At 43.5% G+C, this 72,089-nt stretch overlaps 1 protein-coding gene across 1 annotated transcript; it reads right to left on the reverse strand.

The window, feature by feature from the left end:
• Positions 1-6,717: 6,717 nt before the first annotated feature.
• LOC112631047 (zinc finger protein 532-like) lies at positions 6,718-47,982 on the reverse strand. Its single transcript, XM_025395546.1, is given in 9 exon segments — positions 6,718-6,917; positions 6,920-7,339; positions 7,342-7,572; positions 7,575-8,649; positions 8,651-8,919; positions 8,922-9,612; positions 28,803-29,102; positions 47,269-47,377; positions 47,942-47,982. Coding segments are annotated over 9 exon segments (3,336 nt in total).
• Positions 47,983-72,089: the final 24,107 nt, after the last annotated feature.

A 72,089-nucleotide genomic window follows, 5' to 3' on the forward strand; every position in this document is an offset into this window, starting at 1 on the left:
AGGCTGGAGTGCAATGGTATGATCTCGGCTTACTGCAAGCTCCGCCTCCCAGGTTCATGCCATTCTCCTGCCTCAGTCTCCCAAGTAGCTGGGACTATAGGCACCCACCACCACACCCAGCTAATTTTTTTTTTTTTTTGAGACAGAGTTTCACTCTGTCACCCAGGCTAGAGTGCGGTGGCGCAATCTGGGCTCACTGCAACTCTGCCTCTCAGGTTCATGCCATTCTAACTGCCTCAGCCTCCCGAGTAGCTGGGACTATAGGCGCCCACCACTACTGCGCCTGGCTAATTTTTAGTATTTGTAGTAGAGATGAGGTTTCACCGTGTTAGCCAGGATGGTCTCGATCTCCTGACCTCGTGATCCGCCCATCTCGGCCTCCCAAAATGCTGGGATTACAGGCATGAGCCACCACGCCTGGCCTCATCAATGTCTTTTTATGGTTGGTTGGTTTGTGTTGAGATTTAAACAGGAGGACTTTCTGGTGTGGCCCTGAAGGACAGTAGTGAAGGAAAATACTCCTACTGGGCAAAACTTCAAGCAGTACCCCTGATTGTTTATTTCCCTGAAAAAAGAGGTTACCAGAGATATGGATCTACACTGATTTATGGGCAATGGCTAATGGTTTAGCTGGCTGGGCTTGGAAGGGAACAATTGGAAAACTGGTCACAAGGCATTCTGAGGAAGAGGTGGATGGACAGACCTCTCAGATTGGCCACAAAAGCGAAGATTTCTGTGTCCCATGTGAATGCTCACCTAGAGTAATTACAGCAGCAGAAGATTTTAATAATCAAGTGGGCAAGATAATCTGTCCTCTGGATCAGCTGGCCTCTTTCCTCGGCTACCTAAAGTGTTCATGCTCAAAGTGGCCAAGGCAAGAGTGATGTGGACTGTCCACTTACTAAAGTCTAATGCCTACCACCACTGCTGAGTGGCCAACCTTCGAACAGCAGAGACCAACTAAGCCCTCAATGGCACCTTTCCCTGGAAGAACCAGCCAGTCTTTGCTTTTTCTGCCTGCAATACTCCTGCCAGAACTATTATCCATATATGAAAATAATGCCTTGTTCACCATGGTAGTATGACAATCTGCCTTGCTTCTGATCAAGAAATTCATTTTACAGCAAATAAAGTACAGCAGTGGGTTCATGCTCATGGAAATCATGGGTCTACCTTACTGTCTTGATTACTATAGCTTTATAGAAAGTCTTAAAATCAGATAGTGTAAGTCTTCTTTGTTCTTTTTAAAAATTGTTCTGGCTATTATAGATTCTTTGTATTTTCATATAGCTTTTAGAATAAGCTTGTGAATTTCTACCAAAAAAAAAAAAATTCCCGTTGAAATTTGAATGGGATTGCATTGAATCTGTAGATCAATTTGGAGAAAATTGGTGTCTTAACAATACTGAGTCTTTCAATCCATGAACATGGCATATCCCTCTTATTTATTTAAGTCTTCTTTATTTTATTTCAGCAATATTTTACAGGATTTTATTTTATTTTTTTTGAGTTAAAAATTTTTAAATAGAGATGGGGTCTTTCTATGTTGGCCAGGCTGGACTCAAACTCTGCTCAAGCAATCCTTCTGCATCAGGCTTCCAAGTAGCTGGGACTATAGGCTCATATCACCATGCCTGGCTTATAGCTTTTTGTATATGGGTCTTTTGTTCACATTTTGTTAAATACAGTCCTAATTATTTTAACGTTTGTGAGGCTACTGTATAAATGGTATATTTCACATTTTCATTTCCCAATAGTTTATTGTCAATATGTAAAAATACAATTGATTTTTGTATATTGACTTTGTAATTTATGATTTTTATAAGTTTTCTTATTTTAGTAGTTTTGTGTATTTCTTAGGATTACACACAAATATAATTGCGTCCTCTGCAAAAATAGTTTTACTTCCTTCTTTCCAATCTGTTTGTTTCTCCTTCCCTTTCTTTTGTTTCCTTTCTTCTTTCTTTCTTCCTCGCTCTCTTTCTTTTTCCTTCCTTTCTTATTACATCTTTTTATTTCCATAGGTTATTGGGGAACAGGTGGTGTTTGGTTACATGAGTAAGTTCTTTAGTGGTGATCTGTGAGATTTTGGTGCACCCATCACCCAAGCAGTATTTACTGTACCCAATTTGTGGTCTTTTATCCCTTACCCCCTTCCCACCCTTTCCTGTTGGAGTCCCCAAAGTACATTGTATCTTTCTTATGTCTTTGCATCCTCATAGCTTAACTTCCACATATGAGTGAGAACATATATATTTGGTTTTCCATTCCTGAGTTACTTCACTTAGAATAACAGTCTCCAGTCTCATCCAGGTCACTGTGAATGCCATTAATTCTTTCCTTTTTATGGCCAAGTAGTATTCCATTGTATATATATACCATAGTTTCTTTATCCACTCATTGATTGATGGGCATTTGGGTTGGTTCCATGTTTTTACAATTGCAAATTGTGCTGTTATATCTTTTGTATATGTACAAGTATCTTTTTCATATAATGACCTCTTTTCCTCTGGGTAGATAGCCAGTAGTGGGATTGCTGAATTAAATGGTAGTTCTACTTTTAGCTCTTTAAGGAATCTTCACAGTGTTTTCCACAGTGGTTGTACTAGTTTACATTCCCACCTGCCTCAGAGGTCTCTGAAATGTCTTGAAGGCCTTGGATATTGGCACTTGTCTCCCTTTTGGTTATGTAAGTATCTCTAGCAAGTGGTTGCTCCATAGAGACTGGTTAAATACTTGTTACCAAAAGAAAATATCTCTAGTAAGTGGTTGCTCCATAGCCTGCTTGGATTCTTCCCTTGAAAAAGCTTTTCCTTTCTTTGGCACATGGCTAGGCTGAAAAATTTCCAAACTATTATGCTCTGCTTCCTCTTTAAATATAAGTTCCAACTTTGAGTCATTCCTTTGCTCCCACATCTGAGCATATGTTGTTAGAGGCAGCCATGCCACTTCTTAAACACTTTGGTGCTCGGAAATTTCTTCTGCCAGATAACGTAGATTATCACTTTGAAATTCGAACTTCCATAGATCCCTAGGGCATGGACACAATATTGCTAAGTTCTTTGCTAAGGTATAACAAAGGTGACATTTGTTCCATTTCCCAATAAGTTTGTCATTTCCATCTGAGGTATCAGCCTGGACTTCACTGTTCATATCACTATCATCATTTTGGTCACAATATTTAACCAGTCTCTAAAAACTTCCAAATTTTCTCTCATCTTTCTCTCTTCTTCTAAGCTCTCCAAACTTTTCCAACCTCTGCCCATTACCTAGCCCCAAAGCTGCTTCCACATTTCCAGTTATCTTCAGAGCAATGTCCCACTCCTTGGTACCAATTTTTCTGTATTAAGCCATTCTTGTATTTCTATAAAAATACCTAAGACTGGTTAATTTATAAAGAAAAACAGTTTAATTGGCTCATAGTTCTTCAGACTGTACAGGAAGCATAGCACTGGCATCTGCTTCTGGGGAGGTCTCAGGAAGCTTACAATCATGGTGAAAGGTGAAGCTGCAGCAGGTGTCTCACATGGTGGGAGTAGAAGCAAGAGAGAGTAGGGGAGGTGCCACACACTTTAAACAACTAGATTTTGCAGGGAAAGCACCAAGCTACGAGGGATCCACCTCCATGACCCAGACACCTCCCACCAGGCCTGACTTCCAACACTGGGGATTTTATTTCAACATGAGATTGGGGTGGGGACAAACTGTATCAACCTCTGATGTAAAAATCCAATAATCAAGCAGCAATATTTTAAGTGCAGCACGGAATCTTCCATGTCATTATTTACAAGACCTGAATCTCTTTACATAATAACAAAATTGAATACAGATGACTTAGCCATTAAGTCCATTTAAAAAATCTGTCCTTTTACATGGTGACAGATTTTACTTTTTGTTATCTTTCTCCTTCTCTTTATCTTTTGCTCTTCCTTGACTTCCTTTTCTTATGTCTGTGTTTTTTGGCTTTTTATCAATTCCCCTGCAGTACCTGCGTGTATGGGGTTTTTTTTTTTTTTTTTTTTTTTTTTTAATGTTTCTTGTGCTTTTTCTTTTTCTACTTTTTCTTCTTCTTCCTGCTATTCTAACTTTCTGCGGAACTGGGCCTACTACTGTGGCCTCAGGTTTCGCTCCCAGAAGGGCTCTGACTTCTGCTTGGACTCTGGCTCCTCTTATGCCTACCTGTCCAACTGGTGCTGTGTCCAGGCTTTCTTTTGCTTTCTCCATTACCTTTCAGTACCTTAGAAGTGTTTCCTGAAGTTTCCTCATCTTTTACAGATACATTACCTCCACTGTCCCTTTCATTATAATCTGGCTCAAAAGCAGCTTCATCAGTGTCTCTAGTTCAGTCAGGGGACAGTCGAGAGGAGTGACTTCACTGGGGTTTAGGGTTGGTAGCATTCTTCTCAACTTGCCCAGTAATTTGCTCTTTCTCAATCTGTGTGTCTGGTGGATTAAGAGTATCAAGTAACTTATTGCCACTTGACTCTTTGTCATTCTTTGCTTGTAATATATGTGTCTCATGATCTTTACGAAGACTTCTACCTATAAATTTTGCCTCTTACCTTGAGTGTTTAGTATCGTAAGTGGCTTTGTGATCATGAGGTTTTTTGATCTCTTGAGTGACTACAATTAACTTTTTTGGAATCTCCTCTGCCATTTTTAAGAAACTCTCTTTCCTCCATCAGCTTAATTTTCTGTTCAGATGCAGAAGCTATAGTTTGTTGGTTTTTTAATTTTTTTAAAAATTTTTTCAGGTTTTGTACATACTTTTTATTTGTTGAGTAAATGAATATTTGTCAATATGTACATAACCACGTAGAGCGAGCATCAGATTTAGAGAGCAACATATTTGGGTTCTAATATGCAAAGCCACTTACCAGCTATGAGGGCTTCGGCAAAGAACTGAATGTGAGCTCAGCTTCCTCAACTGTAAAACCAGGTTATTTGGACCCATGTGGCCTACCACATAGGCTTATTGCAAGGTTCCAATGCAGAAACATATGAAAGTGCTATGAATACAACTTAGAGCCATACAAACATAACAAGTAACAGCAATGGAATTTCAAGCTGAAATTCACACCCTCGGATCGTACTGATGTACTGATGGAGTCAACAAGAAAGTGACACAATAGCTGATTACTAAAGAGAACGAATATGCCATTTTTCTGAGTGGGAAGAATTCTGCAACATCCTGTAGCTTGTCCCTGCAATGAATCACTTCCCAAACTTCACAAAGATGTGAGAGACTCACCGTCAATAACTCTCTCACAGAAGCACAAGGGCCAAATGTCCTGCGTTTATTTACATATGAAATGTGTTCCATACAGTTATGATGGATGGAGTGCATAACACCTGACAGCAGCAAGGCCTCTCGAGGAACCGAATGTTGACTACAGTATATCATGCAAGTATCTATATATACACAAAAGAATTCCTTTTCTTAAAAAAAAAAAAATAGTACAAAACATGTTCAGGGATAAATACAAAATATAAAACGCAAAAGAAAACACAAAACAAAACCAAAAAATAGACCTCTCTCAGAGAACTATACACGGAAGGGACAGAAGAGTACCTCTGCTGCATTTTAATAAAGCAGACGTTAAATGTGCTTCTTGAAATGGCTGAACTAAACCCGGGTGGCCCAGTGCTTAAGGTAACGGCCAATTGCAATACACAGGCGGCTGCACTGATAAGTCGGTGGTGGAACTTGTGCATCCCGACTCTAAGTACCAGAACGTTTGGTAGTAGCACCCAGAACAGGAAACACCAACTCTTTTGACAGCAAAGGGTTAAGTCAACTGATTTTTTTCTGTCAAGAGCCAGAGAAATACTTGATATTCTTAGTTGTGTTTCTGTAATAGTTAACAAATTACACGACAAAACCTGACTACATAAATCTATTGGTCTAACTACGTATTTGTAACTTTTATAGTAGTCCAGCCCTTTCGTTACTTTCCCTCCTTGTGCTTTTAAAGCCAGCCTTGCAGATCTGCCCAGAAAACCAGTACCATTTTTTTTCTTTAGAATAGCCTTCCCCATTCCTCAAAATGGAATTGGGGAAATCAGCATTTCTTATTAGATTCCTGGCTTCAGTTTTTATCCATGCTGGGAAAGGAGCGACCTGCAAGGCTGCTTTAAACACCCTTTGGCGTGACCTGAAGACAAAGGCACGCCCACACTGGAGCGCAGTTGTCTCAAATGTGAAGTCACTCCCTCAGGGCAGGCACACGGAGGAAGTGCTAAGACACGTAAACGTTCCTAGTGTTTTCGAGACCCACAATTACTTACAATTTATGTAGTGAATTCTAAAAATTAAAAACACTAAAAAAGCCATTATTTTAGCAACATACAAAATAGTTTATTTGAATTTAGGAACGGCCCCTGTCACTAAGAACTTTGTTTTAAAGAAACAGTACAAAAAGAAAAATTCTAACCCAAAACAACTCAAATCGTTTTCCACTAAATACTGATACAAACGTGTAACAAAGAGTATAAAAAGTTATTCATTTAAATATATACAAACTCTTTTAAACTCAAATACTGTTTTAATACTTATCAAGGATATATACGACGAGGTAAAGGAAGGTACGTTGAAAGAGAATATATTTCAACAGCCTAGACAGTACTGTTAACTCTATTATACTGCAAACTCTTTGCAACAAAAATGTCTTTTTTATTCCAATGTGGACAGGGATATTCCTCATGGACCATCTGTGGCTATTTCTCGGCTGAGCTCATCCTTTTGGATTTGATGAAGGCCATGCCGTGTGTCCACATGTGAGTATTTAAGGCTGCTTCAGTTTCAAAAGTTTTTGCGCATACTTTGCACTTTCTGTCTGACACGGCGCCATCGGGGGATTCATCCTTGTGGCTGGGTTTGTTCTCCTGTTAGTTATCTTCCCCAGCCCCGTTTTGCTGGACACTGGCTGAGGTTCCTTTAACTTGTGTACGATGAAGAGGTGCCTGTACAGAGAGACGTGAGACGTGTAGCAGAGGCCACACTCCCCGCGCTGGTAGGAAGAACCATCCGATGTGTGCTGAGGGATGTGTTCGTGGAACTGCAGCAGGTTTTTGGTGGTGAAGCCACACACGGCACACTTGTGAACCTTAAAAACATTGATTTTCAGTTCTTTCAGTGGCTGAGTGATTGCTCCTCGGGGAGGCCTGAACTCCAGAACTGGTTCTTCCAACTTCCGCTTGGGACTGGGGACCGTGGTGTCTTCTTTTATTTCTGTTTCTTCCTCATTGGTGGTGTCTGTCATTTCTTTCAGGTCAGGGTCCTTGATGCCATGCATCAGCTGGACGTGCTTCTCCAGCATCAGTTGTTTGGTAAAGGTAGTCTGGAGCCTGGGCAGTGTGAGCAGGCCTACGCTTTCCTGATGCCTTTATGCTTCATCCGGTTGTGCCGGCACAGGCTGTGGGACGAGCTGAAAGACTTGTCACACTGGCGGCGGGGGTGTTTCTTCATTTGCTTCCCATGCTCCTTCCTCATGTGGGATATGTACACATCTCTCTGCATGAACAGGTGGTCACACTCCCAACACGTCCACCCAGAACTGGCCACTTTCTTGATTTTTTCACAGGAAATGGAGATTTCTTTTCCAATTTCTCTTTCCCATTCATGGATTTGGTGTCCTCTTTGTTCTGATCTGCTGAATTTTGAGTTACAGGCTTAATGCTCAAAGGCAAGTTTATACCCAAGTTTGGAGGCCCTTCAATACTTTTCAGTGTTCCATGCATAGACTTGATATGGTCCATCATAAGTTGCTTCTCTGCATATAAAAGAGAACAGTCTGGACACTTGAAAACAGACACCTTCTGGTTTTCAATGTGTTGGTCAAAGTGGCGATACAGCAAGGTTTGCAGGGTGAACACAGTGTCGCACATGAAACACTTTTGTATGATTTTTGGTTCTCCTATCTTGATGCCAGGATGCTGTGTGTGGGCATGGGAATATGTGCTTGGGGCAGACTTAAATGCCATTGGACAAATAGGACACCTGTAGAAGACTTCACAGTGAGAACCTTGAATGTGAGACTTCAGAGCAGCCACATCAGAGTACACAACATTGCAATGCACACATCGAAAACCAGCTCTCCTCGTGTAGTGCAGACAGTTCTTGGTGACATGGGTCTGGAAGTCCACCGACCTGCAGATGGCCCTGCACTCAGGGCAGGTGTAGGGAGATTTATGCTGATGGATTCTTTGGTATGATGCATAACTGCACTGGTTAGGAAGCAGCATCTGGCAGACAGTGCAAGTCTTTTGTCCACTCATATCTGCAGCCTGCTGGAAATGTGCAGCCAGTGACGTCTCGTCCTGGAAGACTTCATTACACTCCAAACCTTTTAGACTATGTCTACGCAGTTTGGAGGGGTCTTCATCTAGGGGCATGGCTGGGGTGATGGGAGTGCTTGAAGGAGCCGATACGACTGTCCCAGTTATGCCAGACTGAATTTTTGTGACAATGTGTGTGCCGGCTCCCACAGGGCTCTGAAGAGTGGAAGTTGAAGTGGAAGTATTGCTTGATGGAGAAACTATCATTTGACCTGCTGGGACTGGTTTTAAAATTAAGTAGGAGCATTGCATTACCACCCCTTTCTCCTTATGCCCACGGGCATGGGAAAGGAGGCTGCATTTGTTGTAAAAAAACGAGGTTCTTTGTACAATGGTTGCACGTTACTTTGATGCACATGCTCCATCTGCCGCAGTGCTGGGTCAGACTCTTTTCAAGTGCAAAGGAGTCCCCACACTCCAAGCACTTGTATCCACACGTTGGTAACATGATCCCTGCATTGGCGGGAGGACTGAGGTTTGGGATGTAAACAGGGACTGGATTGACACTGCTCAGCACCTTGTTGAAAGCTTCCACCACAGAACTCTGCAAGGACAACACTACCTGGACTCGAGACACCTTTTTGGGGGTTGCGAGGCTGCTGCATTGATTATCACCTGCTTTATTTGTTGCTGAGGTTTGGTTAGCACTTGGCGGAATACAGAGGTGGCCTGGGCACCCTGAGGCAAAAGGTTAAGGTTGGCAAGGTGCACAGTCTTTGGCACAAGTTTGGCATTGGCCAGGCTGGATGCCGGCACCATGATAGTTTGCTGCTGGATGGCGTTGGCGGCTTTAATGATGGCGCTGCTGACCCTCTGGACAGAGGCAGCAGATATGACTGTGGCTTTCACCATGGTGTTGTTAGTGAGCTTCAAATTAATGACTTGGGATCCTGCCATCTTCACAGCAGGCACTGGGAGGAAAGCAGTAGCCACGGGCTTGATTGTGACCTGTTTGGGGGTGAGCTCTGCAGGGGAAACTGCATTGGTCATGACCACGGACTGGAGAGGCGCCCTGAGGGGAGAGGAAAGGACGGCGGCTGATGCTGGAGATGACAGAAGGGATGTCACAGAGGCCATCACGGACACCGTCTGCTTGGAAGATTTCTTCCCAGAGTCAAGATCCATTTCTGGCAATACCCTAATCACTGTTCTCTTGATTTCCCCAGAAGATGTCTTAATGGTTTTTATGAGGACTTTGAGGATTGCTGGCGTGGACTCTGTGGGAGGCCTGCTACGCTGAGGCCTACGACTGGGGGTGTGGGCCCAGGCGGCGGCCTGTTGTTGTTTTTAATAGATAACCTTTATTAGGTTGAAAAATCTTAGTTTTCTAATACTTTAATGAGAGTTTTTATTGTTGTTGTTTTGCAGTAGGGTTTCCCTCTGTCGCCCAGCTGGAGTGCAGTGGTGCAATCTTGGCTCACTGCAACCTCCACCTCCTGGTTTCAAGTGATCCTCCTGTTACCGGGGGTCCTTGCTCCCAGAGCTCCCAAGATGGTGGTGGGCCACTTCCAAGGTGGCAGCAGGCCACTTCCAAGATGGTGGCAGGCCTCGCGTTTTATGACCTGGGGTTCTCGGCCTCACTGATTCCAAGGAATGGAATCTTGGGCCATGCGGCGAGTGTTATAGCTCTATTAGAAGCCATGGGTCACGGAAGAGAACCGTGGAACCCAGTGACTAGTGTTCAGCTCGATTAGGACGAACCCAGGCACTTAGCCATGCAGGAACAATGGCAAGCCTTTAGCCTGATTGGGAGTGGCGATGGGAACCTTGCTGGATCAGGAGCACAGTGGACACCCTGCTGGATCCGGAGGGATGGACATCAGTGGTGGGTCTGCGAGGCGGGTCTGCGAGGCGAATCTGCGACCGTGGCCAATGCAGGGGTGGATGGCAAGTGAAAGCTCAGCTCGAGCCATAACAAACATGGACCAGAAGAGTGCAGTTGCAAGATATAATAGAGTGAAAACAGAGCTCCCATACAAAGGGAGGGGACCCAAAGAGGGTAGCCATTGCTGGCTCCAGTGCCTGGGTTTATATCCCAACCATTGTCCCTCCCACTGTGCTCTCAGGCAACAGATGATTGGCTATTTCTTTACCTCCTGTTTTTGCCTAATTAGCATTTTAGTGAGCTGTCTTTACTATCTGATTGGTCAGGTGTAAGCTAAGTTGCAAGCCCCGTGTTTAAAGGTGGAAGCGGTTCCACCTTCCCAGCTAGGCTTACGGATTCTTAGTCGGCCTAGGAAATCCAGCTAGTCCTGTCTCTCACTCCCACCTCAGCCTCCCAAGTAGCTGGGACTACAGGCATGTGCCACTACATCCAGCTAATTTTTTTATTTTTTATAGAGATGGGGTTTCACTATGTTACCTGGGCTGGTCTTAAATTTCTGGGCTCAAGTGATCCTCCCACCTTGGCCTCCCAAAGTGCTGGGATTACAGGTGTGAGCCACCACACCTGATGAGAGGTTTTTTTTTGTTTTTTTTGTGTGTGTGTTTTTTAATGTCATAAATGCCCGTTTCTGTTTTTTCACATCTCTGAAGATTATGATTTTTCTCTTTTATCCTATTAATGTCATGAGTTACACTAATTTTTTGAAATATTAGACCAACTCTGCATTCTGGGATAAGCGCCTCTCCCCCACGCCCTGCCAAGTCACATGTATTATCCTTTTTCTGTTTTACTATATTTGATTTGCTAATATTTTGTTAAGGATTTATATTAATAAGAAATACTATTAGCCTGTATTTTTCTTATAATGACTTTGTTTTTCTTATCAGGATAATACTGGCATCATAAAATGACATGGCAAATATTCTCTCCATCTCTTGTTCTGAAAGTGTTAGTGTGATATTGGTGTTATTTTCTCCTTAAATATTTTATAAACTTCACCAGTGAAGTGATCTGTGTTGGTGTGTTCTTTGTGAAAAAACATTTTAAAACTATGATGATTTCTTTCATAGATATAGTATAACTTAGATTATGTCTTCTGTCATTTTTGTAATTTGCCTCTTTGAAAAAAGGGGTAATTTCATTATATCCATAAATGTATTTGCATATGTTTGTTTACATTATTCCTTTTTTTATTTTAATGTTCATAGGACTTGTAGTTATGTCTCCTTTTAAACTTCTGATATTGGTAATTTTTGTTTTTTCTTGAGCAGTCTAAAGGTTTATCGATTGTATTATACTTTTAAAAGATACAGCTTTTGCTTTAATTGGGTTATCTCTACTGTTATCCATTTTCCATTTCATTATTCTTATTCTCACCTTGATTTTATTCTTTTCTTCTCTTTATTTTCAGTTTAATCTATCCTTTCTAGTCCTCAATGAGGAAGCTTAGTGATTGCTTTTAGACCTTCCTTCTAAGCACCACTTCACCTGTTCTACAAATGCCTTTTTGTTCCCCTTTTGCAATCCTAATTGTTCTATTTGTCCCTGGAGGACACTGGGAGTTTCAAGTGTCCTGCAACTGAAGCTACTTCCATTAGACTCTTCATCAGATTTTAAAAAGGGTTTGTGACCAGAAAATTTCAGACTATTTGACACCAATTAAGTATGGATTTTTAGGTTCAATTTCTTACATAATCTATCAATTGTACACTTCTATGTAGTAAGGCCTAGAGCAGTTGACTGAACATTGTGGGGGAAGAAGATGTGTGCTTCATCTTTTTAATTCTTTCTCTCCCACTTCAGGAGAATTGTTGCTGCATAAGGCCTCTCAGGTCAGTGCCATTTCCCTCCTAGTTTTCTTTATGTGAAATAGCATAAGTTCTGGCTATGCCCAAGCTTGTTGGTGAGCAGAAAGTTAAACTCTCCCTTCAGACTCACTAAGTTTGTTAGAAAAACTGATATCTGGGCCAGGTGCGGTGGCTCACGCCTGTAATCCCAGCACTTTGGAAAGCCGAGGCGGGCGGATCATGAGGTCAGGAGATGAAGACCATCCTGGCTAACACGGTGAAACCCCGTCTCTACTGAAAATACAAAAAGCTAGCTGGGCGTGGTGGCGGGCGCCTGTAGACCCAGCTACTCGGGAGGCTGAGGCAGGAGAATGGCGTGAACCCTAGAGGCGGAGCTTGCAGTGAACCGAGATGGCGCCACCGCACTCCAGCCTGGGCGACAGAGCGAGACTCCGTCTCAAAAAAAAAAAAAGAAAAACTGGTATCTGGATTTGGTTCTAGTCTAGCATAGATTAAGAAGAAGAAATATGTTGAAATGAGGATAAAGAGCATTTTAAATGATAACAGAGATCCAATATGATGAAATAGGAGTAAGTTCTTTTTTGTTTCATTTTCCTCCAATTTCATTTTAAAACAGGTGATTTTTTTAAAAGAAGATGGTTTTGTTCCAGTAGGCATTTGACGCATTAGCCTTCCTTGGCTTTCCCAGCAGGGATATAGACCTAGCTAAATGACCTGGTAGTGTTTTCTCTGAGTCAAGTTAGCATTAAATGTGGTCTCTGGATATGGGAAGAGATGGATAATCTAATAGTCTACAGATGTCAGAAACTTTATTCTCACCTTTTCTCTCCATATTTTAAATTTATATGTCTTTTTGAAAAACATTTAGACTGCCACCTCCAATTAGGATATAGAAAGTTCCAAGAGATCATTGCTCTCACTGAAATAATGTGAGTAAGCTGGACAAGCTACAGAAGCATAGTTGTTAAAAACCCAAGCTGAGGATAAAGAAGTGAAAATAAACTAAATTCCAGAGTGCAAAGAGCCCTTGCTAGGAAAGTGAGACCCGAGGCTGCTTTCCTCATAGGGGTATGGTGGATGGAAGATTGAACCCACTATAGATGGGAAGTTTTGCAGATGCAAGGAGAAACTACCTGAACTTTTAACAAATTTGCATGAGCTGGCAAAATGTATTAAAATCCCCTAGAGTCCCATTCTTCACTGAGAACCTGGCAGCAGCAAGAACAGGGAAGGAGAATTAAGAGAGACTTGCTCAGGGCACACCTGCCTACTAATTCTTTCTAAATGTGCACATAATTAAATAGAGAAGACATGTTTATAAAAAACAAGAACGGCTGGGTGCAGTGGTTCATGCCTGTAATCCCAGCAATTTGGGAGGCTGAGGTGGGTGGGTCACCTGAGGTCAGGAGTTCAAGACCAGCCTGGCCAACATGGTGAAACCCCGTCTCTACTAAAAATACAAAAAGTAGCCGGGCGTGGTGTTGCACACCTGTAATCCCAGCTACTTGGGAGGCTGAGGCACAAGAATTGCTAACCCGAGAGGCGAAGGTTGCAGTAAGCTGAAATCGCACCACTGCACTCCAGCCTGGGCAACAGAGTGAGACTCTGTCTCAAAAAAAAAAAAAAAAAGGCAGGAAGATGTAATGAATAATCAAGAGAAAACAAAAACAGAATGAGGAATGACCCAGATGTTGAAATCAGCAGACAAAAACTTTAAAATAAGTATTACAACACTGTTAACATGTTCACTGGAAAAGCCAAGCAAAAGCAAAATGTGTGAACAGATTGTAAATTTCGGCAGGAAATCTGAAACTCTACGAAAGAATAAAATGGAAATTCTAGTCCTGAAATGAGAAATTCATTTGAAGGACTTATCAGCAGATTGAATAGAGCACAAGAAAAGATATGTAAACTTGAAAATAGGTTAATTAAATTAATCCAAACCGACGCATAAAGAGAAAAATTAAAACTCAAGCAGCATAAATACAAAGAAAACCACACTAAAGCACATAATGGTCAAATTGCTGAAAATCAATACTAAAGAGAATATCTTAAGTGCTATCAGAGAAAAAGAGCAAATACATTTAAGAAGGTAACAATAAGAAAGAATGATGGCTGAATTCTTATTAAAAATGCAGACGACAATGTAATGGCTTCTTTAAAGAATTAAAAAAAGCATTCAAAATACATACTTCAAAAATAAAGGCAAAATAAAGACATTTGTAGACAGGGAAAAGTTGAGGAACTTAGTCCAGTAAGTAGACTTGCACTACATAAGTCTGCAAATTATAAAAATTTTAGGTTAAAAGGAAATGATACCTGATGATATGGTTTGCATCTACATCCCTACCCAAATCTCATGTTGTATTGTAATCCCTATTCTTGGAGGTGAGGCCGCCTGGTGGGAGGCGATTGTGGGCCGATTCATCATAAATAGTTTAGCACCATTCCCTTGGTGCTGTTCTTGTGATTATGAGTGAGTTCTCGTGTGATCTGGTTGTTTGGAAGTGTGTAGCACTTCCTCCGTTCTCTCTCTTGCTCCTGCTCCCTCCTTATAAGATAGCCAGCTCTGACTTTGCCTTCCACCATAAGTATAAGCTCCCTGAGGCCTCCCCAGAAACAGAAGCTGCCATGCTTCCTGTATAGCCTGCAGAACCATGAACCAATTAAACCTCTTTTCTTATAAATTACTCAGTCTCAGGTATGTCTTTATAGCAATGGAAGAATGGCCTGATACACCAGATTAATTCTGGATCTGTAGGAAAGAAGAGTGTTGGAAAGGGTAAATATGTAGAAATGTGTGTATGTGTATTTGTGTAGATGCATGTGGATGCTCACATACATCAAGACACTATTATTATTTTATTTGCTTAATATGTATGTCTTTATATATTATATAAATATGTACATATTATGTATGTGTTTAGTACATATTAATATGTAATTAATATATTAACATGTATGTATTTATTAAACAAATAATGTCTTGATGGATGTGAGTATGTACATGCAGGCACATACATACATATATACACACATATACATACATATATATACTCATATATAAGTAATATATATGTATACACACACACACATATCACTTTCTTGGCTCCAAGCTGAAGAATGAATACTGGTATACTGGTGGTGAACTTGCTCAGATTTTATCTGTTGAATATATCTTTAGTTTGTATTTATTGTCGGTGAGTTTTTTTTCCTGGGTAAAGGAAATTGTAAATTTCTATGTTAACAGGTAGGTGTATTAGGCCATTCTGGCACTGCTATGAAGAAATACCTGAGACTGAGTAATTTATAAGGAAAGAAGTGCAGTTGCCTCACTGTTCCGGTATCTGTATAGGAAGCATAGAGGCATCTGCTTCCGGGGAGGTCTCAGGAAGGTTTTACTCATGGTAGAAGGTGAAGCAGCAGCAGGCACTTCATATGGTGAAAGCAAGAGCAAGAGATGGGGAGTGAGCAGAGGTGCCACACACTTTTTTTTTTTTTTTTTTTTTTTTTTTAGACAGAGTTTCGCTCTTTTTGCCCAGGCTGGAGTGCAATGGTGCAATCTCAGCTCACTGCAACCTCTGCCTCCTGGGTTGAAGTGATTCTCCTGCCTCAGCCTCCTTAGTAGCTGGGATTAGAGGTGTGCACCACCATGCCTGGCTACTTTTGTATTTTTAGTAGAGACGGGGTTTCACCATGTTGGCCAGGCTGGTCTCAAACTCCTGACCTCAGGTGATCTGCCCACTTTGGTCTCCCAAAGTGTTGGGATTACAGGCGTGAGCCACTGTGCCTGGCCAGGTGCCACACACTTTTAAATGACCAGATTTTGTGAGAATTCACTACCACGAAGACAGCACCAAGCCATGAGGGAAACACCCCCATAATCCAAGCATCCTCCACCAGCCCTGCCTCCAGCACTGGGGGTCATAATCCAACATGATTTGGGAAGGGACAAATATCCAAACTATATCATTCCACCCCTGACTCCTCCTAAACTCATGTCCTTTTCACATTGCAAAATGGAATCATGCCTTCCTAACAGTCCCCCAAAGTCTTAACTTATTCCAGCATTAATTCAAAAGTCCAAAGTCTCATTTGAAACAAAACAAATCCCTTCCACCTATGACCCTGTAAAATAAAAAACAAGTTACTTAATTCCAAGGTACAAAGGCATTGGATAAACATTCCCATTCCATAGGGAGAAACTGGCCAAAAGAAAAGGGCTACAGGCTCCCTGCATGTTTGAAACCCAGCAGGGCAGTCATTCAATCTTTTTTTTTTAAATTTTTTAAAAAAATTATTATACTTTAAGTTCTAGGGTACATGTGCACAATGTGCAGGTTTGTTACATATGTATACATGTGCCATGTTAGTGTGCTGCACCCATTAACTCGTCATTTACATTAGGTATATCTCCTAATGCTATCCCTCCCCTCTCCCCCATCCCCACAATAGGCCCCGGTGTGTGATGTTCCCCTTCCTGTGTTCAAGTGATCTCATTGTTCAATTCCCACCTATGAGTGAGAACATGCGGTGTTTGGTTTTCTGTTCTTGTGATAGTTTGCTGAGAATGATGGTTTCCAGCTTCATCCATGTCCCTACAAAGGACACGAACTCATCCTTTTTTATGGTTGCATAGTATTCCATGGTGTATATGTGTCACATTTTCTTAATCCAGTCTGTCACTGATGGACATTTGGGTTGATTCCAAGTCTTTGCTATTGTGAATAGTGCCACAATAAACATACGTATGCATGTGTCTTTATAGCAGCATGATTTATAATCCTTTGGATATATACCCAGTAATGGGATTGCTGGGTCAAATGATATTTCTAGTTCTAGATCCTTGAGGAATCACCACACTGTCTTCCACAATGGTTGAACTAGTTTACAGTCCCACCAACAGTGTAAAATTGTTCCTATTTCTCCACATCCTCTCCAGCACCTGTTGTTTCTTGATCTTTTAATGATTGCCATTCTAACTGGTGTGAGATGGTTTTGATTTGAATTCTCATTGTGGTTTTGATTTGAATCTTAAAGCTCCAAAATAACCTTTTTTTGACTCTGTGTCCTACAACAAGGGGACACTGGTGCAAGGGGTGGGCTCCCTAGGCCTCGGGCAGCTCCACCTCTGTGGCTTTGCAGGGTACATCCCCTGTGGCTGCTCTCACAGTTGAGTGTTTGTGACTTTTCCAGGTGCAGGGTACAAGCTGCCAGTGGATCTGCCATTCTGGGGTCTGGAGAAAGGTGGTCTCCTTCTCACAGCTCAACTAGGCAGTGGCCCAGTGGGGACTCTATGTGGGGGCTCTAACCTCACATTTCCCCTTGGTACTTTCCTAGTAGAGGGTTTCTATAAGGAAAACCTGTCCCTGAATCAGGTTTTTGCATGGGCTCCTGGGCATTCTCATACAGCCTCTGAAATCTAGGCAGAGGCTGCCTAGCATTCTTCACTCTTGCCTTCTGCACATCTACAGGTTTAACATCACATGAAAGCCACCAAGGCATGAAAGCCACCAAGGCTTATGGCTTGCATTCTCCAAAGTGGCAACCTGAGCTGTACCTGGGCCCTTTTGAGCCAGAGTTGGAGCTGGAGTAGCTTGGATGTGGGGAGCAGTGTCCTGAAGCTGTGCAGGGCCACCGGACCCTGGGCCTGGCCCATGAAACCATTCTTTCCTTCTAAGCCTCTGGACCTGGGATGGGAGGGACAGGCACAAAGGTTGTCTTCAAATGTCTTCATGGCCTTTTCCTATGTCTTAGATAAAGGTACTTGGCTCCATTTAGTTATACAAATATCTTATACAAGTGGTTATTCCACAGCCTACTTGAATTCCTCTCCCAAAAAAGCTTTTTCTTTCTCTGTCACATGGTCCAGCTGCAAATTTTCCAAACGTTTAAGTTCTGCTTCTTGTTTATATATAAATTCCAACTTTAAGTCATTTCTTTACTCCTGCATCTGAATGAGGACTGTTAGAAGCAGTCAGGCCACATCTTGAACACTGCTGCTTAGAAATTTCTTCTGCCAGATGCTGTAAATCATCACTTCAAACTTCCACAGATCTCTAGTGCAAGAGCAGAATGCAGCCAAGATCTTTGCTAAAGTATAACAAGGGTGACCTTTGCTCCAGTTCCCAGTAAGTTTCTGATTTCCATCTGAGACCTCAGCAGCCTGGACTTCGCTGTCCATATCACTATCAGCATTTTGGTTACAACTATTTAAACAGTCTCTAAGAAGTTCCAAACTTCCCCTCATCTTCCTGTCTTCTTCTGAGCTCTCCAAACTCTTCAAACCTCTGCTTATTACCCAATTGCAAAGCTGCTTTCACATTTCTAGGTATCTTTATGGCAATGCCCCATGCTAGGTACCAATTTTCTATATTAGACTGTTTTTGCACTTATAAAGAAATTCCTGAGACAAGGTATTTATAAGAAAGAGGTTTAATTGGCTCACAATTCTTCAGGCTGTGCAGGAAGCATAGTGCTGGCATCTGCTTCTCGGGAGGCCTCAGGGAGCTTTTACTGATGGTGGAAGGTGAAGCAGGAGCAGGCACTTCACATGGTAAAGTCAGGAGCAAGAGAAAGAGATGGGGGGAAGTGACACACACTTTTAAATGACCAGATCTTGTGAGAACTCATTATCATGAAGACAATGCCAAGCCATGAGGGACCTGCCTCCATGACCCAAACACCTCCCACCAGGCCCCGCCTCCATCATTGGAGATCACAATTCAATATGAGATCTGGGTGGGACAAATATCCAAACAATATCCGCAGTTATTTTCTGTTGGGAAAAGCTGAGTGTTGGGAGAAGCTGAGGCAGGGCTTGCATGTATGATATAATGTAAAAAAGTCTTGGAACATGTCCGGGGTCCAGGGTCTAAAACCCTTTGTGGTCTTTGGAACACCAAGCTCTGTGCTAAAGGGTGGGAGGCTACTCTGACGCACCATAATCTAAGCCCAGGGCATAACATCCCTCATGGCTTGAATAGAATCCAGGGCTTGTGGCTCTGGAATGTGTCTAGACTTGCTGGCTCCTAGCTCCTTGCTCTCCCAGGATCGATTGTATCTTGAGTTAAAAAAACCTGCTCTCCATTATCTCAAGTAGCAGAGCAAATGCTAAACCATCACAGCTGTAAATATGTGCTTAATGCAACATGCCATTTTGACCTCCACATTCTCACCCCCTGATTCTTTGTTGGATTACCAATAAATAGTGTGGGCTTCCGGAGCTCAGGGCCTTCGCAGCCTCCATACACTAGCGACGGCCCCTGGTCCCAGCTTTTTCTCTCTCAAACTGTCTTTTTCTCAATCCTTTCACTCTGCTGGACTTTGTCACCCCCAAGACCTGGTGTTGGGTCTGATCACCCAACAATTTTCTTTCAGTGCATTGAAATGGTCAGTCTACTGTCTTCTAGCTTCCATTGTTTCTTTTGAGAATTTAGCTGTTACTCTAACTGCTGCCTCTCTAAAGACATCTTTTAAGGTTTCTCTTTGTCTTTGGTTTTTTGCAGTTTCACTATAATGTATTTACATGTTGATTTATTTTTAAAATTTTCTGCCTTGAGATTTATTCTGCTTCTTAAACACATGGTTTGATGTCTTTAATTAGTGGGGTTTTTTTTGTTGTTGTTTTTTGGTTTTTTTTCCTGAGACGGGGTCTTGCACTGTTGCCCAGGCTGGAGTGCAATGGTATGATCTTGGCTCACTGCAACCTCCACCTCCCAGGTTCAAGCAATTCTCCTGCCTCAGCCTCCCAAATAGCTGGGGTTACAGGTGCGTGCCACCATGCCCAGCTCATTTTTGTATTTTTAGTAGAGATGGGGTGTCACCATATTGGCCAGGCTGGTCTCAAACTCCTGACCTCATGATCCGCCCACCTCAACCTCCCTCCCAAAATGCTGGAATTACAGGCATGAGCCACTGTGCCTGGCCTTTTATTAGTTTTGGACAATCTCTAGTAATGATTTATTCACATTTGCCTCTGTTCCCATTGTGTTTTCTTTAGGGATACCAATAAAACATACGTGTTAGACTGTCTTACCATATCCTCTGCATCTCGATCTGTCAAGAAGCAATTATTTTCATGTCTCTTCACAATTAGGACTTTCTGAGCAAATGTTATTGATATTTGAGTTAAAGAAAGTTAGAGGGTGTTAGGACTAAAGTCATCTGCTCCCATTCAAAGGGCAATAAGATTTATTTTCTTCTAACTCCCACCACCCAACTTCAGGCCAAATGCTTGCATTCTGTAGTAGAGATGTTCCTGTTTTTCTTTCTGAGACTATTAATTTACATTTCAAAGGGGAATAAAACCTGGAATCATGGAGCCAGTTGCTTCCATTCTGAAGGACTGTAAATGACTGGAGAGCAAAGGTGTTTCTCTCTGAAAGAGAGGATTGTAGCTGGGAATGGTGTAGTCTATATGAATTACGTTCTTAATTTAAACTGTTAGATTCATAATTTCAGAATTTCTCTTCTATACTGCAAAAACTCCTCTGCATAGGCAGGCTTATCAAACTATGCACTTTAAATAGGTGGATTTTATTGTATGTAAACTGTACCTCAATAAAGCTGTTAAAAAGATAAAATCAGACAGAAAAAAAGTTATTGAATTTTTAATTTTCATAATGTATTTTTCAATTCTAAAAAATCTATTTGGTTTTGTGAAAGGAATATAAATCTTGGGGCCCCCAAATCACTAAGTTAAAGGCAAAAGTTAAGTTAAGCTGGGAAGTGCTTAGAGTCAACCTGCCTCCCATTCTACCCAAAGTCACCCCTCTGCTCACTGAGATAAATGTATATCTGATTGCCTCCTTTGGAGAGACTAATCAGAAACTCAGTGCAACCATTTGTCTCTTATTTACCTATAACCTGGAAACCTTGCCCTGCTTGGAGTCTTCCCATCTTTGCTTTGAGTTGTCCCATCTTTCCAATGCAAACCTGTGTTCATCTTGCATATGATGTCTCATGTCTCCCTAGAATGTATAAAACCAAACTGGGCTCTGACCACCTTGGGCACATGTTGTTAGGACCTCCTGAGGGTGTGTCACAGGCACGTGTCCTCAATCTTGGCAAAATAAACTTTCTAAATTAATTGAGACTCATCTCAGATGATCAGGGTTCACAGTTTCCTTATACATCTGCTATGTCACTTTTTATGATTTCTAGTTTTCTGCCAAAATGGTTTAAATAAACTGTTATCTCCTTGAACATAGTAGACCTATTTATTTTATGGCATCTACTGATGATTCCATTATTTGCAGTTCCTGTGGGTGGGTCTATTTGTTGTTTCTGTTCATTCTCATCCATAGCATTTTTAAATTTGTTTTTTTTCAGATGGAGTTTCACTCTATCACCCAGGCTGGAGTGCAGTGGCACGATCTCAAGTGATTCTCCTGCCTCAGCTTTCTGAGTAGCTGGAATTATAGGGGCCCCCCACCATGCCCAGCTAATTTTTGTATTTTTAGTAGAGATGGGGTTTCACCGTGTTGGCCAGGCTGGTCTCAAACTCCTGACCTTGTGATCCACCTGCCCCAGCCTCCCAAAGTGAGCCATGGCAGCCGGCCCCATCCATAGCATTTTATCATCACGTGTACTTGGTTATCCTTGACTCTGTGTTAGACATTGTGCTTGGAAAACATAATTTAAGGCCTATGCTGTGCCCTTGTCTTCTAAAAATAGTTTTTTATTCCTTTTGCCAGGTGACTGGGAGCACTACCAACACAGAATTACCTTAATTCAAGTTCAGGCCTTGTTGTTTTCTCCACCACTCAGATTTTTGAACCACATTTTCATCCATGCGAGGACTGGTTTGTTTTTTGTTGTTCTTACTTCAAGTGTGCAGCATTTTGGGGTCACATCCCAAAGCCAGATCATATATTGGGCCTGACACTTGGTGGGCCCTGGATGCCAACTTTTTTCCCATAGTATCTTGAGGCCACCAAAGCCCAGAAGCACAGCTAAACTTGAACAATAGAGGCCAAGTTGTTTTACTAATCTCTCTAGATTTTGGGCCTCTTTTGGAACTTGGCCAGATAATTTTTCACTATCTTCCAAGCTCTGTGATGCTTGTAAGGCCAAGGAGGGAGGATCGCTTGAGCCTAGGAGTTCAAGACCAGCCTTGGCAACATGGGGAAACCCTGTTTCCACTAAAAATACAAAAAATTAGTCGGGCGTGCTGGTGCGTGCCTATAATCCCAGCTACTTGGGAGACTGAGGCAGGAGAATTGCTTGAACCTGGGAGGTGGAGGTTGCAGTGAGCAGAGATTGCACCGCTGCACTTCACCCTGGGCAACTGAGCAAGACTCCATCTCAAAAAAAAAAAAAAAAAAAAAAAAAAAGGGAAATGAAGTCTCAGAGCCTCTGCTTGGGAGCTTGAACAGGAACCAGAACCAGCAAGAACATCCCATCAACAGACCACCAGAGCCAACCGTGCAGGATACGCCTTCAATAGCGACAACGTGTGGCAGCATCCAGCAATGGCAGCATAGGGCTGGAGTTGTTCTTTGTCCATCTGGTGCCAGGGAGCTAGACTGAAGAAGCAGAATTCCTGGACAATACAGGGGAGGAGGGAGGGCCCAGGGAGGAGGCGCTGGACTTCCTTTGCATCACAGTAGGCGAGTGCTCAGGCAATTATGAGAGAAGGCGAGCTCACATCTTTGCTCTGCCACAGCCTGAGGAGTTGGCAAGTCACTGCATCTCTTTCTGCCTCAGTTTCTTTATTTGCAGAATGGTGACAATAATAGAACCTATCTCCTAAGGTGGTTGTGAGGATCAAATGAATTAGTGCATGTTGAATAGTGCCTGGTACATATTAGGTGCCCGGTAAATGTTGGAGGTTGCTGCTGTTGTTATCATTATTATTAGAAAAGATGAAAACGGATGAGACAATGTTGGCACCCAAATTAGCTTATGCCATAAGATGCAGAAGTAGATATCATAATTCTCACTTTACAAATGATGAGACGGAGTTTCAGAAAATGCAAATAATTTACTCAAAAGCAAACAGGACTGATCACACCAAATCTTTCCCAGAAACTGAATTTATTGCTGGTAGAGATCATATCTGCACTGAAACTCTGGTCTTCCCATCTGACTTGTGTTTCCCAGAAGTTTGAACTTAACCTAAAAACCAGATCTCCACGATGCTTCAGCCAGGATGAGAGTCAGATGCAAAGTTTTATGGCAAATGAACCTGAAGTTCAAGTGAATCACACAGGGGGGAAAAACCTCATTTTTATTACCTCTGATTTCTTTTTCTTGAATCCATTTTCTCTTCCCATCTTCAGTGCTTCTGCCTGAGTTAACCCTCATCTCCTGCCTGAACTCTTCTTCTTCTTCTTCTCCTTCTTCTTTTGAGATGGAGTTTCACTCTTGTTGCCCAGGCTGGAGTGCAGGGGAACAATCTTGGCTCACTCTGCCTCCCAGGTTCAAATGATTGTCCCCACTTCAGCCTCCAGAGCAGCTGAGATTACAGGCACCTGCCACCATGCCCGGCTAGTTTTTTGTATTTTTAGTAGAGACGGGTTTCACTATGTTGGCCAGGCTGGTCTCGAACTCCTGACCTTGGCCTCCCAAGGTGCTGGGATTACAGGCGTGAGCCACTATGCCTAGCCCCATCATCTTCTACTTAGTTTCCTTTCTCCTAGCACTGTTGCCTTCTAGCCTGCCCTCCATGCATGTAGAAGGGTGGGGTGGTTTTCCTAACTAAAATATCCTCCTACCTAGATCCTTTCAGAGACCCTCCCCCCTCCCCACATCTCCTGTAACACTGCACAGCCTTCTTAGCTGTGTTCAATCTGACCCTGTCTCCCTGCTGAACTTCTTTTCCTGCTGCTATCTCAAGAGCTGGGTTCTCTTTCTTTTTGTTCCTGAAGCATTTGGGCACACTCCTACAGTAGCATTCACCATGTTTTATTGCAACTATTGTTTGCACCGAATCTTCCCAGGAGACTGAATTCATTGCCAATAGAGATCATATCTGCTCCCCTGGTGTCCCCTTAGTCACTAACATGGTGCAAACTAGAAAGTGTTGATGAATGGGGCAGATTATCCTTGGGGCTCATTTAAGATACAGAGGTGGCCACTCGAGTTTAGGATCAAATGCAGCTCTTCCTTATATTATGGGGAAGTAAAAAAAATGGGAATGAAAAATAAATGACCATTACATGCTATATCAATGTGTCAATTTTATGTATGCTAAGAAACCTCAAATAATGCAGTTTGGCTATACACCAGAGCTCTGTAATCAACAAGTGAAAGAAAAGATATTATCATGGCCAGAATTTACAGAGGTACTTTCTTGTGATATCAGAGAAAAACAGCTCAAATTGGAAAGCTTAGGCAGGTCCCAAATGGCAGGTTAGAAGACCAGAGTACTAGAGTAGTCTGCAGATTTATCAGGGCATGCTGGGAACATCAGCAGCAACTCCTTATTCTTCTGGCTGTTGGTGGGACAACAGAGTAGTCAGGCATTCCTAACTGAGCTACTTGGATCCAAGTTAGGATCCAATCCTAACTTAGCCGTGCTACTAGCTGTGTGACCTTGGACAAGCTCCTCAGCCTCTCTGTGACAAAGATGACTCATATGTAAAATGGGGTAGTCATAGCACACCCAGTGTTACTGTGAGGAGTTAATACTTACAAAGTGCTTGGCGCAGTGTCTTAGTCCATTTCTGTTGCTATAAAGGAAAGCCCAAGGCTGGATAACTTATAAAGAAAAGAGGTTTATTTGGCTCACGGTTTGGCAGGCTGTGCAGGAAGCATGGCACCAGCATCTGCTCCTGCTGAGAGCTCCAGGCTGCTTCTACCCATGGTGGAAGGTGAAAGGGAGCCTATATGTGCAGAGATCGCTGGTGAGAGGAAGAGAAAGAGGAGGGAGGGGGTGCCACATGCCTCTAAACAAAAAGCTCTTGCGAGAACAGAGTGAGAACTCATTTATCCCTCCACCATCCCCCAGGGAGGGCATTAATCTATTCATGAGGGATCCACTCCCAAGATCCAAACACCTCCCATCAGGCCCCACCACTAGCTCTGGGGATCGAATTTTAACATGTGATTTGGAGCACAGACATCCCAACTACAGCAAACTGTGTCTGGCAAATAGTAAGCAGCACACGTGTTAGCTCATGATGTCACCCATCCAGGAATCAGTCCTATTCCAATGAAGGCTAACCCACAACATCAAGGAGTCTGGGAGAGAAGGGTCTGGCTTCCTTCCTCTCACTCTGATGCTCCACACTCATGCATGTCTAGTTCTTGTGTCACATCAAGTAGCTCTGGTTTTGAAAACAAGTAGTCCTCATTTCCCTTTTCCTGGAGAGCTGTGGTCAACAGCTAGGCTCGTTAACCAGCCATCGTTCCTCTGAGAATAACTGAATCTGGACCGTCTGATCAGTATATCACCTGAATGCATTTGGCTCCCCTCCCTGAGAATTGGCTCCCTTGTCTTACCTCCTTGGCATTGCAAGTTTAAAAACAAAAGCTTTCTGGGCTTTGACTTATGGCCGCCTGCTGTTTCTGTGGCCCAGCTGACACTGAAGAATGTTCTGTCTGAGGCGCTTCCATTATTGGCAACAAAGATTTTTTCCCCCTCATATATTGCTTAAGTTGCATCAATTGATTAATGATCTGTAGAGTGCATTTTCTAGCACTTTTCCATCGGTGTCTCCTGAGTGGGCTCGTTCATGAGCAAAATGTGTCTGCTTTTCTCTCTCTCCCTTGCCTCACTCACGGCTGCATCTGGGTGGTGTGGTGGGCAGGGAATGGGGTTTTATGGCAAGAGAGGAGCTGGATCCCAGGATTCATCATGAACGAGCCCACTCAGAAGGCACCAGTGGAAAAGTGCTAGAAGATGCAGTCTATAGATCATTAAACTCATGCTCTTAAGGTCCCTGGAGCCTGTCCTATTAGGACACAGATCTTAAGCTTTTAAAAAAATGTTCTAATGCATTGAGCTTCTTCTTTTACTTTAAATCAACTCTGAGTCTTTTTTTTTTTTTTTTGCTTTGGTTAGCTAGAGTTGATGTCTGTGGCTTAGAGTCAAAGAGCCCAGTGAACACCAGATGGGAAGGGTTTGGCCAGATGAGCCCTAAGGCCCCTTCCAGCCTCGCCACTTTGAATAGATGAGTGAATGAATGAATGGTTGATGGAACTGAACCAGATCCCTTCTAGTCTGAGCTCTGAGAGAAAGTCAAGTGAAGGTGGTGGGAGGCAGGGGGAAGGTGAGGAATGTGACCACTGCAGATGCTGATCCCAGAATGACCAGAGTTCTGCATGGACCAGGATTAGGACACGCTCAGGGAGCCTGCCCCTGCTGAGCGCTTCTTTGCTGACTGGCTGGGTGACCTGAGGGAAGCCATGCAAGCTCCCGAGGTCCCATTTTCCTCTCTAAGGAGAGGATTATTCTGTGCTCTTTGCTCCTTCCTCTTCTGTAGCTAAATTAAAATGCACGCGTGACTAACAACAGTGCTGGGGTGGTCTGCGTGGAGTGCCGCCTGTTGGGCTGTGAGCAATTTGCCGCAGAAGTCTTCATCCTGGTAATTTGGGCCAGATGCTTCAGTGCAGACCCCACTGACTCATCAACAGCCCTGCCTTCCTGAAGACTGAGCTGGGGGTCAGCTCTCCGCTCATGCCATCTGCCTTTCCAGAAGCACCCTGCTGGAGGGGTGCGGGGGAGTGGGGGGCAGGAAGAACATACACTTAGGGAGACTACTTGGTGTGGGGGAATCCGAAGGATGGGGAGTTATTCTAGCTGGCATGAAGATTTATCGGAAGGAGGAATTGGTATAAGTGAGTGTCTATGTGTGGGACTCAGGGGGCTGTGAAACTTGCATGCATTTGGAAGAGGAAATGTTCAAAAGCACCAGTTCATGATATTTTCACAGCTGTTTGGGAAGCAGTCTGTGGGCAGAAGCAGCAAGCTCAGGGACGAGAGGGAGCTGGTGGTTTGGCAGGATGGGCAAAAGGCTCTTTATAGCTTTGTACCCTTTTTCTGCTGCTCTCGGCTTCTCTTTCCTTTCATTTTTCCAGATCCTCTGGCCTTCTAGGTTTCCGCCTCTTGTTTCCATAGGTCACCTTCTGTGGCAGAGCCCATTTTAGTTGCAAGTGACTATTCCCCAACTTGTAACAACTTGGGGACCGAGTGGGGCTTTATTGGCTCCTGGAATCAAACCCTGAATTTGAACAACCAAGTCTTAGAAAGGGAAGGCTGCAGCTGGATTTCAGGAATGGCCGGAACCGGGACTTGAACTCTGCTGGCAGAGCTTCATCTTTGCTTCTCTCTATGTAGTGGTTTTATTGTCTCTTACCATAGACCAGCTTCTGCAACACGGTCGGGAATGTGGTTGCCAACAGGACCCTGGTTCACCTGTTGTAATTCTGACTGCTGGAGAGGGACTGGCTTTTACTTTCTCTATCCCAAGTTGAATTAGGGAGAAAGCTCAAGACTAAAAATCACAGCTCTGCCAATGACTACCTGTGTGACGCTGCAAGAGTTCATCGCTCTGAACAGCAGTTTTCTCGCCTGAGAAGTGGGAATGAATATGGCTCCCAGATCAGAGAGGCAGGTATTGCCTGGTGGTTGGGAGCAGAGGCTCTGGAGCCAGAACACCTGGCTACAGTTTCAGTTTTGCTGCTTAGATGCAGTGTGACTTTGGTCTGGGTCCCCAATCTGTGAATGTCCCAGCTTTCTCATCTCTAAAATAATGGGGATGATAATGACACCTACTTGTAGAAGTAGTGTGAGAAGTAAATAAGTCAGTGCTCATAAAGAATGTAGTTCACTGAATGGCATTTGGCAAGCAATCAGTGCTAGCATTTACTCCTTGCCGTCTCCACAGTTCTTGGTAACATTTCTCTAGGGCCTCCCCATGGCTGCTGCTTAACCAGGACAGGCTGTGAGCTCTGGGCCATTCCCTCTGCAGCCAGTGGCCCCTCTGCTTCTTTCTCGGCTACTCCAGAATGGAAGTAAGAACTGAGAGTGCCGTTCTTATATTGAATCTGTTCTGATTTATAGTTTTAAAAAGTAACCATTCTAGAGCCTTTGTTTCCTATTACGAATGGATTGGTTTTAAGAATAGCTTCTATTCTGAGCACTGTGTCAAATGCTCCACATTGATGATTTAATTGTAAGAACAACACAGCCAGGCAAGAGTTCCTAACTCCCCCACCTTTTTTTTGTTAATAGGTTAAGGAAATGCACCTGTAGTTAACTAGTCAGAGATCATGCTTACGAAAGCGGCATGATTAAAACCCAGCTCTGTCTGGCTGGAGGCATCTTCTGGGGAAGGCTGAGCCGAGATTGAGCATGGAGACCACGTTTCCTGGAGCCCCAAGGCCTGGGCATCCTGGTGGCCTCGGCGGGGGCTTCTCATCTGCCTCGGTCTCCCCTGCTCCCTGAGTCAGGCAGGCCTGTTTGCATAGAAGCTTAACTTCTGCTGGCTGGTATTTTGTTTGCTCACACACTGACTTTCACTCTGTGCGCCTTTGCCTTGACTTGTTTCCCAACTAGAGAATAGGTTCTATGTGGTGGGTGTTGTGCCCAAAGTCTTTGTCCCCCTCACACCCCTCGCCCAGGGCAGGAGATGCAGCTGCGCGCCTCCGTGATCTGGGCTGGAGGAGAGAGAGGAGAGGAGTGCGTCAGTCCCGCTCTCCGCCAGGCGGTGGCGCCAGGGTGCGGGCCAGGCCGGGCTCAGCGTGGCTGTCTGGGCTCGGCAGCTGCAGCCCACCAGTCTCCTCAGGACCCCACCTGGAGAAGCACTCGTTCTGGGCGTTACCTGTGGGGAGAGGCCCAGGGGAGTGGCGAGGCTGTAGCAGAGAATGTGGGCGTTCGTGAGCCCCGCGGTTCGGGCTCCTGCTTTCTGGGGACAGCCATCATGGCCCTGAAGTCCGCAGCCCTTCAGGGGGCGCCCCTCAGAGCCCAGGGGTGCCCGCGCCCGCTCCGGCCCCTCCGCCTTCTGCAGAAGGAAAACTAGGCCCTGGCTCGCTGGGACGGGTCCTTTCGGGGACTGCGGCTGCTTCCCTGTTCGTAGACTCAGCAGCCAGTGATGTGACTTCAAGGCCCCCTCGAGCTCTACCTTCTTAAAAAATAAAACGTAGACCTCTCCTCAGCCATGTGGGTTATGTGAGAGCAGCCTGATTTGGGGCTACTATTCATTCATTCATTAGTTCACTCATTTGGGATCGAGACCATGGTATGCCAGGCACCTTAGCAGGGCTGAAGACAGAGCGAGAACCCGGCAGACACCGCCACTGCTCCTGTGGGATCTGAGGTTTAGTGGGGAACACAAGGAATTGAGCACATGGACGGAAAGTGCCCTTAAACCAGCCCAGGAAGATCAAGGCGAGCTTCCTGGAGGAAGAGGCACCTAAGCTGATGACTGAAGGCGAGAAAGAGTTGGCGGGGCTTAAAAAGGGGGATGGGGGGTGGGATTGGACATGAACCTCAGAGACTCCTTGTTTTTTCGGGGGGTGTGGGAGCTGGCTCTGTGCTCTCCCATTTTTGTCACTCAGAGTGCAGAGACCCATGACCTGGGTAGGGAGGAAGCCTATTTCCATCTGTCCCTGTGCAAGGCGATGTCCTGTATAGGATTAGGACTCTGATGAAATCAAATTTTCTTTCTCCCCAGGAAAACGATGTCTGCATGGGTCTCCCCGGTTTTGCCCACAACTGCAGGGTCCTATGGATGCCCAGTGGAGCCCACGGTGAGAACCTGAGGGTCAGGCTGAAGAGACCATGCTCCCCTGTGGTAAGTACCTGCCTTCCTGAACCGCCTGTCCCACCCGCTGCCCCGGTGACTCTGCCAGTCTGTGTGTCTACAGAGGCTGTGGGGAGGGAGGTGCGGGGGTGGGCTCTGCCCTGGCTTCTTGCTTTGCTTCCATCTAGTGTGGCTCTGCGGGGTGAGCCTACTCCCCTTAGAATACCCTTCTGGTTTTGGTGGCGAGAGACAAGTGTCATTCCTGGCCCACAACAGCACCCCAGGATACCTGGTGAAACGCAGTGGGTTTTCCCAGCAGGGCGGGGTGAGCTGCGCCTGGCTGGGCTGGCCTCCCTGCTTTCTTCATTTGGGGTCTCTGAATGACGGGTTCCCGGCACCCACATCTTGGGGCCACTGGGGGATGGGGCTTTGTTGCTTTTCCCCTGCTGTTTGGTGAAGGACTGAGACTGCCAGTGTTCCCTGCCAGGCCAGTATTCCTCCTCTGGGGGGCTCCCCTGACCAAAGGAGGGTGGGAGGCAGTACCCTGGAGGAGAAAGGGCTTGGGGGTTGGGAGCAAGAGGCTGAGGGGGTTGGCCTTTTTGGGCTCTTTACCCACAGCAGAGCTTTTACAAAGTCCTGCAAACTAAGGTGTGAACCTTGGTTTCCTATTATAAAACAAAGATGCCCATGCCCATGGTGACCCGGGCATAGTATGAAGCTATGAGATACAAGGACAGTGACAGTAATGATTACCAGGGCTGCAGCTTATCAATTTTTGCTAAGCCAGCTCCTGTGCGTGGTCTTTACATTTGTGAATCATGCACAGGACATAGATGTAAGCTGTCTGCATACTGAAGAGCACAGTGTTACTGAGAGTGGGGTGGTGATGAATGCTCTCCTGGGCTCCCTAGACTTGGGTGAGCCCAGTAGCAACCCCAGGCTTCCTGTGCAACCTGGACAAGTCCTCCTCCTCTCTGGTGCTCATGTTTTATCATGGAGGAGGTTGGCCCAGATGACCCATGAGGGTCCATCCCATGAAGTGGCCTTGGGAGTGTCACCATCAGGAATCTGCCAGGGTTGCTGAAGGCAAGGGACAAGGAGACCAAGGGGCTGGTTATTGATGACAGGCAAAGATGGGGACCTGGTGGAACGAAGATCTGACCCTCGAAGGACCCCGAAATCCATGGTTCCCCATTGGTAGTTACTCTCAGCCCTATGAAGAGGGTGTCCCTTACTGGAGGTGATTCAGAATCATCGAGACGGCGGGGCATGGAGGCTTTGTCATCCCAGCACTTTGGGAGACCAAGGTGGGAGGATCGCTTGAACCTAGGAGTCAGAGACCAGCCTGGGCAACATCATGAGACTCTATTTCCACAAAACATTTAAAAATTAGCCAGATGTGGTGGTGTGTGCCTGTACTCTGAGCTACTCAGGAGGCTGAGACAGGAGGATCCTTTGAGCCCAGGGGTTTAAGGTTGCAGTGAGCTATGATCATGCCACTGTACTCCAGCTTGGGCAACAGAATGAGATCTTGTCTCTAAAAAAATAAAAATAAAAGCAAAAAAGACAGGGAAAACAGAATCACTGAGACTTTTTGGTAAATGAGACTTCCCTGTTGGGAGTCAAGCTGCCCTAGGGAGTAGCCTTGGGCATCAGAAGCAATAAAGGTAGAAATCAGGCCCAAACTCCATGAAAGGCCCGGAAGGACCCATAAATCCAATCGACAAGCCTTATTAAACACATTGCCTGTTCAAACTTAGGTCTGGTGACCATTTACTGGGTTTGCAATGTTACTATTAATGTTCAAAAAAATGCCAGTGCAATCCCCATTGCCCCCACAATTTATACTTTTCTTCTCTTTGCAATGTTTTCCATCTGCCTCCGTTCTCTCTGACCCAAGGCAAGTAAAAATATGAGCCACCATTTAATGAAAATGCGTAATATCGTTTGGCCGTGTCCCTACCCAAATGTCTTCTTGAGTTGTAATCCCCGTAATCCCCACGTGTCTAGGGAGAGACCTGGTGAGAGGTGATTAGATCATGGGGGTGGTTTCCCCCATGCTGTTGTAGTGATAGTGAGTGAGTTCTCATGAGAGCTGATGGTTTTATAAGGGACTCTTCCCACTTCACTCCTCACTCTTCTCTCTCCTGCCGCCATGTGAAGAAGGACCTTGCTTCCCCTTTGCCTTGATTCTAAGTTTCTTGAGGCCTCCCCAGCCATGTGAAACTGTGAGTCAGGTAAGCCTCTTGCCTTTATAAATTACTCAGTCTCCAGTATTTCTTTATAGCAGTGTGAAAATGGACTAATACAATGTATTGTGTGCCAGGCCCTGCAATAAGTGCTTTATGTGCATTATTTCACTTAAGATTTCTGTGAGGTAGCATCATTAGAATCACTTCCTTTTTATTTTTTTAATGAATTTTTGATTTTTGATTTTTGTGGGTATATAGCAAGTCTATATATTTATGGGTTGTATGAGATATTTTGATACAGGCATGAAATGAATACTAAGCACAGCATGGAGAATGGGGTATTTATTACCTCAAGCATTTATCTTTTGTGTTCCAATCCAATTATAATCTTTTAGTTATTTTTAAATGTGTTAAATTATTTTTGACTATAGCCACCGTGTTGTGCTGGCAAATACTATGTCTTATTCATTCTAATAATATTTTTGGGTCTATTAACCATCCGCACTTCCCCCATTGCCCCACTACACTTCCCAGTCTCTGGTAACTGTACTTCCACTCTCTATGTCCATGAATTTAATTATTTTAATTTTAGCTCCCACACATAAGTGAGAACATATGTTTGTCTTTCTGTGCCTGGCTTATTTCACTTAACATAACGACCTTCAGTTCCATCCATGTTGTTGCAAATAATAGGATCTCATTCTATTTTTGTAGCTGAATGGTACTCCATTGCGTGTCTGTACATTTTCTTTATCCATTCATCTGTTGATGGATGATAGATGAATTTTGACTATTTCCAAATTTTGACTATTATAAACAGTGCTGCAATAAACATGAGAGTGCAGATATACTGATCTTTGATATACCGATACCCTTTCTTTTGGGTAAATACCTAGGAGTGGGATTGCTGGATCATATGGTAGCTCTATTTTTAGTTGTTTAAGAAACCTCCAGACTGCTCTCCATAGTGGTTGTACTAATTTACATTCCCATCAACAGTGGGCAAGGGTTCTCTTTTCTCCACATCCTCGCCAGCATTTGTTATTGCCTGTCTTTTGGATAAAAGCCATTTTAACTGGTGTGAGATGATATTTCATTATAGTTTTGATTTGCATTTCTCTGATGATCAATGATGTTGAGCACCTTTTCATATGCCTGTTTGCCATTTGTATGCCTTCTTTTGAAAAATATCTATTCAGATCTTTTGCCTATTTTTGAATTGGATTATTTCATTTTATTTTTTCCTATAAAGTTGTTTGAGCTCCTTATGTATTCTCGTTACTAATCTCTTACCAGATGGGTAGTTTGAAAATATTTTCTCCCATTTTGTGGGTTGTCTCTTCACTTTGTTGATTGTTTCCTTTGCTGCTCAGAATCTTTTTAACTTGATGTGATCCCATTTGTCTGTTTTTGCTTTGGTTGCCTGTGCTTGTGGGGTATTGCTCAAGAAATCTTTGCCCATTACAATGTCCAGGAGAGTTTCCCCAATGTTTTCCTTTAGTAGTTTCATAGTTTGAGGTCTTAGATTTAAGTCTTTAATCCATTTTTATTTGGTTTTGTATATGATGAGACTTAGAGGTCTAGTTTCATTTTTCTGCATATGGATACCCACCTTTCCCAGCACTATTTATTGAAGAGACTGCCCTTTCCCCAGTGTATATTCTTGGCACTTCTGTCAAAAATGAGTTCACTGTAGATATGTGAATTTATTTCTGGGTTCTCTATTCTGTTCCACTGGTTTATGTGTCTGCTTTGATGCCAGTACCATGCCGTTTTGGTTACTATAACTCTGTAGTAAAATTTGAAGTCAGGTAATGTGATTCCTCCAGTTTTGTTCTTTTTGCTTAGGGAAAGCTTTGATTGTTCTGGGTCTTTTGTGGTTCTATATAAGTTTTAAGATTGTTTTTATATTTCTGTGAAGAATGTCATTGGTATTTTGATAGGGATTGCATTGAATCTGTAGACTGCTTTGGTTAGTATGAACATTTTAGTAATATTGACTCTTCCAATCCATGAACATGGAATATTTTTTCATTTTTTGTGTCCTCTTTAATTTCTTTAATCAGTGTTTTATAGTTTTCACTGTACAGATCTTTTATTTCTTTGGTTAATTATTTGTAGCTATTGTAAATGGGATGATTTTCTTAACTTCCTTTTCAGATTGTTTGCTGTTGGCATATAGAAATGCTATTGATTTTTGTATGTTGATTTTGTATGCTGCAACTTTACTGAATTTGCTTATCAGTTGTAACAGTATTTTGGTGGAGTCTTTAGATTTTTCTGACTATAAGATCATGTCATCTGCAAACAATGATAATTTGCCTTCTTCTTTTCCAATTTGGATGCCCGTTTTTTCTTTCTCTTGTCTGATTGCTCTACCTAAGACTTCCAGTACTATGTTGAATAACAGTGGTGAAAGTGGGCATCCTTGTCTTGTTCCAGATCTTGGAGGAAAGGCTTTCAGTTTCTCCCCATTTGGTATCATCACCTCCTCTTTAGAGATGAGGAATCTGGTATACAGAAAACATAAGTAGCTTGTCTGAGGTTACATTGTTAGGTTACATCCAGAGCCTGATTCAAAACCAGGTCTGTTAGACTCCACTGAATTGTGCTCCACAAAGAAAGGAGATATTTTTTGGTTTTTTATTGTCCCTTGTATTGATCAGATGTGGCTAGGATTGTTCACCTCACTTTAGGTTGACCATACCGTTCTCCCCAAAGGGCTGGCCAGTTTGTGTTTTGTTCCTCCTGTCCTTCTGCCTAACAAACTTTGGGAAACCTAAGTGTCCCCAAGAAACCTGCAGGCAAGTCAACTGCTGTGGCCTCCACTTTTGGTCAGCCCCTCTCAGTCATAGCAGGACTCATCCCACCTATAGACAGTGTCATCAAAACATTGGGGTGGAAGAGGCTCTGAGGTCAATAGGTGGAAATGGAAATGTTTCTTCCTTTTAGCATTTATTTTCTGGGTAGCAGGCCTTAGGGAGGAATGGTGGGAGGTGAAGGATTCATTCCTTCTAGCATCAGACTGGTTTAGTGGGCTTCTTTGCCACTTCTTTGGTCCAGTGGTGATTTCCCTGTGCCAGGTCAGAAAAGAGGGAAGCCCAAGGATATCCAGGGAGCAGCTGTTCTCAATGTCATGGTGACAACACCCTTTCTTTTTTTATTTTCTTTTTTTATTTTATTATGTTTTGGAGATGAAGTCTTGCTCTTGTTCCCCAGGCTGGAGTGCAATGGTGCGATCTCGGCTCACTGCAACCTCCGCCTCCTGGGTTCAAGCGATTCTCCTGCCTCAGCCTCCCAAGTAGCTGGGATTACAGGTGCCTGCCACCACGCCTGACTAATTTTTGTATTTTTAGTAGAGACGAGGTTTCACCCTGTGGCCAGGCTGGTCTTGAACTCATGTGATCCGCCCACCTGGCCTCCCAAAGTGCTGGGATTACAGGTGTGAACCACTGTGCCTGGCTGACAACACTCTTTCTTTTGGGGATCCTTCCTGTCTTGCCCACTGCCCTCCTGCCAACAATAATCTCACTTCCCTGTCTTCCAGGAAAGGAGCAATAACTCAGGAATAATAAAGAGTAAGTGACTATCAATGTTGAGTAGCTCCCTGCTCCCCAGGGGTGGTGAGGGGTGAGATGGGAGCTGCATCTCAATTGTAAAGTTGAAGAAATTACTATTACTTCTGGAACTTCAAATATCAGTGAGTGGCTTAGAGAAAGGATATCCTAGGTTGGATGCTGATGCTGCTGGTAGTCAGAAAATAGTTTCGACTTTCTTTTCTTTTTTCTTTTTAGCTTTTAGGTTTAATTTACAAATGCCAACCTTCCAGCCCATATTCAATGGGTTCTCACCAGACTCACTCCCAGTCTCCTTGGTCTATGCACTCTGAAAACACCTCGTTGGGTTCCTCCAGGTGTCTCCCTGTTAGCAAGTGGAATCCTCATAAAAATCCAACTGTTGGGTGCTCGGTTTTGAGTGCCACTAGCCTGATATGCCCAAGATCCCGTGGTATGATTTCGGGAGGCCATGGGCACTACCCTCTTTAATGTCATCCCCAAAGCTTTGACTATATCGCAGGTTGGCTTTAGACTGATGTAACAAAATACCATAGACTGAGTGGCTTATAAACAACATAAATTTATTCCTCACAGTTCTGGAGGTTGGGAAGTCTAAGATCAAGGCACTGGCAGATCTGGTGTCTGGTGAGGACCTGCTTCCTGGTTCATAGATGGCACCTTCTGGCTGTGTCCTCATAGTGGAAGGGGCAAGAGGTCTTTCTGGGGTCTCTTTTATAAGGACACTAATCCCATTTGGAAAGGCTTCACCTTCATGACCTAACTACCTATCAAAGGCCTCATTGCTGCATACCACAACATTAGGGATTATTTTCAGCATATGCATTTGGGGAGGATACAAACATTCAGACCATGGTGCATCTGTAGTGTGGACAACTCCTCTTCAGTCATGTGAACATCTTCTGCTTGCCTATCCTTGCAGGCATTATGGCCTAATGAGAAGGAAACTGAACTCAGGCCAAGGAAACCTGGGTTTGAGTCCCATCCTTGTCACCATTTTTCTATCACGTGATGTTGAGCAAGTCACTTTATATTCCTGGCTCTCAATTTCCTCAGCTATTATAACTCTTGACCATGTTGAGAAGTTTTTGTCAGGCTCAAATAAGATAATATAAATAAAAGTAATTTTAAATAATTTTAAGCTGAAGAGTGATTAGGATGCTTGCAGCAAACAGGCAAAATAAAACAAAACCAAGATTGGCTGTCTTAGTCTGTTTTACACTGCTATAACAGAACACCTGAGACTGGATAATTTATAATGAACAGAAATTTATTGGCTCATAGTTCTGAAGGCCAGGGAGTCCAAGATCAGGGTACTGGCATCTGACGAGGACCTTCTTGCTGTGTAACCACATGGCAGAAGGTGGGAGGACAAAGAGAGGGCAAGAGAGAAACACAAAGGAGACCAAATATACCCTGTCATAATGACATTAATTTCACCCACGAGGGCAGAGCCTTCATGGCCTAATCACCTCTCAAAGGCCTCCCTTCTTAATACTGTTACAATTAAATTTCAACATGCATTTTGGAGGAGACAAACATTCAAACCATAGCACTGGTTTAAATAATAAAGGAGATTTATTGGGTCCTATAAATGAAAAGTCCACAGACTGGACACATTGACACCATGGTTTCTCTGTGTGTCTCTCAGCTCTGTCCTCCTCCTGGTCCTGGCTTCATTGTGAGGCTTGAGCTGTGATAGCTTCAGGATTCACAGGTTCTCACAACAACCCCAGTAAGAGAGACTCTTGAGAAGGAGGAACAGTTTCCCCAAAGCATCCACCAAACCTGCCCTTGTGTCTCATGGGTCTGAATTGGGTCATATATCTGTTGTGCTCTCTGAAGAGACTCCCAGTAAGTGGAACTTCTAAATTTTGATATATAAAACAGAAGAAGAAAATACGACCTCTACTTCTAATACTGTTGGAGGCTATAACCTAGTTATACAGTGGAAATTAAAGTCCATAGAGATTAGGACATATGCCTAAATTATATTGCAGAGTGGAATTTAAACTCAGGTTGTTGACTGTAAAGTCTCTAATTTTTCTTTCTTTTTCCCAGTTTGCCAATTTTTAACATATGAGAGTATCTGTAATGTTTTTGTAAGAATGACCGTGTTCAAACCCATGTTGTTTAAGGGTAAAGAAAAACAGGATGACCATATCTATCAAAAAATTCAGTGTAGAAAAGTTCAGAGAAGTAAAGGTAAATTGAGATCTCCTATCCAATGATAAACCACAAATACATTGGTAAACATCCTTCCAAATGTAACACTGCATAAACACACATGTATGTGTATAACTTAATAAAAATGGAGTCATACTCTATGTGACTAAGACTGCGAATTGCCTGCCAAGTGTATATTCTCATCTTCTCCTGTGGTAACAGGACTCTTGGCCACATGCCCAGTAGAAAAGTTCTTTTCTACGCTCCCTGACAGATAGGAGTGGGATGTGGCTTGATAGGAGTCCTGGTAAAAGCTTTTGTGTCCCTTCTCTGGGATCCCCAGACATGACATGATGGCTGAAGCTCCAGTAGCCATAATGTAGCCTTGAGGGTAGAAGCCACCTTAGGATGGCAGAATAGAAGGACTGAAAGATACTGAGCCTCTGATAGTTTCAAGGAGCTGCCACACAAGCATAACCTGTCTATCTCCAACTTCTTTTATGTCAGAGAATAGACCATTAGTCTGTTTCAGCCATTAGGCTTTAAAAACTATGTACCTTATGCACATTTTAAAGTTGAAATCTAAAATTCTTAGTAAGTTTAAATAGTTGCAAATAATATAATTCTGACTTACTGAAACTGTTAACATTCTAAAACATTCTTTAAAGTGCATTCACAGTAGGCCGGGTGCAGTGATTCATGCCTGTAATCCCAGCATTTTGGGAGGCCGAGGCAGGAGGATTGCTTGAGCTCAGAAGTTCGAGACTAGCCTGGGCAACATGGACAACTCTGTCTCTACCAAAAAATACAAAAATTAGCTGGGTGTGGTGGCTCACGCCTATAGTCCCAGCTACTCGGGAGGCTGAGATGGGAGGATTGCTTGAACCCAGGAACTTGAGGCTGCAGTGAGCCCTGATTGCACCACTGCACTTCAGCCTGGGTGACAGAGCGAGACCCTATCTCAAAAAACAAAGTGTATTCAAAGAAATATAAATTTTATAATAATCTGATATTCACTATCATCTACTTAAAAATACATGAATAAAGCTAGGTGTGGTTGCTCACGCCCATAATCCCAGCACTTTGGGAGGCCAAGGCGGGCAGATTACGGGCAGAGGTCAAGAGATCGAAACCATCCTGGCCAACATGGTGAAACCTCGTCTTTTACTAAAAATACGAAAATTAGCTGGGCATGGTGGCACACACCTGTAGTCCCAGCTACTCGGGAGGCTGAGGCAGGAGAATTGCTTGAACCCGGGAGGCAGAGGTTACAGTGAGCCAAGATTGTGCCATTGCACTCCAGCCCAGGTGACAGAGCAAGACTCTGTCTCAAAAAATAAATAAAAAAATAAAAAAATAAATAACCAAAAACCAAAAAAAACAAAAAAACAAAAAAAAAAAAAACACTTAAAACAAAACCATGAACAAAACCTTCTTTAACAGTTTAATTTTAGATCATTTATTTTTCTGCTTGAACTCTTATTTTCATTTTATGTGTCTTATAGAAATTCGACCTAACATACTTTTATGCTTGAAAGTCTTTTATAGATTACATTAGCCAATGTTTCTACAATAAAATTGCATACACAGGAACGCATACATTAAAATCCTTTTTTATTTCTTGTGACCATACATCTCTGAGGATTAAAATTTTGTCCTGAATTAAGCTACATTACAATTTTTAATGAATATACAATTGAGAAAAAAGTAAGTGTATTTTAAAATTTTATAAATAATAAACATAAACATAAATTGAGAAATGCATTTCTTTTTTTTAATGGGTTTTTAAAAATTATTATTACACTTTAAGTTCTAGGGAACATGTGCATAACGTGCAGGTTTGTTACATATGTATACATGTGCCATGTCGGTGTGCTGCACCCATCAACTTGTCAGCACCCATCAACTCGTCATTTACATCAGGTGTAACTCCCCATGCCATCCCTCCCCCCTCCCCACTCCCCACAATAGGACCTAGTGTGTGATGTTACCCTTCCCATGTCCAAGTGATCTCATTCTTCAGTTCCCACCTATGAGTGAGAACATGTGGTGTTTGGTTTTCTGTTCTTGCGATAGTTTGCTGAGAATGATGGTTTACAACTGGAGAAATGCATTTCTTAATAAGATGAATGGAGTTTTTTTTTTTTTTTTCAACTAATTGGTTTGTTCATTCCTGGTTGAATATTACATACTGCTAGAATGAAACAGGATTCAGCTAGTCTTCCTATTGTTTTTGTAGATGTTAGCACTCAGAAACCTTGTTCATGTTAACAAGTAAATAAAAATGGAATGTGTTTTATTATAGCACTGTCATAATTCTTTGAACTTTTTATGAATTGCATGCTAAAATTGCATAATGATATATCATCAAAACCATTTTTAATATTCTATCAGCTAATAGTTTGATTAAGCCTTCCTTTAATTTTCTTGAAAGCAAGGAATTAGAAATCATTGACTTCATAGGATTTGCAACCCAATCATTAAAGTAATTCACATTCTCAGTTTCTGGGAATTGTATCAAAAAGGCTATGCGCCAAAACCTATCAAATAACTATTAATTACCTTCTCATTCCTTTACACAGGGGCACTTGTTTAAACTGCTATTCACAAAATGTGTTGGGAGATATCCAAACATAAATTTCAATTTACCTTTATCAGCATAATATTTTTGATGGAATGCTTTTGTCTGAGTGCCAGCTTTAAACATATTTTCATCCAAACCTTGGAAAATGTCCACCAAATATCCTAGATGGCAAAGCTAGTTCTTATTGCCAAACCAATTAGTCAAGTCAAGATTATTTATTTTGAGATATGACACACGTTCAGAAAATTGCACTAAGCAAACTTTTACAAGTCAATAAATAATCAAAACCCAACATCCCTGTAACTGTCACTCTTTTCTGGCATCCTAGAAACCCCAGCTCCTCTCCTTTCCCACTCACACCTCCCTCCCTTCCTGCTAGAGGATACCACGATCCTGACTTTATGGTAAGCATGCTTTTCTTCTTTGTAATTTTACCATGCATGTACTTATCCCTAACCAATACAGTTAGTTTTTGCTTAATTTTGAATTTTTTATAAATGGAAATTTTACTGTGTGTTTCCTTTTGTGTTGCAACATTGTGTTTGAGAAATTCATACATATACTTACATGTGTTCATTTTCATTTTGCTATAGTTGTCCACTGTATAAAATTAGTACAATATATTTACCCATTCTGCTATTAATGGGCATTTAGGTTATTTCCAGTTTGGTACTACAGTGAATCATGTTGCTATGAATATGTATTTCTATTCTACCTAGAAGTAGAATTGTTGAATTCTAGAACATGTCTGTCTTCAATTACAGTATATAGTGCCAATGTTTTTCAAGTGGTTGTACCCAAATTACACTCCTACTCATAGGAGAGTGCTTGTTGCTTCACGTCCTCACCCACATTCAGGTTCATCAGCTCAAAGACCACACATTTGTACCTTCTTTGTAACTCCTGCATATACCTTTGCACTTTATGTAGCTTCTGGAGGGCACATGGTGGTAGCTCACCATGGTTTTAATTTGCATTTCTCTGATAATGAAGGAGACTTAGTTCTTTCTGTGAGTTGCTTGTTAGGACTTTGCCATTTTTCTATTGCAATCTTTATTTCTTGCTATTTTGTAGGAGTTCTTTTTTATATTTTGGATATGATCCCATTAACACTTACATGTATTACAATGTTTTCTCCCACTCTGTGATTTGTCTTTTTACTTTTAAATGGTTGTTTTTGATGAATAAGAACTGTTTTTAATGGGGTCTGAGTAACAAGCTTTTCCTCATTGGTAGTTCTTCTTGTGTCCTGATGAGGAAATTTTTCCCTACACTGGGGCTATGAATATAGTTTCTCATATTATCTTCTGGAAGCTCAGTGAACACAATTTCAATTTTTACTTGCTGTGTTTTTCAGTTCTAGAATTCTCTCTCTCTCTCTTTTTTTTTTCCCCCAAATCTGGTGTGTCTTTTTGTATAGTGGATTTTTGCTGACATTGTTTTTTTCCTTTTATCTGCTTATACATAGGATTTTAAAAACTTTTAAATTATAAATATTTGTGTATAGATCTGTGTATTAAATATGTACAGGTGGAAAAAATAGTATAATGATTTTGTATGTATTCACTCTGCTTCAATAATGATCAATATTCTTTAATTCCTTTACAAAATGTATTCCCCACTCCCTCCCCCATTGCTGCTGCTTCTACTCCCCTCCTTCTCCTCCTTCATCATCATCTTCCTTTTCTTCCTTTTCTTCTTCTTCTTTCAATTTTGCTTCCTTCTTCACTTTAAAGCAATTTAAAGCTTTTTAAATTGAATTTAAAGCAAATTCAAAGAGCCAGGCATAGCAGTGTAGGCTTGTAGTTCTAGCTACTTGGGAGGCTGAGATAGGAAGATCACTTGAGTCCTGGAGTTTGAGTCCAGCCCAGGCAACATAGTGAGACCCCCATCTCTAAAAATATATATGATAAAAAAAAGCAAACCCAAGATGTTAGCATATTTCTTTAACCAATATGACCTTCAGAAAATATATAACTGGCTGGGTACAGTGACTGATGCCTGTAATCCCAGAACTTTGGGAGGCTGAGGTAGGTGGATCATTTGAGGTCAGGAGTTCAAGACCAGCCTGGCCAACATGGTAAAACCCCATCTCTACTAAAAACATAAAAATGAGCCAGGTGTGATGTCATGTGCCTGTAATCCCAGCTACTTGGGAGGCTGAGACAGGAGAATCACTTGAACTCAGGAGGTGGAGGATGCTGTGAGCCGAGATTACCCCACTGGACTCCAGCCTGGGCAACAGAGCAAGACTCCATCTCACACACACAAACACACAACGTATATACATATATACATACATATATATTTATATATATAAAAAACCACAAAATCACACTAAGCAATATTAATACTGATTTCTTAATGTCATCTACTACCTTGTTCACCTTCAACTTTCAGTATTCCCAAATTAGCTTTACAACTCTTTAACAATTTAATTTTTTTTCAAATCAGGCTCCAGACAAGGTCTACACGTTGTATGTGGTCATTGTGGCACAATTCTCCTTCGACAGTACAGTTGTTTTAAAGTCTGTATATGATAATGCCAGTATCTGGAGCCCCTGTGCGTCTGTTTCTAGTGTTTATTGTTTCTGCTGCTGCTTTTTTTGTTGTTGCTGTTGTTGAAACAAAGTCTTGCTCTGTCACCCAGGCTGAAGTGCAGTGGCGTGACCTCGGCTCACTGCTACTTCTGTCTCCTGGGTTCAAGCTATTCTCCTGCCTCATCCTCCTGAGTAACTGGGATTACAGGTGCCCACCACCAAGTCTGGCTAATTTTTGTATTTTTAGTAGAGATAGGCTTTCACCATGTTGACCAGGCTGGTCTCGAACTCCTGACCTCAGGTGATCCGTCTGCCTCAGCCTCCCAAAGTGCTGGGATTACAGGCTAAGCCACTGGGCTTGGCCTGTTTCTGCTTCTTTTCTTTCATATTGTCTTGTATTACTAGGTTGGTTATCTTTTATTGTGTGCTTGAATTGTATTTGAAAAGTTGTTTTTAAAAATATAATGTTTAATCTAGGAGAATGTTTTCTTTTTCTAGAGGGATTTGTTTTTGCTTCTGCCAGATGTTTGCGGGCACTAGCTATCCTGCATCACCTTATTCCAGATGTAAAGACTGAAATTAGTTGAGGCTGGTTTAGACTGGTGTGGTGGCTCAAGGCTGTAATCCCAGCACTTTGGGAGACCAAGGCGGCCGGATCATTTGAGGCCAGGATTCGAGACCAGCCTAGCCAACACAGTGAAACCCTGTTTCTACTAATAATACAAAAATTAGCTGGGCGTGTGGCACACACCTGTAGTCCCAGCTTCTCGGGAGGCTGAGGCATGAGAGTCGCTTGAATCTGGCTGGCAGAGGTTGCAGTGAGCCACAGTCATGCCACTGCCCTCCTGCCTGGGTGATAGAGTGAGACTCTGTCTCAAAGAAAAAGTTTTATGTTGCTTCAGGAACTATTTTATTTATCTTTTACTCCTAGGTACCACTGCTGTGGTGGGCCTTGGTATCCAACTTCCATCCCCTTTGTCCTTTGAAGTAATAGAAGCACTCTTCAGCTTGGGCATGGTGGCTCATGGCTGTAATCCCAGCACTTTGGGAGGCCGAGGTGGGCAAATTACAAGGTCAGGAGTTTGAGACCAGTCTGGCCAACATGGTGAAACTAAAAATATAAAAAATATGTATATATTTTATATTTTTATATAAATATATAAAATAATTTTTCTACTAAAAACATAAAAAAAATTAGTCAGGCATGGTGGCGCATGCCTAGAATCCCAGCTACTCAGGCTGAGGCAGGAGAATTTCTTGAACCTAGGAGGCAGAGGTCTCAGTGAGCCGAGATCACGCCACTGCACTCCAGCCTGGGTGACAGAGCGAGACTCCGTCTCAAAAAAAAAAAAAAAAAAAAAAAAAGAAGCACTCTTCAGCCTCTTCGCCTCTCATTCTTGCAGCTAGCTCTTCTAGGCAGAATTATCAAACATCCCTAGGAAAGAAGCAGACCGATCTCTATGGCACCAGTTGCATCTCTGAATTTCTGTTTTGTCCTAGATCTTGGCCAGCTTTTTTGTTTACTTGTTTTTTGTTTCCTACTATTTTAGTAGTCCTCCTACGGCTTAAAGAGGATTTTAAAAATACTATGTCCCCATTTTCTATTTCAATTAAGCCATCCTTAAGAGATTGGCTAAATATTCTCAATTTGCCATTAGCATCAGATTTAATTTATATTCTAAAATATACATAAAATACAAAAATCCTAAATGTATAACTCAATAAATTTCTCCATATTTATACATACAAGTAATCAGTTATTATTATCTCAAGTAGATGTATTAATATAAAATTCCATGCAAACCTCACTTCTGAATTTTAGTTCTAAGGAAAAAAGATAAGGTGCCATGAATGTGTCACCAAATGAAATAAGATGCTGCTTCATTCAATATTTTTCACTGACAGGTTTTTTTGCCCCTTTACTCACGGAGCTTTCCTTCAGAAACAATGTATTCTTTGACAATACTTAGAGTTTGGAAGAGGTGAGATATCATTAAATAAAAATTGTCATCACTCCTAAATATCACTCTACAATATATATGAACTCAAAACATCCCAGTATAGTCCAAAATACCCCATTTCTAACAGCATGTTTCACCCTTAACTGAAATGTGTTTAAGGTACGGAAAAATAATGAGCTATTGGGTAGCAGTGAGAGCACTGACTTATGGTACCTTGATTAAGGGAGGCTTTGTGACACCAAGATTTTGAATGGTTCCTTTGTTTGACACCCATGAGCAATGCACCATACTACGATTCAAGACAGGTGAGAGATACACCTTTCTTTTGTAAAGTAGGAGAAGGACAATTGCTAAAGGAGCCATAGGAAAGGAGACATTGGGAAAGAGTAAATGTGGAAGTTTAGTTCTGGAAATGGATTATCTTAGATCCATTTTGTCTGAATTATTTTGGAAAGTGCTCACAGACCCAAGGACACACATACCCTAATAAAACTATTGTTTGAAGCCACTGGAGTCTACTTCATATACCATCAGCTGAATAGGATTCTTAAATGATAAACTATAATCTCCATGTTATAGGATTGTTGTGTAGGTTTAATGAGATAAGGTATGTAAGTTCCTTAGCAGCCATTACTTGGCATGTAATAAAAATGCAATAATAAGCTACTTATTGATCATCACTTTGATCATCACCAGCTGAATGAATACTTTCATTCATTCATTCATTCATTCATTCAACTATTTATTGCATAAAAGCAATTCTCAAGGCGTTTTATGGTATATTCTGATGGCCTTTATCACTGAACAAGTGTTCAAGAGGGGACTTCTTAGTTTGGAACAAAGAACAGAAGGTGGTGAAACCTGGATTCTTGCCCCAGCTCAACCTTTGGGAGCTGTGACATCTTGGGTTTTGGTTTCATCATCATCTGCCCAAATTTTTCATTGGGTTGGTCAAGAACTTAATAAGAAAGTGAACATGTAATCTTTCTGAAATACTGCAGAATGTGCAAGGAACCCCCCTACCTCCCACTTTTTTTTTTCTCCAAAGTCCAGGTTCCAGGCTTGAAACGAACCCTTAAGATGCCATCTCGATCCCTATGGGCCAAAGTTCCTCTTCATACACTGGTCTCAAGCCCTTTTTGCCTCTAGACTCTTCATGTGAGAACACTCTCCCATGAATAACGGCTTTCGTTAGACACTATAATTCCCACACAGGGAAGACAGACACAGCAAAATGGGGGAGAAGTAGGTAGGGAAGGAGCTGGGACAGCTAGTTTGTAAAAGCCCCTCGTGGAATCAACAACCTCCCTCAAGAGATGGGTCTTCCTCCATCTCCCATGAAACTACTGCTTGGCCCAGCATTCCCCAGAGTATGGACCAAGGGGGCACAAATGCCATGAAAGGTGGATCTAGATGGAAGGCAGGAAGGACAGTGAATATAAGTGTATCATGAGGCAAAATCGCTGTTCCCCTTTCAATTCTCCTCACCACTGATGATGACTTCTCTAGTCTTGGTTCATCTCGAACTTTAACAAGGAGAAAACTTGTCTTCAGGCAGGTAGTCTTTAGTTAATTTTTTAACTAATAGTTTGGTTTTCATTGTGTTTTTTTTTTTTTCAGTTATCTCCTACTTATGACAAGGGATATGCCATAAGTAGTAGCTAACACTTACCAAGTACTAAGCAGTGTTGTGAATTATTTCATTCTTTTTTAGTAGAGATGTTGCTGAGGCTGGTCTCGAACTCTTGGGCTCAAGTGATCCTCCCACCTCAGCCTCCCAAGTAGCTGCGATTACAAGTATGAGCCACTATGCCCAGCTAATTTTTTTTTTTTTAATTTTTCTAGAGACAGAGTCTTGCTGTGTTACCCAGGTTGGTCTCAAACTCCTGGTCTCAAGTGATCCTCCTGCCTAGGCCTCCCTAAGTGTTGAGATTATAGGCATGAGCCACTGCACCCAGCCTAAAGCTAGTTCTGAAGAATAGAAAGTAAAGGTACTATCTGGATGCATAAAAATCGAGACAGAGGTCCTCAAAAGATTCAACTTTGGGAAATATCAGTTTATCCCAGGCTTCACTGTCCTATCCCAAGGGCTGAGAGTCTGGCAGAAAGTCAGTGCAGAGCTGGCTGGACTGAAGGATTAAAGGAGAAGCCCCTTTGGGTCTCCATTTAAAGCCATGGCAGAATGGCCCACCTGGATATGGGCTGACTTATATTCTTTTATCCCTTTTGTATTTTTCACCATGCAATTGTACTACCAATTCAAACAATGTGATGTGATATAATCTTAAACCAGAGCTTTTTCCAGTAAACCTAGCACAGCTGGTAAGGATCATTAGGATTAATGGATTAACACATGTCAAGCATTTAGGATAGGGCCTAGCACCATGTAAGTGCAGTTACATTAGGGGGTGAAGGTGGTTAACAGAAGATGAGATGGGCTCTCACAGTCCTGGAAGAGGCAAGTCCTCAATGAGCTCCGTCCATGGTAACTCAACAATGGGCCTGTCTGATGTGGTTCAGGACTTACTTCATTCTGGGCAGTTGCATGGATTTGCCAGGGTGAGCTGGGGATGCAGAAACATTCTGCCTGGGTGCCTGGACAGCCGCCAATGATCCGAGCCTCTGTGCATCGCCAGCTGCAGGACCCCACCTCCACAGGAGTGGAACATTGATAAGTTCCTGAATGAACATTCATCAAATCCCTGCCCTGTGTTGAAGGCTGCATGCAGCTGGCTGATGAATCAGGAAAGTATGTGTTTCTAGACACCACCACCATCAGGCAGAAGTGAGCTGTTAAAGCCAGAGGAGATGGATCCTTCTATACTTCTTTAAAAAATTATTTTTAAATTCATTTTTTAAATCTTTTTTTTGGAGGGGGTACATGAGATAATTTAATACATTCATATAATTTTTAAAGACCAAATCTGTGTATGTGGGATTTGCATCACCTTAAATATTTGTCTTTTCTTTTTGCTAGAAACATTCAAATTATTTACTTCTGGCTGTGTTGAAGTGCACAATAGATTATTGTAAAATGTAGTCACCCTCCTGATCTATTGAACACCAGCTCTTATTTCTTCTATACTTATTAGATGGTTAGACCAATAGACCAAGAGAACAGGATTAGGCAGGAACTCAGGCAGTTCAGTGAGCTCGAGTGCTTGGAGCTGGGACTTGCTTACACTCCGATTGGCCCTTACCTTCTGCAGAATTCCTCCATTTGTAGAATATCCACAGGCATGTTGGTAGTTCAAGGACAGAGCTTGTATAGAATGAACACGGCCACATCACTGACTAACCATGTAACCCCGGACAAAACATTTTTCCCTTTGGGCCTGATATGGTTTGGCTGTGTCCCCACCCAAATCTCATCTTGAATTGTAGTCCCCATAATCCCCACATGTCCTGGGAAGGACCATTCAATTGCCTCCCATGTGTGTGGGAGGTAATTGAATCATAGGGACAGTTTCCCCCACGCTATTCCCATGATAGTGAGTAAGTTCTCAAGAGATCTGATGGTTTTATAAGGGGCTTCCCCCTTCACTCTGCTCTCATTCTTCTCCCTCCTGCGTCATGTGAAGAAGGATGTGTTTGCTTCCCATTCTGCCATGATTTTAAGTTTCCTGAGACTTCTTCAGCCCTGTAGAACTGTGCATCTTTTCTTTATAATTTACCCAGTTTCACGCAGTTCTTTATAGCAGCGTGAGAATGGGCTAATACACAGCCTCTGCATCCTCATCTGTAAAATGCAAGTTGTAATTAGTACCTACCTTAAATGGTTGTTGCGCAGGTCAAATTAGATAAGGCAAGACAGGTGCCTGGCACACTGTGGATGATGCTGCTCTGGGCAGGCAGGACCAGGGGACTGGGCTGCAGGAGGTGAAGCTACTACCCTTGGACATATGGCTGCTAAAAGGACAGAGCCCTTTATTCAAGCCCAGTGGCCTAGGCTACCTTAGGAAATATGTCCCCACCATGGTGTGATGTCCAGCCTCTGAAGTGCCACAAAATGAAACAGTGAAGTTCAAGACTCAGAAGTCAGCCTGTGATTTCTATAAGCTCAGATAGACGAGAATTTGGTTTATTTGATTTACATCAATGTTATGGACAGAAATGTGATCAAAGTCTTCAGAGTCTTCAGTTGGAGGTGATCAAGGGTGTAGTAAACTAAAGAGAAGCTTTATTTGCACCTCTGTGGCTAAAATGAGTCATGTATGTTTTAAATGAGATGTTCCACTTGTTATGCAGTGCCTCAGAAAATGCATATAAATTTCAACATATATGTTAGATGTACCCAGGCTCAGAAAAGGGTCTTTTGTGGTGTGAGACTTATACTGACAGTTCAGCAGGAGGCTCTGGAAACCACTTGGGTTCAAATTCTGGCTACAGCTCTACACCAGGAGTTGTGTAGCCTTCTGGCACGCTTCGGCTTCCTCATGTGCAAAATGGTGCTGAGAGTGGTGTCTATTTCACAGGAAATCTATCAATGGAAATGGGGCTCAACAGAGTCTAAGCTAGATGAGGCACTTAGCACAGGGCCTGGCAAACAAGAGGAGCTCCATGATCATAGCTATTATCATAATTAAGATGCAAAGTCTCAGTTAAACTTACAAAGCTCTATCCTTGACAGCCAAAGTGTGAACACATTGTTCTTCCCAGCTGTGGACTTTAATGCTGGCTGAGACTGGAGCCCTGGTATCTGAGCTCACAGGTGCCTCCTACCTTCACAAAGCCAGCCTCTGTATTTTGTGAGGCTCTGAATTCTCCTCGCTCCTGCCCTCCCCAGCCTGCTGCCATCCTGCCTCAGGCTCAGTGCTCGGCACAGTGGGTTCTACCTAATGGTCTGCCCGCCAGCACTGAATATGCCGTGCATCAACTGGGGGAGGTTGTTCTTGAAGGGACGGCATATTGGCAATGCCTGAGGATGGGACCAAGGAAAATGAGGCCAGTGGGACCCTGTTGAACAGATGCCTGCCTGTGACTTTAGCAATGACCTTCCTGATCAAAGGTGGTGCTTTCTTTCCAAGGAACATTTCAGACGTCTTGTAATTGATGGGATGATGCTAACTCACAATGAGCTTTAATACAGCTGCTGCTGGGTAGGTTGGTTACCTCTCTCCGACTCAATTCTTTATCTCAAAAAATAGGAAGACAAAATATCTGCCCTTCTAGGCATTTATAAGGATCAACTTAGGTTGTAAGTATAATGCTCTGCAAATGTAAATGCTCTCTCTCTCTCTCCGCACCCCCACCCTCACACACACGCGTGCGCGCGCGCACACACACACACACAGTTTCAGTTTTTCCATCTCTCAACCAAATAGGGTAGTGGAAGATAGGAGGCCAGACGTCCTTTTTTCTGACATTAATTTGATCCTGTGCATCTCCCCTCTGTCTTTGGCTGCAGCCTCTAAAGAGAAGAGGCCATCATGGGGCTTGCTGGGCAATGGGAGATGGATTATGAAAGATGATGATGATCCTACTGATTCATCTCCCAGTTGGCTCAGGAAACAGACCTTTTGCAGGTGAGGGATTTGTGAGCAAAAGGCAATCCCTCTTTGAGGGCAAACAGTTTGGAGCTGAGGTGCTTGCTCTGGCTGCGGGGAGAGTGTGTTGGCAACCCCCCTCTCTTAGTGTGGAGTCTCGGCCACCCCAGCTCAGTTCAGTTCATCAGGACTCTGCCCTCCTGTGGGCTTCTGAACTTGCCCCTGGCTTCAGCTCCTGCTCCAACTTTGTCATGTACGTAGCTCAATAAATAAGTTGATGATGATGATAATGATGATGATGGGGGTTTGGTGTAGATTGTTTTATTTAATTGTCTTGCCATCCCAGCAAGGCAAATACTATTATTATTCCTATTTTACACATTGACGAACAGAGGCACAGAAAGGTTAAAATGCACCATTTTATAAAGTCATATGCTTGGGAAATCAGAAATCAAGTGCTGGAAGTCCAACTACAAAGCCTAAACGTTTTACCCTTAGTCGTTACTTGTTGCCCACCACTTGGAAGAAAGGAGGGAGGGAGGGAGGTAGGAAGGGAGGAAGGGAGGATCTCTTCCAGGCTGTGAGGATGAAGTGAGAGACTGTGGGCGTGTGAAAGAGCTTTCTAAAATATAAAGTGTAAAAATGGACTAGAGTATCATTGTTAGACCAAAGCTGTCCTCTTTCAAGAAGGGAAGTGTGCCCTCTCTGAGCCGAGAGTTCAGGATCTCTAGCATCTGCCTGAGGCTCTTGGGCTTTTCTACCCTTCAGTGAGCTCTCCTTACTCCAGTTCTAAGGCGTCTCTCCCTGGGAGGTGAGGGGAATAAGCTCTCTCCTGAGAACTGGGAGGTTCAGAGACTTCCACCTTTGGCCACCTTGCTGCTGTGTGTGACTTTGGTTGAGTCCCTTAACCACTGTGTGCCCAAGAATGCCCCTTTGTATTTATGAGAAATCACCATGGCCCTGCCCAAGCCATAGGGTGAGAGTCTGTGTGTAATAGGGCCGAATTCAGTTGCCAGATTTCCAGTGCTCCATGGCCACAGGTGGCTAGTGGCTAGCCTTTGGACAATGCAGACATAGAACATTTTCATTGCTGCAGAGCATTCTATTAGACTGCACTGCTCTAGAGTTTAATATTTGTTTACAGCTTTGTTTTCTTTTGAGATAAAACTTACAATGCAACACACAAAATCAAGGTACAGAATCTTGCCATCACCCTGGAAAGTTCTCTCATGTCCCATTCTAATTCAATCTCCACCCCCATTTCCAGAGGCAACTGCTGTTTTGATCATTAGCCATAAATTAGCTTTCCCTGTATGTGAAAGACTTTGATTGGCATTTCTAAGGGTCCTCTGAAAGCTCGCACCATTTTTCACCAGAGAGTCTTGGGACTAACAGTGTCTTCCACCCTCTCTCCTCAGTTCAGTGGGTGTTCCTACATCTAAAAGGCAACTCAGACTTCAGCAAGTCTTTGGGGCTAGAAGATGGCCTGCCTTTGGGGAGCCACTTTCCTCTACACTATTCTACTTTCTGTTTAGATGTTATCCCTTGGGAAAGGGCTGGACATATTTCTCTCTGTCTTAGTCTGTTCCTGCTGCTATAACAAAATAACAAAATGTCTGAGACTGGGTAATTTATAAAACATAGAAATTTATTCCTCCTAAGAGGCTGCAAAGTCCAAGATCAGGGCCCCAGCAGATTAGGTGTCTGACAAGGGCTGCTCCCTGTGTCCCTCTTGCTGTATCTGCACAGGCAGAAGGCAAAGGGGTGAACAACCTCGAACCTCTTTTATAAGGTAATTAATCCCATTCATGAAGTTGATGCCCTCAGGACCTCGTCACCTCCCCCAAGCCCTATGTTTGAATACTAATTCCATCACCTTGGTGATTAGGTTTCAACGTGGGAATTTTAGAGGGATATAGACATTCAGGCCATAGCCCCCACTGTGTCCCTTTCTAGGAGTGTCTGACAGGCATTCTCAATGCAGGCTGTCTGCCACTGTTTGCAGGGTAGCCAGGTGGATGGCAGGGGGCAGGAGAGAGAGGCCTTGTAAGGACTGTTCTTAGAGCTGGGGTTGGCCCTGAGGATACAGTCTAAGGCCATATCCACCCAGGCTGCTTGGTGACTGGTGGCCTTGATCCTGGAGTGGGGATTGCATGATTTGAATCATATGTAAGCTGCAAAGTGAGAGCTCTGAGCTTTTGGCTTAAAATTCTGGAAAAGGGTAAAGAATCACACTTTACCTTTATGCTTCAGTGGGGATGCAAAAAGTGTCTAGAAGGAAAAACCCAACCCACCTGTTTGGAGAGATGCTGCACCAAAGCTTGGAAAATCCTAAGTGCTCCCAGCCTGCCCCTAGGCCAGCCCTCCTAGTCCTGCCATCCCTGGGGGTGACCAGAGAAGGCATCTGTGTACTGAGAGCCAACCAGGAGGAAAGGAACTGCAGTTCTAGGGACTGACTCTGAATGATTCTGAACTGGCAGGGAAGGACCTGAACTGACTTTTCCTGGGTGAAGAAAGGGGCCCCACTGGGGTGAGGTGGGAGGAAGCAGCAGAGAGGGATAAATGTCACAGTGCAGTGCTGGAGTCTTCCTGAGCCATCAAAGGGGTCGGGGATGGCTCCAGTGCCCAGCAGGAGAGGACTTGTCTGCACAGCCTGGGAACTATCACTCCCCGGTGCCCGCTGGTTATGCTCACTTCAGTGTGGACTGATAGGCAGCTAAACCCGGATGAAAGCAAAGGGCCTTGTGACCTGGATCCCAGGAAGCGGGAGAGCGGGCAGCTGAGAACACTGCAGGTGGGAGGATGGGACTCAAGAAGGATGCAACTGGGAGCCGACCCCCGGTTGCTGGAGGGAGCAGGATCCCTGAAGCTGATGGGGAGGAAGCAGGCTCAGGATGGGAAGGGTCCAGGGACACTTCTGGCAGCAGGAGGAACACAGGGATCCATTAAAATGCACCTTGGCAAGGCCAGAAAGTGATGGGCAGGGAATCTCCTCATAGAACAGATGTGGAAAGGGAAACCTTTTTGATTCACTGGGTAAAGGCCCCTTGAGAGTGTGTGTGTGTGTGTGTGTGTGTGTGTGTGTGTGTGTGTGTTTCAAAAGAGGAATGGATTGGCGATTCACACCGTTAGCATAGGTTTCGACTAGATTAGTGTTTCTCACTCTTTCAGATTTTTGACCTGTCTGTGGCCACGTTTTGGACACAAATAAATATATGATTAAGGAAAACTTGAAATCAATATCATAAGGGAAAGAAAGAGTAATCATGTGTCATAAATAGAGGATAACCCTTACAATCACCACATCCACCACCGCAAACCGAACCAGTGTTTGTCCTAGCTTGGAACTACTGCCGGTGTCGTGGTCCATGTCAAAATTGAGATAGCAAATTGTTCAATGCTAAAGAGAGACCACCTCCAAATAAGGCTTTTTCTTTAAGACAATCAGAAGGCTTGGGGATGAACTGAGAGGTGAACAGCCTCGCACTGTGTGTTTCCCTCTGATGGCCCTTGTGGGCCCCACTACAGATCCCCACAGGTGGCTTAGCTCTTGATTGTTTCTTTCCCTGCCATCTCCTGTGCCCTGGGGGAAAGACTCCCCTTTTCCTCACCCCAAATGTGGTTCCCCCATTTGTAAAACAAGTTTTTTAGTTGGAGAACAATTGCTAGGCTGCTTGGTGCTGTAGCATTCCTTCCATTCAATCCATTGGCCCCTACAGGATTCTTCTATTCCTGGAGGATTTGTCAGGGGTTGCCTTTCACCAGCCATCGTCCAGGGAAGGGAAAGGGTTCATGTTGGCATCAGCTCCTTCCATGGGAAGCACCTGGCAGGCAGAGCACACTCCACTATTGAGCTTCTGCCTCCAAACCATCCTCCAGGCCTTGCTCTTCTCCCCATCACCCTGCATCCGGGTTTTTCCCCGTTGAGAGCTTCATGCAGGCTAAATGTCGGTTTGAAAAATCGGATTCTGATGAAAGATTGTTGCCTGCCTCTTTACTTGGACTTTTGAGTTGGAGCCTGTTATTATTTGATTTTGTTCAGGGACACCGTCAAAAAAAGGTGTGGTGGGGTGGGGGAAGCCAATTTATCACTGAGAGTGAGACAGTCAGAGAGGCAGGTTTCATTTGGGGCTTTGTGTAAAACTTGGCAGAGTGCTTTGAAACGTTTTCACCAGCAGGCGGTCAGCAGCATGATGCCCACTCATACTAAGCACAGCACCTATGCCAGAATACAGCAACAGCTGGCTTGAAGCAAGTTCATGATGGGAAAATTAGGCCGGAGGAGTGAGAGGTAAATTAGTAGGTAATTATGCTCTTAACACAGCAAGAGTTTCTATAACGAATCCTTTAACCAGGCAATCCCTGGTGACTTTTAAATAAAATTCTATTTTTTTTTCCAGGCTATGGGAAGAACTTAATAAGATGACCATGTTTAAACCAGATGCATTTCAGGGGTGGCTTTCCTCCTGGAAACCACTAATCTCCTTTCTGTCTCTGTGGATTGGCTATTCTGGGCATCTCATAGAAATGGAATCACATGTGGCCTTTTGTGTCTGGTTTCTTTCACTTAGCATAATATTTTCAAGGTCAATCCATGTATCAGAACTTCATTCCTTTTTATGGATGAATGATCATCTTCTATTGTATGGATATACCAAGTTTTAATTATACATTCCTCAATTGATAAGACATTTGGATTGTTTCCACTTTTTGGCTATTATGAATAATACTGCTATGAACATTTGTGTGTACATTTCTGCGTGGAAGTACATGTTCTCATTTCTCTTGGGTATATATCTAGGAGTGGTATGTACCTGGGTCCTATGGTAACTTCATGTTTAACTTTTTGAGAAACCGTCAGACTGGTTTCCATGCAGCTGTAGCATTGTACATTCCCACAAACAATGTCTGAGGGTTCCAGCTTCTCCACATCCTTGCAAATGCTCCTCATCGTCTTTTTGTTTCAGTCATCCTAGAGACTGTGAAATGGTATCTCCTTGTGGTTTAGATTTTTATTTCCTTAATGCACACCTGGAATTTAAACTCAAGTCTCAATTCCCAAGTCCCTGCTTTGCCCACAATACCAAAAAACAAAGAGAAGTGATGATGTGGGGAAAGGGAATCTTCTACCATTCCCTCCTACTGTGTCTAGGGAGAGAGGGATTTGTTCAGATTCGCTGTATGAAAACTCTGTCGGACATAATGCGAGTGTGGGACAGTCTGTTATAGATGATACAAAAAGCTCAGGCCAAAATAGACTTTAAAAGGTGAGGGCAGAGAGGATGACATGGAAATGTGGAACCAGTTCGTTTAAGGCACAATAGTAAAAAGCAAAACAAAACCCATCATAGTACCAGACAGATGATAGACATTCATATTGCCAACAGAGCCAACAAGACAGTGATTTTCAGGGCATGTGCCTACCACTCCCTCCCTCCAGCCCTTGCGGGGAAGGCTCCCTGATGTAGGGCCACTATCCCTGCTTGAGTTGTGTCTAGTCCCTCAGGGTTGTAGGGGCAAAATCAGCACTGAGTACCACCACTCTCATGGCTGATAATTCCAGAATAAGGCATTTCATCATTATAGAAGTGAATTACCAGTCAATTCAAGTCTTTTTCAAAGGGCAAGTACCATGGTTTTTAACCTTCGAATCCTCAGTGCCTGGCATATAATAGGCTTTTGATAAATGTTTGTTGAATTCATCCACCCATCTATCTATCCATCTAGTCAACAAATATTTATTGAGCAACTACTTTGTGCCAGGCACTGTCATGGCCTTCAAGGACACAGTAGTGAATAAAACAACTAAAAATTCCCTACCTGCATAACACTTACAATCTAGTGGATGAATGAACAAAGTCAACAAGTTTGTGTTTCAAACAATGAATTTGGAGAGAATTTGTAAGCTTTATGTGCTACATAAAATAAGGGATGATTGTCACAAACAAGTAGCAACACCACTTATGTGGTGGCGTTGACTATGTGCTATTCACTGTTCTAATACAATATAATAGCAATTTGAATCTCACCATAACCCTATTCGGTGGGAGTTATTATTATCATCTCTATTTTGTAGATGAGAAAACTGAGGCACAGAGAGGTTAAGTAACTTGTCCAGAATCACACAGCTAGCAAGTGGTAAAGCCAGAATCTGAACCCAGGCAAGTGGCTGCAGTGCTTATGATCTTGACTGCGATGCTATGGTCCTTCTCAATGCACAGTGGATATGAATTTGGCATGAGTTGGATTTTTGTGCTCTGAGGCCTGGCTGCCACAGCTTTTATTCATTGGGTCCATTCTTCTTGGCGCATGCCTGTGAAATTTGGGTTGGCCACAAGCTAGCCAGCCCATTAGAGTGGATACAAGAACAGTTTTTCAGGACCCACTCTGTCATCTGTCTGTCCCCATAGGGCTGTCCTCAGCGTGGGTGGCTCATGACCTCATGCCCTTGAAGCTGACCTTCCCAGAGTATACTCCTTCTAGCCGTCTTGACGCCCTTCTCCTAGGTGACTGTGTGGGAATCTGTACCCACCCCTGGCAGCCCCTGAGCAACCTCTTGGTTGTGGCAAGGGCTTGAGAGTCAGGAATCTGGCTCCCCAAGCTCAGAGCCACTGCTTCCCATGTGTTTTAATTTTGGGTCTTTATAATAGAGGTTGCCCCTTCAATGATTAGGAGAGACACAAGATGGAAATAAAGGTTTTATTACTTACAGGTCTTGGGAAGTTCACGGCATGCCTAGAGCCCCTCCCCTCTAACAGAGAGGGAATGATCAGGGGGCACATGAAGAAAGAGAAAGTAGGGGGCCACCTATGGGTCAGGGCCTTTATTGAGGCCCAGGGTGTTATCCATGCACATTTCTCATAGGGAATTTTAATTGGTGGGTTTAAATGCAAAAGAGCAAGCAGACACAAGTTCCAGGAGGTCACGCTGTGACTGAGAGGGGGTCACTGTGGCATATCTGCAGTCTATGGTGGGGGTGAGAGTTTGCGGGCTGAATAGGTTGTCTTTCGCGGTCCCGTGGGGAGGTGAGCACTAGGGAGCAGCTGTGTATGGCATTGAAGGACGGAGGGAAGTGTAGCAGGAGAGACTGTGTCAAGGATAACTGAGCCCTGCTTCTGGTATGAGAAAGGTAAGCTTATATTTAAAACGGATGCTAAGGGTGGGTCACTTGAGGTCAGGAGTTCGAGACCAGCCTGGGCAACATGGTGAAACCCTGTGTCTACTAAAAATACAAAAATTAGCCAGGCATGGTGATGGGCACCTGTAATCCCAGTTACTCAGGAGGCTGAGGCAGGAGAATCGCTTGAATCCAGGAAGTGGAGGTTGCAGTGAGCCCAGATTACACCACTGCACTCTAGCCTGGGCAACAGAGCAAGACTCCATATAAACAAACAAACAAACAAACAAAAACAAAACCAACAACAGAAACCAAAATGGATCCTGAGGCAGCATAAATGATAACAATTTACTGCATTGTGCCCAGCCCCGTCAGCATCCCCACTGTGGGGCAGAGAGGGAGGTAGGCAGTGAGTGACTAGGGTTTGGTCACATTTACTCCCTGGCCCTGGTGAGTTGTGAATGTCCTTTGAGTTTCTTTGCAAAAGGCAAAGCGGCCCACCCAAGGCTGGTCTCAGCATCTTTGGCTCAGAAGCTGGTAGTGCCCCCAAGCAGGAGCCAGGGGCGAGGCCTCAGGAGCTAGAGAAATGCACCAAGAACTCTCAGAATCTAAGAATCTAGGCTGCTAGAATGTTCTGCTAATCAGAAAGCTGATAAGACTTGGTGTGCCTCGCTCACGGCTCTACCCAACCTACTGCTTATACCGGGGCCTTGCACACAACAGGCCCTCACAAAATACCTGCTGAATGAAAAGGCTAAAAAGTAGATCCTATCTAGTCCAATCTTCTTCTTTTCTAGGAAGGAGAAACTGAAACCTAGCAAGGGGAAGTGACTCGGCTAAGCTAGTATTTGTAGACAATAAATAGGAGAACCAGACAACCAGGCCAGGCCACCACTGTGTGCTTTAAAAGCATGGTTCTTTCCAGGGTACCAGGTGGTGGCCCCAGGTGGTGGAGGTTGGCGGGATGCCTCTCCTGCTGGCATCCATGTTCAAAGTCCCTGTCCCCACCCTTGCTCTCCAGGAACACCTGCTAATTCGCAGCCCAAATGAGTAGTGGGGAGGCAGAGAGGAGCCAGTTCACCTTTACAGTTAGAAGGGCTTTCATGAGTGGAGGGGAAAGAAGAAGAGTGGAAAAGGGGGAATAATAGCAGTAATAGTAATGGCTATGATATTTTTGAGGACCTACTTCTAGCCAAGTGCTGCACTTGTATTATGTTTGGTTCTTCATCATTTCTAAGATATATGATTGTCTGTGATTAGATGGTACTGGGTGCTGCTTTAAACAAAGCAAATAAAGGGAGCTCTTTTCTTTTCTTTTCCTTTGCCTTGCTTTGCTTTGCTTACTCTTGCTTTCTCTTGCTCTGTTGCCCAGGCTGCTGTGCAGTGGCGCGATCTCAGCTCACTGCAACATCCACCTCCAGGGTTCAAGCGATTCTCCTGCCTTAGCCTCCCAAATAGCTGGGATAACAGGCACCTGCCACTATGCATGGCTAATTTTTTTTGTATTTTTAGTAGAGATGGAGTTTCACCATGTTGGCCAGGATGGTCTTGATCTCCTGACCTCAAGTGATCTACCCATCTCGGCCTCCCAAAGTACTAGGATTACAGGCGTGAGCCACCGTGCCTGGCCTGGAAACTTTCTAAATAGAATTTAAAAAAATATATGGGTAGGTCCAGGAACCCCAGACATGACCTCAGCTGTCTAGTGCACAGCATAGCAGCGGCTAGCAAAGCTCCCACTGCCTGAATCATGGGCTGTCCATGGTCCTGGGGCACACAGCCACAGCACAAGCTTTTGGCCCTGGAGAGCCTCCTATGAAAGGGAGCACCTGACCTGTACAGCCATACCACATGCAACTGAGTAGCTTTCTCTCATACTCCAAACCAGGTGGATAAGCGAGAGCTACCTTCCAGCACTGTAAACTGCCCATGGGAACCTCCCACCAACTTGCCTCCATGACACCCAGGGTTAAAGCTGATAAGGTCTCTGTCAGCCTGGTCTTTGATTTAGAGGAGAAGAGTGCCCTGGTCTATAGTTCATTGAAATGTGATGAAAGGGTCTCCTTAGCATGGAACATAGCAGACATTCAGCACATGTGAGTTCCTTTTCTACCCCCAATCCTCAAACCAATGTCTACTTCCAAGAAAGATGATAGCCTTGCATCTTCTTCTCCCAGGGAATTAGCAATTTAATTGATGAGTCTTAGAAATCATAGCCTAAAGCCTCAAAGAAATGCATTTCAAAGATAATTAGGGAATATAATAAAAACCACTGAATGGTATACTTAAGAAAAATTGAAATGTCCTGACATTTTTCTGCTGATACATAAGAGAATCTGAATAAAAGTCTTCCCCAATTTGCTAACAATTCTTGTTACTGGAAAGGGGTCTCGATATAGACTCCAAAAGCGGGTTCTTAGATATCGCACAAGAAAGAACTTCGGGCGAGTCCATAGAGTAAAATGAAAGCAAATTTATTAAGTAAGTAAAGAAGCAAAAGGGTGGCTACTCCATAGACAGAGCAGCCCCAAGGGCTGCCGGTTGGCTATTTTTATGGTTATTTCTTGGTTATATGCTAAACAGGGGTGGATTATTCATGAGTTTTCCAGGAAAGGGGCAGGCAATTCATGGACTGGAAGGTCCTTTTTTAGATCATATAGGCTAACTTACTGATGTAGCCAAGGCATTTGGATACTGTCATGGCACTGGTGGGAGTGTCTTTTGGCATGCTAATGCATTATAATTAGCATATAACGAGCAGTAAGGACAACCAGAGGTCATTTTCATAACCATCTTGGAGATGGTTTTGGGTGACCTCTTTACTGCATCCTGTTTTGTCAGCAGAGTGTTAATGACCTATCTTATGCTGACCTCCTATGTCATCCTGTGGCTAAGAATGCCTAATCTCTGGTGATTGCAACCCAGCAGGTCTCAGCCTCATTTTAGCAGCCCCTGTTCAAGATGGAGTCACTCTGGTTCACATGCTTCTGACATTCTGAAGGTGTGGATGATATTACTGATAATAAATTGTGAAGCTGCAAGGAACTTCTCTAAAGTATCAATGATTTTAAAAACCATCAAAATTTGACTTAAAAAAGGTAATTAGGAGAGATGCTTAGGGACAGACAAGCTTTCAGAAGGGAGGGCCTTCAAGACTCCAGAAATGGAAGAGCTTGGCCGGGCGCGGTGGCTCAAGCCTGTAATCCCAGCACTTTGGGAGGCCGAGACGGGCGGATCACGAGGTCAGGAGATCGAGACCATCCTGGCTAACACGGTGAAACCCCGTCTCTACTAAAAAAATACAAAAAAATTAGCCGGGCGAGGTGGCGGGCGCCTGTAGTCCCAGCTACTCGGGAGGCTGAGGCAGGAGAATGGCGTAAACCCGGTAGGCGGAGCTTGCAGTGAGCTGAGATACGGCCACTGCACTCCAGCCTGGGCGACAGAGCGAGACTCCGTCTCAAAAAAAAAAAAAAAAAAAAAAAAAAAAGAAAGAAATGGAAGAGCTTTACTTACTTCAAAGTGACAAGAGCTTTCTGAATTAGCCACCTTTTCTGGAGAAAGGCAAACTTGGGATGAGGCAGGTGTATTAGTCCATTCTCATGCTGCTATAAAGAACTATCTGAGACTGGGCAATTTAAAAAGAAAAGAGGTTTAGTTGGCTCACAGTTCCACAGGCTGTACAGGAGGCATGGCTGGGGAGGCCTCAGGAAATGTACACTCATGGCAGAAGGGCAAAGGGGAAGCAAGCACGTATTCACATGGCAGTAGGAGAGAGAAATTGAAGGGAGATGTGCTACACACTTTTAAACAACCAGATCTTGTGAGAACTCACTCACTATCATGAGAACAGCAAGGCAGAAATCCAATCCCATGATCCAATCACCTCCCACCGGGTCCCTCCTCCAACATGTACGGATTACAATTTGACATGAGATTTGTGTGGGGACACAGAGCTAAACCATATCAGCAGGTGTTGGAGGAGGTGTACCATCCAGCCAAGATGGATGTAAAGGCAAGTTCAATTGGTGCATCTTTTTTCAGAAGAGGGTGGGTTGTCCTCTGCTTCTGTCTGTGGCAGGGCAGGGCTGGCCTCTTGTACAGGGAGATTGAGGTCCAGGGAGATGCCTGAGCAGTGGCTGGACAGAATACCCTGACCTGCCTTTGTCAGCCTCACGGAGTTCAGTTACACCCCTGCATGTGCCCTGTGTGAAGGCTGGGGACAGAGAGAAGGGAGCAGGGAGGCAGTTATTTGGGAGTTTGAGTTGTGGAAGGGCAGTGGTGACTTTTGGCACCAGGATAAAGGAATGGGGTCTGTTTCTATGGCGGAGTTTTGTTGTTTTGTTACTATCTGGACCAGGAAGAGGAGGAGGAGGAAGAGGAGGAGAGCACTGATAATTTCCTGTAGTGAATGTCCACTAGATGGGGTGAGAAGAAACCCTGGAATGCTTGAGATGAACACTTTTATCACTGGTGAGGTGGGGACTCGGAGTAGATTAAATTTGATTTTAGAAAAGTACTGTCATATTTTCTTGGTTGGGGTAAAACTGAAATCACTTCAGATACATCTACCAGCATATTTAAGTATAATATAATCATATCTGTCTATATCCTTTAAAAAAAAAGATATAGCCAAAACCCTTTTATCTGATGCTGTCACTGCTGGTTAATTTTAAAGAGCAGGTTAAGAGAGTAGTTATAAAAATTATATAGCCATACTTTAAACATTTTATTCTAATTTATAATATATAAACACATATTAATCTGACTTTTTCCCTACTTTTTATTGTGGAAAATCTTAAACATATACAAAAATTAGGCAGAATAGTATAATAAATCCCCATGGGCCCCTCATTCAGCTTCAAAAATTACCAAATCACAGCCAAGCTTGTTTCATCTGTATCTGCCCTCCCACCATTATCACTTTTTTTTTTTTCGAGACAGACTTCCACTCTTGTCACCCAGCCTGGAGTGCAGTGGTGTGATCTTGGCTCACTGCAACCTCCACTTTGCAGGTTCAAGCAATTCTCCTGCCTCAGCCTCCCAAATAGCTGGGATTACAGGTGTGCACCACCATGCCTGGCTAATTTTGTATTTTTTTTTTTTTAGTAGAGATGGGGTTTCACCATGTTGGTCGGGCTGGTCTTGAACTCCTGACCTCAAGTGATCCCATCTTCACCTCCCAAAGTGCTGGGATTACAGGTGTGAGCCACCTCACCCAGCCTCCATTATTACTTTGAAGCCAATCTCAGATGTAATTTTACTCATTCCCTAATATTTCACCTGCATCTCTAAAAGGTAAAAATTCAAACAAATGAATGTAATAACATTATTATTGCATCACAAAATGCATCATTGAATCTTTAAGCTCATAGGTAACGGTGGATGAACTTTTAATGTGGTACTAAAGCTCTTGTTTTATGAGGATGCATCAGCTAATTGGAGTCCCCGTATTACTTTCAGTCAAAACCATACCTGTAATGAGTAGTCTACAATTTGCAGTTTACATTTCTTTCCCGAAGTTGGACTGAGAAATACTTTGCAAGATATCTGAGAGTAGAAACCTCCCCAGATCACTCCTGCCTGCCATCTTTCACAGTCACCTCGTTTATTTTGACACCATTTTGGTTTTTGGTAAAGACTCACTTATATTGAGTATTTCCAAAGCATTTCCCTCAGCTTGCAGAGAACTGACTCTTATTTTGTACTCATAAGTCAATTAGTTCTTTCGTAGGATTTAGTTATGAATAAAAAATAACAAATGCAACTTGGGTAACCAGGCTTGGCGACAAATACAATTGCCTCCTGCTAAGCCCCCTACTCAACTTGTAGGAGAAGGGTCCTGGAATGCCAGAGAGTGGGCCATGCTCATCACATGGTGTATTTTCTGGAGGGACTAAGCAGCACACGATGTGGTAAGTCTGTTAAGTGAAGACCCATTAAGTGAGCGTCTTCTGGGTATTTTGGAGATCTTTCTATTAGGACAAATGGATCCACATTATTCTCTTAACAGACTGCACCACATCCATTATATAGACATATCATATGTCACTTAACCCATATGTTTCTTACTGGTAGATATACAAAGTGTTCCTAGTTTTTGTCTGTTCACTTTGCTTTTTTGCTAATACATACAATGCCTCAATGAGCTTCCTTATTCATATCCCTTAGTGTATTTTAACCAGTATAGGACACATTTATTAGTGTGGAATTGTTGGGTTAAACAAAAGATACGTGTATTTAAAATTATTATTGCTATTACCAAATTGTTCTCCAAAAGTGTTGCACTAATGTGTACTCCCACCAACAGTATCTGAAGGTGTATATGGTACACACACTTGTCAACTCTTACCAAACATTTTAATCAGTACCAGTCTGATGAATAAAAAGTGGCATCTTCCTGTTGCTTTTATTTTAATGTGCTTAATTATGACAAACTTTAGGATTTTTCATTTGCTTAATGAGTATCTGCATTTCCTGTTCTATGAACTGTGAGTTCATAGCTCTGCTTGTCTTTTTGAATAGATTTCTGGAACTCCGTTTAATTTAGCAATATTTTCCCTCTGCCTTTCTACGTGTGACATGCATGAACGATGGGGCTGAGATGGCTAACTGCTCATCAGAAATGTGCGCTCTGCATTGTGGTGTGTAGAATTGTCCCTGGGAAGAAGCATCTAGAGAGGGACTACATTTCTCAGCCCTGTTTAGGACAGATATGGCCATGTGAATGAGTTCTAGCCAAGGGACTGTGCACACAGATGACATACACTACTGCCAAGCCTAGCCCATGGGAACTTCCAACGAATTGCCTTCATGACACCTGGGGTTAGAGCTGGTAAGACCTCTGTCAGCTTGGTCTTTGAATGATTTAGAGGATAGGGTTACTTGTTCTGTTGTTAACAGAAAGCACTGGACTTGAACCATCATACATTTTAGGTCTTTTTTTTTTTTTTTTTAAATGTAATAGTAGTTCCCCTATCCTAACTAGTACACAAAATACCCATGTAGTAGCCTATTTAACTTACGTGCTAAATATGTTTAGTATTCATTTTTTGACCTTTCACATAGGATTTTTCTAAACGTACAGACTTACAAAACTTTACAAGGTCAATATTTTTAATGACTTTTGGGTTTTGTGTTATGCATATAGAGACTCTCTCTAGCCTAAGATTATTTTTAAAGTCATCTGTGTATCTTTCTGGAACTTTTAAGGTTTACATTTTACATTTAAATTTTTGCTTTATCTGTAATTTTTTTTAGTGTAAGGTGTGAAATGGGTTTCCAGCTTAGTTCTTTCGCAACCCCAATGGTTAAGCAGTTCTTCCCATTTTATGTATTGAATAATTTATTTTTTTATTACTGATTCGAATTATACCTTTATGGTATACCCAATTCCAGTATGCATTTGGGTTTATATCTGGACTCTCTCTAGTGAATCTGTCTGTGCCAAATTGCACTTTACCAAATTGTTTTGGTTATTGTAGATTTACAATAAATACATTTAAATATCTGATGAGGAAGTCCATCTGCCCACTTTCATTTTTCTCCATCATTTTTCCTAGATATTCTCGTATATTTGCTTTTCCAGAGAAACTTTAGAATAAGTTTGCATAGCCAAAATAAATTATGCTGATACTTTAACAAGGATTGCTTTGAATGAGGAAAACCAAAATTTCTACAACACTGAAATTTTGTATTCAAGAATGTGTCTTTTATTCAAGTATGATTAAAATTCCTAAGTGGCAGTTTAAAGTTTTGTTTTATAGACATCCTGCACAGTTCTTGTGAAATTTATTCTTGGATGTTTTTTCTTTTTCTCATATTATAAATGATACTTTTTCTTCCAGTATATTCTCTTAACTGGTGGTTGTTTATATAAGAAGAAGCCACCCAAGTCAATTCTCTTTTTGTTTCTAAAGTTTTTTAGTTGATTTAGATATGTAATCATATAATCTGCAAATTATATTAAATTTGCTTCCTCCTTTCTAATACATTTACCTCTTATTTTTCTCCTTATCTAATTGCACTGGCTTGCACTTCCAGAACAATGCTGCATGATAATGTTGGTGGTGCCTTCCTGTTCCTAAAGACCATTAGAGGAGTCCTAAGTCATCTGTTGCCTGCCATCAAACCCTCTCAGAGGAAGGAGGGGGGAGTTTGCTATGAGAGGCCTCTTAGGAGAGGCAGTGATCCTCTTTAGAAGGTTCCTCCCTGACCCTTCTCTTTACAATAGTGGCCCTGGCCGCCCCACACTTCCTGAACCTCACCTGCTTATCTCCTGCCCATAACACTATGCTATGTCATGTGATTTATTCACTGTCTGTTTCCCCCACTAGAACATAAGCTCTTCCAGGGCAGGGATGTGGCCTTTTGTTCACTGCAGCTTCCCTCTAGCTTAGGGACCTGCCTATCACACAGGAAACAAACACAGGAATCAAGATGTGTTCTAGGTGACACAATCACAGATAGCCTTAGGTAACCTCACACAACGCATGTTCTTTCTGATAACTGCCTCATATTTTCACAGTACTTCCTGTTAACAAAGCCTTTTCATATACACTGTCTTGCTTTCCCTTCTTAACAAAAGCCCTGCAAAGATTTCCTTTTTCATTGTCATTTCACAGATATGGAAAAGGAGGTTCAGAGAGATTCAGCAACTGCCTCAAGATTGCCCAGCTAATAAATGCAAAGCAGGATGATGTCATAGTCTTCTGGTTCTTTCTGTTGGGCTATGCTGCTTTTCACTGACCACCCTTAAGATCTCCCATCTTGATAACAAAATGTGACTTTTTTGGCTGCTAGCTGAAGGGGAAGAAGAGAGTGAATGGGAGAATTTCATCCCCCGGAAGGTGCGATTGATTTTGCCCCTGCCAGCAAAGAGTAGGACAGTGGGAAGGTGGGGCAGGGTTTGGGGTAGGGAGGGTAGCAGTGTGGGAGGAGCAGAATGTGCAGCGGCCGGGATGTTTCTCAGCTCTTTATCCAGATCCACAGGCCTTGGCTGTTGCTTCTTGGAACTGCTGGGAACAGTCACTCAACTTTGGTCTAGAGGTGGAGACTAGACCTCTTTGTTGGTGACCATGTGGAGGGTGACTCAGAGCCCTGGGGCCTCGGCCACTGGCTGCTTGGTAGCCCTACCTGAACACACCACTCCTTTCTAGCCACTTCGGGATGTCCCAAAGCACAGAACAAGAGCACCCAGTCCTTATCCTCAGGGGTTCAGTTCTGAAAGGAGAGAAATAATTTATTACCTACTGTGGTGCCAGGCCTGGTGCTTGGCCCCCTCACATGCATTCATTATTTCCTTTAATCTGAACTAGGACTCAAGAGTTAGCTATAATGACATCCATGAACTGACTCTCAGCCAGGTGGAGGGTCACAAGGTCCAACCTCCACCAGTGTCACAACTGGAATTCCAGCCCTGGGGACCCCCAGGCTCAAGTTTCTTCCATAGTGCCTTAAAGGTGACTTGGAGGAGGTGCTGTGAATGGCCCCTAGGGAAGTCAAGGAGGCCGGAGACCTCAGGCTCCAAGAGGGATGGGTAAACAGTTTGGCCTGGCGGTAAGGAGAGATGAGAGGGATTAAGCGTAGGCTTTGCATTAAAGGGTAACTTCTGAGTCAGCAACACCGAAGGCCCCTGAAGGCTGACCTTGGTGAAATAGTGATGTCAGTAATATTTAGCTACTGTTTCACCCCCTCCCAGAGCCCAGACTGAATTCTGATCCTATGAAGCTTTGTAGTCAGCTGCAGGTCCACTCTTTGCCCCCATCACTTCTCTTATTCTCCCCTCACACCATGTCAGGTTCCCCCTCCTCTGCCTCTGTGATTATTGATGCTATGTAAGGCATTCTCAGAGACCCCCAAAGCCTTCCTGGCTATCTGCAGAGGAGGAGTCATTAATGGGGAAATTCTGGTAGGAGGATCTCCCAGCACCCCTCATTGTCTCTATCTACTGAGCCTACACCGGTGGTCCATAGGTTCAGGAAGACAGAGGCCTGTGGTGGCTTTTCCCATCCCTGGCCCCGGTACAAGGCCTTTCAGTGTCATTGACTTCCCTCTAAACAAGCAAAGTAGAGCAGCAGCCCCATATGACAGCTTGCACTGGGCGACTCGATTTCACTATCGGAATGGAAAATCTTCAGGGACTGGCCCCCACCCACCCACATCTCCATTAGTAGCTCCTTAAAACGCAATCCAATATCCTGGTGAATATCACTTTGAAACCAAATCTGGTGTCCCTTGCTTTGCCTTAATCCCTGTAAACCTCCTGCCATGGCTCAAAGCTGACCCAGCACTGGCCTCCTGCGGCTAGACCCTAAAACGACTTGGCTTGAGTGGTAGGGTGAAAATGAACATGGTAGCTCATACTTACAGAGTGGACAAAAATGGACTAAATCTGAGGCCACTGCCCTTTAGGAATCTGACTTCCCTTCAACTGCAGGTGACAAGCAATCTGCAAATAGGTACACCCTCAGCAAGCAAGAACAATTCTTAGTCAAGAATAATACTGACATGGAAGGAGGGGCTTCCGAGTTGGAAGACGGGGTTATAAATTGCATAACAAGGTTGAGGAAGCCAGGTCCCCTCAAACTTTCCTGAGGCCAAGCACATCATTAACTCTCTAATCCCAGTTGGTTTCATCCCAGCTCTTTCATCTGTCCCCAAAGAACAAGAGTGCCAGGTTGCCAAGACAGGGACCTATCAGATGGTCTCATCAAGGCAGCATGTAGTGCACTTGCACACACACGCACGCACACACACGCACACACTCCCTGCCTCTCACTTCCCCAGTCAACAGTCTTTTACTTCTAAGAGAAATTGACAACCTGAGAGGCTCAACGAGCTCAGCTAGCTCCATGAAATTCCTCCAAAAGAACAGGGTTCCAAAGATCTGGACACAGCGTCCCCAGTGACCTTCACAAATACTTGGCTCACTTCTGTTACCACTTTACACTCTGCCTAAGAACTTGAAATAGTGCTCCCTTCGGTCACCCCAAACTTCTGTCTGCTATTCAAGATCACTCTCCGGGTCACCATTGCTTTGCAATTTCCCTCCTCTCCTTTATGTGTTTGTGTGTTGTCCCTCCCTCCCTCTCCCATTCCCTCATGCCCTCATTCTCTCTCTCTCCGTGCCGGCCTTCCTCCCTCCCCCTCTCAGTCTGTCTCTCTCTACCTCTCTTTCTCCCCCTCCCTCATTCTCTCTCCCTGTCCTCCCCTTCCCACCTCTCCTCCCTCCCCCTCTCATGTTTCTCCCCCACTTTCTCTCCCCCTAGTCTGTTTGTCTCTCTCTTTTCTCTGTCTCTCCCTGTCTCTCCCTTCTCTCTTTCTGTCTCTCCCTCTCTCTTTCTCTCTCCCTGTCCCTCTCTCTCCCTGTTGCTCTCTCCCCTCTCTTTCTGTTTCTCCCTGTGTCTCCTTCTTTCTCTGTCTCCCTGTCACTTTCTTTCTCCCTGTCTCTGCCAGTCTCTCTATCTCCCCCTCATTCTCTCTGTCTCTCTGTTCCCCCTCTATCCCCACTGCTCCTCATATTTCTCCCCCTTTTTCTTTTTCTCCACTAGTCTGTCTCTCTTTTCTCTCTCTCCCTTTCTCTCTCCCTGCTGTCATTCTGTCTTCCCCTTCCTCTCTCATTCTTTCCCTCCCTCTCTCCCCCTCCCTCTCTTCCCTCTCTCATTCTCTCCCTCCCTCTCTTCCCCTCCCTCTCTCATTCTCTCTCTCCCTCTCTCCCCTTTCCTCTCTCATTCTCTCCCTCCCTCTCTCCCCTTCCTCTCTAATTTTCTCCCTCCCTCTCTTCCCTTCCATCTCTCATTCTCTTCCTCCCTTATCCTCTCCGTCCCTCATTCTCTCCCTCCCTCTCCCCCCTCCCTCTCTCATTTTCTCGTTCTCTCTCTTCTCTGCCTCTCTCTCTCTCTCTCTCTGTCACTGTCTCCCATCTTCTATCCCCTCACTTTCCCTCTTCTCGAGAAAGACCATTCTATATGTTTGTCCCGTGCCTGTGCAATATGACTCATCCCTCCAGCCTAAGCCCAGTTTGGTTTTAACTTTTTCCTGATATCTCTTATGCCCAGACCTTTCTCTCAGAGTGCCAGAGGCATTTAAAAAATGACAATACCCTCCTTTTTTCCTGTTGTCATTTCTTTCTTTCTTTTATTTTTATTTTTTATTTTTTTTTGAGACGGAGTCTCGCTCTGTTGCCCAGGCTGGAGTGCAATGGCGCGGTCTTGGCTCACTGCAAGCTCCGCCTCCCAGGTTTACACCATTCTCCTGCCTCAGCCTCCCAAGTAGCTGGGACTACAGGTGCCCGCCACCATGCCCAGCTAGTTTTTTGTATTTTTTTTTGGTAGAGATGGGGTTTCACCTTGTTAGCCAGGATGGTCTCGATCTCCTGACCTTGTGATCCGCCTGTCTCGGCCTCCCAAAGTGCTGGGTGGCTCACAGGCTTGAGCCACCGTGCCTGGCCTTATTTTTTGTTTTATTTTTTTGAGACAGAGTCTCGCTCTGTTGCCAGACTGGAGCACGGTGGCACAATCTTGGCTCACTGCAACCTCTGCCTCCTGGGTTCAAGCGATTCTTGAGCCTCAGCCTCCCGAGTAGCTGGGATTACAGGTGCACCACCACGCCTGGCTAATTTTTGTATTTTTAGTAGAGAGAGGGTTTCATCATGTTGGCAAGGCTGGTCTCGAACTCTTGACCTCAAGTCATCTGCCTGCCTTGGCTTCCCAGATTGCTAGGATTACAGGCATGAGCCACTGCGCTAGGCCTATTGTTTCTTTAGTGCCTTGTTCTGTGGGCACTGATTCTTTCTCCCTAATGAGATTATAAACTCCGTGAGGACATGTGTTTTTCTCTGTTATCCCCTGGGGTATCCATGCCAGACTTGGCCATATGTAGGGCCTCAAGAAATAATGAATACTTAATTGAGGATTTTGGTTTCCTATTTCAAAAAATAACTCCTCGTTGCTTAAAAAAAGCTAAAGAAAGTGAAGCAGAAGCAATGTAATCAGGAAGCATTTGGATGTTTTTCGCAAGATGTTCTAAGAGTGCTGCGTGTGTGTGTGTGTGTGTGTTGTGTGCATGGATATGCTTGCTCTCATAGGTATACATGTGTTACTTTGAATCCAAGACAAGATTAGGCTTATTAAGATGTTAGCTGACCACCTGCATATGGGTGCATCCACAGAGTCCTTAAATTGTCCTCATTTGAGATGCTTTTCTTCCTTCGCACATTGTAACAAACCCACAGTCATGTCGGGGAGCTGAGGCTGGAATGCCTAATGAGCTGTGGATGAAGAAATGATGTGATAGTATCTTCCAGATTGTAATTAACATGAGGCCCCTATAATGCCCTATTAGAGCTGCATCTTCTTGCTGACAAGTAATTCCTCAAAATAATCACTTGTCTTTCAACAACTTGATGAAAGAACTAATTGTGCAGAGCTTCTGCCTGGAAAGGCCACCCGGAGCAATTTGGGGCCAATTACATGGGAACTGGTATCTGCTGGGCACAATTACCTGGACTTGAATACATGGTGAGTGAGATGGAGTGTGGGGAATGAAGCTTTGGCCAGGCATTCAGACAGCACCTGCCCAGGGCTGCCAGCTTCCTGGTGGAGTTTTTGCAGAACTAACATGTTGCTCTGGAGAAGAAGAATAAAGTGCTTATCAGGAATACTTGAAAGACTGGCTGGGCGCGGTGGTTCACACATGTAAGTTCAACACTTTGGGAAGCCACAGTGGGCGGATCACTTGAGGTCAGGAGTTTGAGACCAGCCTGGCCAACATGGTGAAACCCTGTCTCTAGTAAAAGTACAAAAAAAATTAGCTGGGTGTGGTGGCGCACAGCTGTAATCCCAGCTACTTGGATGGCTGAGACATGAGAATCCCTTGGAGATGGAGGTTGCAATGAGCCAAGATCATGCCACTGAACTCCAGCCTGGGTGAGACTCTATCTCCCAGAAAAAAAAAAAAAAGACTTGAACCATTTTTTCATAAATCATGCTAGTCAGGATTAACTACAGAAAAGATAGAAAAGTATAGGTAAACAATAAAACCACTACTAACATCTTGGTTAGTACAGTCACTATCACCACCACCACCACCACCACCACTATCATCATCATCATCATTGTGAATCATCAAAATTGCTACCATTTAGCTTATACCCTATTCCATGTACTTTGCTAGGTACCTTAAATATGTTACCTCTAGATCTAACAACATTTTGCAAGGTAGGTAACTGTGGGCCCATTTTAGAGATGAGAAAACAGACTCAGAACTCTCCCAGCTCACACAAAGCAATAGACATCAGAGGTGGGGTTTCCATGCAGGTCTGTGTGTCTAAAGTTGGTATACCTACTACCATTCTTGTCTCTCTTCGTCTTTAAGATGGAACCTTACTCTCCTGGCTACCATGTAAGGCTGTTGTGAGAGTTGGATAAGATGCTGGATGCAAAGGCGTGTTGCAGACTGCAAAGTCCTGTACAGATGGAAGGCTTGTAGGCAGTCCCTGGCATCCAGCCAGATACCATACCCAGCTGCCACATAAGTGAGCAATATGGTATTTAATTGGGTCTCATTGAGACTTGGAGCCTGGGAAGGTCTGTGCAGAGTCTGGGTAAAGGGAAGGAAGTGAAATGAGCACAACTAGGCACATGAGCCTAGACAACATGAGTTGAGGGGCAAGAGAATAACTGGACTACATGGCAGGATTGATGGAACAGAAATTGTGCTGGGCATTGGAAACCCCCTGACAGTTCC

Source organism: Theropithecus gelada, chromosome 9, assembly GCF_003255815.1.
Source record: "Theropithecus gelada isolate Dixy chromosome 9, Tgel_1.0, whole genome shotgun sequence".
In the NCBI taxonomy this organism is placed as follows: domain Eukaryota; kingdom Metazoa; phylum Chordata; class Mammalia; order Primates; family Cercopithecidae; genus Theropithecus; species Theropithecus gelada.